Source organism: Nomascus leucogenys, chromosome 13 (genome assembly GCF_006542625.1).
Source record: "Nomascus leucogenys isolate Asia chromosome 13, Asia_NLE_v1, whole genome shotgun sequence".
NCBI classification, from domain to species: domain Eukaryota; kingdom Metazoa; phylum Chordata; class Mammalia; order Primates; family Hylobatidae; genus Nomascus; species Nomascus leucogenys.
Window position 1 is genome coordinate 38,001,203 of NC_044393.1, and position 72,089 is coordinate 38,073,291.

A 72,089-nucleotide genomic window follows, 5' to 3' on the forward strand; every position below is an offset into this window, starting at 1 on the left:
TTTAAAGCCTTCTATGGCAAAAATGAGTGGTGGACCATTTTAGTAAATAAATGACAGATTTTGAAAAATATCAGTAATGCAGATGGCAGAGTTAATAGCTTTAATATTAAAAGAGATTATATAGATTCACAAGGGAAAGACTAATTACCCAACAGAAAAAAATATGGGCAAGATTTGAAGAGATGATTCACAGAAGAGCAAATTCAAATGGTCAATCTACATGTGACAAACTCACCAGCAGCAGAGAAATGCAAATTGAAGTAACAATGAATATTATGTTATACCCATAAGACTTGCAAAAAAAGAGAAAAAAGGATATCACTTGCAGGGATGGGAGGGCAGAAGGCAGTTTCGCTTCTTGCTATGGAAAATGTGAATTATAAATAGCAATCTGGCAACATCTATTATAAATTCATTGAACCATGCATGTAAAAATTGTGCACTTTACTGTTTGTAAATTATATCTGAATAAAAAGTAAACAAAAATTAAAAAAATAACATCTACCCTTGCCCCAGTAGTACCCTCTTGGAAATCTATCCCAGGAACTAAAACCACTATCAATGCATAAAGACATCGATACAGAGATACTTATTACAACATTGTTTATTGTGCTGAAAGAAATAGAGAATAAAGAATGCCCATAAATGGAGGCATGCTTGAATATGGTATAACCACATCATGGGATATTATGCAGCCATTAAAAATATGTCAGTTACACAGATGACTTGGAGGCATTTTCCCAAGTATTGTTGAGTAAGAAAAGCTAGCTGTAGAAAAGCATGAATAACGTGGTTCCATTTTTATAACGTAATTGCTAAGGAATGCTGTACATATGTATATGTGTCTGTTTATATATGCACATGTATATGTTATTGAATTTCTTTTCCTACACTCATTAACAGTTGAGAGGATTATCAAGTTCAACCTCCCAGAGAGAGTAAAGATTTATCCAGACATGCTTCCATTTCCCGTACTATGCATATATATATACCAACTGCATTTGGGGACCTCGAGAAGTAGCCCCACTGGCCCATCAGTATACTCTCTAGGCTTGCAGGATTCACGAGTTAAGGAAACATCTTTGGCAGCACACTTTTGGTTAACACCACCCACTTCCTTGTGGATTAACTATGACAGTTTCAGTGACATAATATCACCCACAAACAGAGGACTCTGAAATGGAATCATGTTGCTAAATTGTCTACCCACCACTCTCTCCTCCTGGTAACTGTTTTCACTGTTTCTTTATGTAGCCACCTCCTTTCTCAACCTCACTTAAAATGTATTGAGTTTCTATTTAAAGTTGTTTTCAAATGTTTTGAATGTTCTGGGGAAATAATATAATAAGTACATGCAACGTCTGTTGAGTCTGGCACATGGTAAGTGTTATACACATTAGGCTCTGATAGGCAGTTGGAGGAGGGGCACACAGGGGAGAGGAAGAAGCGGAAAGAGGCCAAAAGGTGGAACCACCTGTTGTGGAAGGAGGAGATGCTCCCTATCCCTTTCCCACAGTACTCTCAGGCTGACAGTGCTCTTCCTTACATTTTATTCTTATGGGGAGGCCTGGGAACAGAGGCCAACTTTCTCTTCCCCTTAGGGAGAACACACTTAATATCAGGAAAATAAAAAGATTATTTACATTAAAAATAATTTAAAATTATTATAAAATTAATTACAATACCACTACACACCTATAAGAGTGGCCAAAATCCAGAACTCCGACAACATCAAATGGGGGCAACATTGTGGAGCAACAGGAACTGTCATTCATTGCTGGTGGGAATGCAAAATGGTACAGCCACTTTGGATGACAGTTCAGCAGCTTATTGCAAAATGAAACTACTCTTACCATAGGATCCAGCAATCGCGCTCCTTGTTATCTACCTAAAGGAAGTAAAAAATTATGTCCACAGTTAATTATGCCTGTGGATGTTTATAGCAGCTTGATTCATAATTTCCAAAACTTGGAAGCAAACTTCAGTATGTAAACGGATAAATAAACTAGACAATTAAATATTATTCATTGCTTAAAAAAAAAAGAGGAGCTATAAAGCAATGAAAAGACATGGAGGAAACTTAAATACATATCATTAGAAGCCAATTTGAAACGGCTGATTCCAATTATATGACATTCTGGAAAGGGATCACAGGGTAGATTCATGTTTAATTTTAGCAGAGTTTGCCAGTCTTCCAAAGATGTTGTACCACTTTATGCTTTCATGTATGAGAATTCTGGTTGCTCTCCAGCCTCACCAATACTTGATCTCATCAGTCTTTAATTTTAGCCGTTCTGGAGGGTGTGTAGATGTATCTCAATTTAGTTTTAATTTGCTGTCCCCTGATAAGTAGTGATGCTGAGCACCTTGGGAAGCATCCTAATATAGAATGTCTTTGAATGACCAGACATCTACATTTTCTTGTCTCCTTTTTTGTCCAGATGATTCATTTTAGAATATCTCTTTGAGCTAGCCTCCAGAATTGTACTACCTACAATTCAGAATTAAGGAAGACCTGTAAGATAAGCTGGCACTCCTGATATCTTCCACCTCCCACTGGTCCCCAACTTTAGGGATGTGAGTGATGAATTAAAATGAGCAAGGAATCATTAGGAGGAAAGTTGAGAATTTATAGAACAAAGACTTAGAAACTTGGAGAGCTCGAATAATACATCCATGGATAGAGGCTTGGACATAGGAAGGATCCTGAGAGCTAGCTGTGAGATCCAGTAATGTACTCATCGTTTTTTTTTTTTTACGTACAGCACTTAGACCATTTTCAAAAGACTCTTCCCCATAAGATTTGCCATCAAACTAATTAGCTTAATTAGTGTTTCTAAAGGAATGGGGAAGAGGCCAAGATAGTAAAACCAACAAATCCTTTACTTTAGTAAATCTCATACTGTAATGTGCACAGGAATCACCTGGGGATCTCGTTAAACTGAAGATCCTGATTCTGCAGTCTGAGGGGAGAATCTGCATCGCTAACAAGCTCCCAGGTGATGCTGATGTTGCCGGTCTGCAGAATACACTTTGAGTAGCAGGAGTCTAAAATCATTTATATGTGGCATTTAAAATGTTTTTCTTAAGGAAGGGATGACTAGGGAACTTCTCAGATCCAAACATTTTTATTTGCTTACAATTCTTTTTTTTTGTTACATTTGGCTAATAATGCCCTCATAGCTCTGATTATATTTAATCATGGTTAGTTGTTGTTTTAGTTTGTGTTGCTGTAAAGGAATACCTGAGGCTGGGTAAGTTATGCAAAGAAAGTCTTATTTGGCTCACGATTCTGCTGGCTGGAAGTTTGGGCATCTGATGAAAGCCTAGGCTGCTTCCCCTCATGGTGGAAGGTGAAGGGGAGCTGGGCATATGCAGAGATCACATGGTGAGAGAGGAAGCAAGAGAGAGTAGGGGAGATACCAGGCTCTTTTTAACAACAAGCCCTTTCAGGAACTCATAGAAGGAGAACTCACCCACCCTTGCCCCCAGGGAAGGCATTAATCTATTCACGAGGAATCTGCCCTCCTGACCCAAACATCTCACATTAGGTCTCACCTTCAACATTGAGGATCAAATTTCAACATGAGGTCTGGGGGGGGACAAATATTCAAACTACATCAAGTTGTTAAATGTCAGCTTACCCATCACGCTGAATTCATTGTTTATAGGTACTGTGTCTCATTAAATTTTGTACCCCTAGCACTTCATTCTTGGTAGGGATTTAACAAGACGTTTGGGTTAATATGGGGCCAATTAAATACATTGTGGTTGACCTATACAACAGAATATTATGTAGCATTAAATTAAAAAGGCAGATCTATACGCATTGCTGCTGGAGGAGGTTCAACTTGCCCAGCCTGGGGATAACATGGAAGTTAGCAAGAACTTCCTGGAAGTCAATTCTTAAGGATGGGTAGCCAGGGAAATAAGAGGGAATTTCTGGGAAGTCATGGAGGAGAAAGTGTATATCATCAGCTTTGTGGTGAAGATTGTTCACCCGTGCATGGGAGACAGCAGGAGAATACTTTCATGGAGAAATAAAGCAATGGGCACAAGACCCCAGATCACCGCAGGGCAGGGTAGAGAGACTGAGATGTGGCTGGAGTCACATGGAGTCCCCAGAGGGACGCTGTCTGTGTCCTGCAGCCTCTCATGCTTCCCATACTGCAGTGCACTCCACTGTCCCCTGACTACTGCCCTCTCGTTTCACCCCTCTGTAGGCTGTGAGGCCCACAGTTTCCATCTGGCATTGAAAAATACCCTGTGTTGGGGGTGAAAATTACCACTTCTTCATCTTTAATTCTCTTATTTGTGTTTGTAATGGGCATTATATTTCAAGGCCACAGAACTCGGGAGTTGCAAAATGGAAGTTTCCTTTGTTTTCTAAAAGAATTTAATCATCTTGAACCTCTGTAGCAGACATCGTTGATGGCCCACAATGTTTCCTCAGCATTCATCATTCCAGTACTTGCTAACCCTGTGGCTTCTTACTGTACCTCCTTGCCTGAGGGCTTTCTCTGGCTACTCCTGATGGGTGGGGTGGGCTGGAAGGACCAGAGAGTTAACCAGGAAGCAGACTTAGCTAATGATTGGCCCAGCTTCTTCATTCCTATTGATGGTGGGTGAGAATTCCAAGGGATGCTCTGTGCAGTCTCCCAGAGGTCTCACAGATTATGTCCCAGGTGCCCACAGCAGTATCTGCCCAGCCTTTATGGGCTGACTTTATGCCTCACTTCCCTACTCCCTTGCTAGTATTTTCTGAGACTACTTTCCAAATAAGCCACTTGCACTCAAATTTTTGCCTCACAGTCTGCTTCTGGGGTAACCCAAACCAAGACAGCCCCCCTTTCTACCAGAATACCTAATGCTTAATTCAGTCACTTCAGGCAAATGTAGCTATTTGCAGATTTTTTAGTCATTTCACATGTAAACTCAGTCAGCTAGGATTTTCCTCCCTGCCATTGTTCTGTATAACTAGAATTCTGGTGGCCAAAAGAGGACAAGGGTTGTTGTGTTCACATGTAGGATGTAGACGGATTTTTGCTTATTTTCCAATTTTCAGTGTGGCACCTTGATTGTGCCCAGTGCCTCCACTTTGTTTCCTCTGGGGAAAGTCCTCCTATCTTTGGATGGTACCGAGGAGGAGAATCTGGGTGTCTATTTGCTTTGTAACCAGACTCTCAACCTCATTCTCTTTTCAGCATCACCTTCCGTTATGATGCCAATGCCTGAAACTTTCAGGGGTTCTGCTGAGCAAAGGGGTTTGCTTCTTGAATTTCCTCACTACTAGCCTTGAATTCCACTTTCTCAAGTCTACTAATTCAGCTATCCCTCTTGCTACTGCTACCCAGCTTCCAAAACATGGTGGCTGGTGCTGCCTCTCTCGCTACCTTTATTTTTGTGGTTATGCCTTTTAAAAAGTTTTGGCCAGGTGTGATGACTCATGCCTGTCATCCCAGCACTTTGAGAGGATGAGGCAGGTGGATCACTTGAGGCCAGGAGTTCAAGACCAGCCTGGCCAACATGATGAAACCCTGTCTCTACCAAAAAATACAAAAATTAGCCAGGTATAGTGGCACATACCTATAGTCCCAGCTACTCGGGAGGCTGAGGCATGAGAATCCCTTGAACCAGGGAGGTGGAGGTTGCAGTGAGCCAAGAACACACCACTGCACTCCAGCCTGGGTGACAGAGCGAGACTCTGTCTCAAAAAAAAAAAAAAAAGAAAGAAAGAAAGAAAGAAAAAAATGTGTTGTTGTAGTTTGGGAAGGGTTAGGTAATAATTTGTGTGTTCAGTCCATTATTTTAAGTTGAACTGACTTCCTTTTACCAAATAGTTTTAAAACTGTCCAATCTGGAAGTTGGCAATGCTCACAGAGTGGATCCCCATCTCACAGAACGCTGATTGTCAGTTCTGGTCAGGCCTTCAGAATCCCCTGTGAACTTATTGAAACACAAAGACAGTTGGGCCTCATTCCCAGACGTTCTGATTTCAAGCCTGGAGCAGGACCTGGGAATCTGTGTTTTAATATGCTCTACAAATGATGCTTGCAGGTTATTGCAGTAGAGAAACTCCCTGTAGAACTCCATAACAGATGATCAACTGGACCTTAGATCTTCATTGGCAGGTTGTGCAAATAATTAGATGATTCTGAACATTAGGAAGTGATTCAATATATGTAACTCAAATCTGTATTCAGGGAACCTCTGTCTTTGTCCCGACTTTTACACCTTAAGACTATGCCCCACATGCATGATTACTATTTGTGTGATTGAGGGCAGCTACTATTTCCATTTCTCCCTTTGGGCTCTTCTTTTCTTTGGTGGATTCTTCTACTGCTTGTTCGTAGAGCATGTTTTTCAGACCCTTCACCATCCTGGGTAGCTATTTCTGGCAATTAACTTCGGTTTATAAACATCCTGTGTGAAAATGTGGTGTCGCAAATGGAACCAAATATTCTTAGTGTCTGAATTTCAGAGTACAGGGTAGTTGTTATGTCTCTAGAGTCAGATTTTGCATACATGAATGTGGTCACTGATTACACTGTTTTTTGGTTTGTTTTTAAAGCCCGTTGTTACTGATGGTTCAGTTTATTGTTGGAACCAGATCCTTTCCCCCAGTGAGATCTTCCAGATCTTTTAAGTTAGGTCTCCAACTGCTGCACTCAATAATGAACTTTCTAACAATGTGTCGAATGAATTACTAGATGAATAAATGAATGAATGAACCTTAACAGGAAGCTGAAGTGGCTTTTCTTGATCTCATAGGATTCTGGTGAAGTCCTAAAGGTGAGGATGGTAGGTGAAAGTTACCCTCACTTTCCAAAGAGAGGTACTAGAATGGACAAGGCAAGATGTGGTTACCTCATTCCAAAGAGAGGTGCCAGACACCCCTATGCCAGACTTAATGGAAAATAATAGAAAAGTTTCAACGGCCATCAACCCCTTCTCCTACCTCCAGTCTTCATGAGAAGACTACTGTAAATATTTGAAATAATTATTAGAGAGGCATGGGGAAAGGAAAACTCAGCCCAGTGGGGGATGCTGTGATGTCTCCTCTCTTTTCTCCATGTTTCTTTCCATGCTGTCCCCGCATATTTCTTATTTCCTGGCTTGTGGCCTGCTGAGATGCAGAATCCTGGGGTCCCATCTTGGTGTAGCCACAGGGAAGACGAAGGTGAGAGATCTTGGGAGAGGCTGGACCTGAGGCATTCATGTGAAACAAGGTCTGTGACCCACATTTTACCAGCCGTGCTGAAAGAAGGTTAGTTGGCACTTCCTGGAATGGCAGGGTAAGGAGGTGAAGACTTCCTGCATTTGGTGTGGCTGGGATGAGTGAGTGGATACCATAGGTGATCACCAGGTTTAAGCGGTCTCGATGGGAGCTTGCCCAAGAGGTGAGGCGACTCCAGCAGGAAGAAGGCTTGGGATGGACTGTTGTGCCAAGAATTGGAAAGAAGGAAGCAGCTGAGGTTATGCAGGAAGTACATTGCCCACAGCAGAGAACTGCACAGTATGGAGGCTTGTGTGGAGACACTTCCAAAGGCCCCACCAATGCACCCCACCAGGAGACAGGCTGAAAACCTGCCATACACTGAAGGCCACTCCAGCCAAGGGCAAACCACAACCATAGTATTAACCTAGTATAACTATTTTCTCTAATCCCTGTTTCTCCTGCTTTGTCCCAGAGGAGGGAAGAAGTAAAGGAAGAGCAGAAGAACAACTCACAGTCCTTCCTCATTGCAAAGCCATGAGCCATAGATTAGGCATGAACTAGAAGGAGAATTGATGTTTCAGATTGCATATGAGACGGTAGTTTTGATTTGAACTTGACGGAACCTGCTTTTCAGTAGCTAAGAAATGAATCAATGTCAGAATGAGACTGTTCTATTTTTTTTTTTTTTGAGACAGTGTCTTACTCTTTTTCCCAGACTGGAGTGCAGTGGGGTGATTACAGCCTTGAATTCCGGGGCTCAAGTGATCTTCCCACCTCAGCCTCCCGAGTAGCTAGGACTACAGGTGTGCACCACCATGCCCGACTAATTTTTAAATTTTTAGTAGAGACAGGGTCTCACTGTGTTGCCCAGGCTGGTCTTGAAATCCTGGCCTCAAACGATTCTCTTGCTTCAGCCTCTCAAAGTGCTGGGATTACAGGTGTGAGCCCTGACACCCAGCCAGAATGAGACTATTCTTATTGAAAGTGATCAATCTGTCTCAGATGTTTTCTAAGCATCGAAACAATTTTGAAGAAAGGGTTGGAGGAACAAATGCAGCTGTTTGGATGAATAGATGCAGCTGTTTCCTTTGGACCTCTGCAAGCTCAGCTGAGCCTGTGGGCAATTTAATATTGAATGAATGAATGACTGGTGATAATGGATTCTTATCATTGTGTACTTCAAATCCCAGAGAGCTGCTAGTTTCTTGGACTTCTGAGGTCCTTGTGGTCAAATCAGCCATTCATTCCTTCATTTATTAATCCAATTTTAAATTGGGCTAGGTCCTTGGGGTCCTAAATGAGTGAACCAGGCCCTTGACAACCAGGAGCTTGCCTGGCTCTTGGAGGAGGAGAGGATTCTACTGAGCTCTGAGGGATGGTTCAGGCCTGGGCTGGGAGAGAAGAGGAGATGTCCATTCAGGATGGAAGTGCTGTCTCTTGGAGGTTGGGCATCCTGACATCCTGCTTTGACCCTGGCTTGCTCATTCATTTATTCATTCATTCATTCATCTAAAAAATAAGTATTGAGCACCTACCTACTTTCAGGGTAATCTGCTTGGCATCTTTCTTAGAGTGGCATTCCCAATGGGCAGATTGTCCAGCATGGCAAGTCTGTTTCTCACTTTCTTAGAAATTCATATGGCAAAGAAGTGGTGTGGGTTAGAAGTTTTGGAATTTCTATTTTCAAACTATTTATGTCTCCGACTTCCCCAGTTGCTCCCTAGTGCTCTGTTGACTTCAGACTGAACTGGAAATCAGGAGAGGGTTCAAGCGATTCTCCTGCCTCAGCCTCCTGAGTAGCTGGGACTACAGGCACATGCCACCATACCTGGCTAATTTTTTGTATTTTTTGGTAGAGATGGGGTTTCACTGTGCTAGCCAGAATGGTCTCGATTTCCTGACCTCGTGTTCCACCCGCCTCGGCCTCCCAGAGTGCTGGGATTACAGGTGTGAGCCACTGCGCCCGGCCATTTTAACTTGTAAGTCTGGCAGCCCTACTGCCAGGGAAAGCCTCTCTCTGGCCTGAGAAAGGCTGTGAGTTTAATCTCTTGGGTTTTTAGGAGGCCTCTTCCCCTACCCCTACAAATCTTCCAACCATGGCAGTCAGGGCCTGGCTAGAACCTGCTGTTGACTCTCCTCACCTTGCCCTTGTAGGGTGCAGAGAACGTGGACTGCTCCATGTGAACTGAAGATCAGGAGATCTGAATTCCAGATCATAGTCTGCCAGCAAGGTCACAGAACACGTTGCTGGCAGACTCTGGGCCTGATTTTCCTATTTAGAGACAGTTGAGGATTCTATGGACTGTTCAAATATCATACATGGATTTAGCTTTGGAGGGCAATCGGGACAGGAACATTTGTCCATGTGTCCTCTGTGTACCCACCCAGTGTACTCTCTCTCTCTTTCTGTGTGTGTGTGTGTGTGTGTGTGTGTATGTGTGCTTGTGCATGCTAGGGGATGGAAGAGAGATGCCAAACTGCCTGAGATGATGCAAGAAATGGCCTGTTAAGAGCCACCTGCCATGCTTTTTTGATTTTGTACAACTCCTGTACTGACCGTGGCAGTTGGTGGGGGAGAGTAGTTGGGAGTTGCCGCATTTTTATCTCAGTTCAACTTCCCCAGAATGACTCCCCACAACCTTTCTCACTCCCAGGAGAAAACGCAGGTTCTTTCTTCTGTCCCTGGAATAAAGCAGGCTGGTAGAAAGGAACAAAGACACAATGGCAGGTTGTTGAGCTGAGCTTGAAAGGGCTCAGCGGCAGGGGGGCCTGGCTTCGGCTCCAGGTGCCTGGGCCCAGGTCATCCCATCTGGGAAGCTGCTCCTGGCTATTCATTTGTTAAGTATCATTCTGAAACACAAGGCAAGGAGGAGAGGCAGAGCTACAGAGAATCTGAGGAGAAGCCCGAAAAATAATTGCAACAAGGGAAGAGAGAAGTATATCCTGTCAAATGCTGCTTTGGTACCTAACTCTGAGATCACAGACATTTGGCAGGACAGAGAAGACACTAACTGAAAAGGGTTGGGTAAAACTCACATAAGGGCTGGCAAAGAAACCAGCACGTTGTCAGAACTGCCTAGAAAGACAGAACACCACTTTGGGAGGCCAAGGTGGGTGGATCACCTGAAGTTGGGAGTTCGAGACCAGCCTGACCAACAGGGAGAAACCCTGTCTCTACTAAAAATACAAAATTAGCCAGGTGTGGTGGCGCATACCTGTAATCCCAGCTACTCAGGAGACTGAGGCAGGAGAATCACTTGAACCCGGGAGGCAGAGGTTGCGGTGAGCCAAGATCGCACCATTGCACTCCAGCCTGGGCGACAAGAGTGAAACTCCATCTCAAAAAAAAAAAAAAAAAAAAAAAAAAGAAAGAAAGAACACCAGGAGAGATCAGCCATCTGTTGCCCTGATGCAGAACAATGTTGGCTCTTGGTTTTAAGAGAGAAGTTGGTATGTGTTGCTGTGACAGTCTGTTTGCACTGCTATAACAAAATACCACGGACTGGGTAATTTATAAACAATAGAAACATGTTTCTCATAACTCTGTAGGCTGGAAGTCCAAGATTAAGGTGACAGTGGGTCCAAGTGTCTGGTGAAGGGCTGGTCTCTGATTCTAAGACGACACCTTGAACATTGCATCCCCCTACATGGTGGAAGAGCAGAAGAAAACAAACCCATTCCTTCAAGCTCTTTTATAAGGGTTCGAATCCCATCCATGAAGGATCTTCCTGCCTGGCTTAATCACCTCCTAGAGGGCCCAACTCTTAATACTATCATTGGCAATTAAGTTTCAACCTGTGAACTTGGGGAAACAAGTGCAGACCACAGCAGTGGTGGACAAGGCCCTGGGCAAGGCCCAGGGATGCTGTTGTGCCACTCAGCTCCCCTGAGATTCCTTTTACCATCCCTCTGGGGGTATCCTCTGCTTCATGTACTTTGTTGCTAACATTGGCACCTGTGCCTTTTGGAAGATTGTCTTGGCCAGTGGAGCCACCTTGCCTAACAGTGAGCCAGAGGAGCCTTGGAGTTTCATGCCCTCCCCGGAGCCTTCTCCCTTCCTAGCCCAAGACTGGTGTGGGCGTGCAGAAGCTCAGCACCCAAGGTGAGACAGAGTCCGAGGTATTATATATGTTCCACAGCTCACCATGGGATTAGGCTGAGGCTGGGGCTCCACCCGAAATACACCCCATCCTTGACTTCTTCCCCTTCTGTATCCTGCTTTCCCCACTTTCTTACTGATTTCTCCTTAATTAATTAGTTATCTAATTATTTCTCAATTGACCACTTACACCTGAATCCCTGTCTTAGGATCAGATTCTGATGTGATTATGATAGTGGGGAAACCCCAGGAAGGCATTTCAGTTAACACCTCAGGTTCTCAGGAAGGAGAACAGCTTCAGCCGGTCATGCCCCAGAGCAGAACTGTCGTTTAGAAAAGACTGCAGATCTCTGGTGGAGGAGGAGGGGTGAATGTTAGGAGTAGGGGCTCCTAGAGGTCAGCATCATCATCTCAAATGTCTGTGTCTTCACTTGGCAATCTTTGAAGAAATTTACATGGGAGACCCTTGATTTACTCCACAAGAGCATGTGTTTAGACTCAGGCAGATCTGAGTTCATGTCTCACTTTTAAAAGATTGTATTTATTTAATGTGTACAACATGATGTTTTGATATAAATATACATAGTGAAAAGATGACTACAGTTAAGCAAATTAACAGATACTTCTTTTCACATGGCTACTTTTTCTTTTTGTGTGGTAAGAGCATCTGAAATCTACTCTCAGCAAATTTCCAGTATACAACACAACATTATTAACAGCAGTCACCTTGCTGTAGTTAGTGCTCTAGGCTTTTTCATCCTATATAATGGCAACTTTGTACCCTTTGACCTGCATCACCCATTTCTTCCCTCTCCCCACCCCAGGTGGTCTCTACTCCATGCTCTACTTCTATGTATTCACATGTCCCACTTCTGACCCTTACTGGCGGTATGACCTAAGGCAAGTTACTCAACCTCTCTGAGCCTTAGTTTCCTCATCTGTAAAATGGGACTAATAGTGGTTCACAGCTCAGACGTCAGTTGAGAGGGTTACATGTGCCCGCTGTGGTAAACATGTTGGTTCTGTTTCCTGAGTCTCAGTGTTAACATAAAATAGAGGCCCAGGATGTCTTTTATCAGGAAGTCTTTCCAAAGTGGGACATGCCAACTGGTAAGTGATGCAGCTGGCCCATGATTTTTGCAAGAGTTGCTATGGCAACATATTTTTAAGTCACAAAATTGGCAAAGAACGTGAAATTGGGAGTATGTGACAACAAGAAGTGATGGGTTGACATAAATAGACCTACAAAAGAGAAGTAGTAGCAGTAATTAAGAATATGAGAAGCAGGTACAGAAACACATATCAAGGGTGGGATAGTTGTATGTGACCAAGTGGGGGTCAGAAACCTGTCCCTGGTCTGGACAGAAGGAGAGGTGCGAGTTTGGAATAAGCATTTTTACACAGTCTCTCAGGGTTGCCTGAACCATTCTGCTTCTTGTTGGGTACCCCCTGGAATGAGAGAACAGACTGTCTCCCAAGTGATTCACTTCACTCTCCCAAGAGATTGGACAGGGGTCTTGTCTTGGGCTTCTTATTCCTGTGGTCCTCCTCCCTTTTGCTGTGTCCCACCTGCCTGTGTCTCCACTGGTAGCTTCCTGGGGGAGACATGCCTTCTCTATTCTCTTTCCATAAGTTCCCAGTAACTCCGGGTATCAGAGAAGTGCCAGGAATCCCTCCTCTCCACTTTCCCCTCCGAGGAATGGGAGGATATCAGAGTCACAGTCTCACTTGCAGCTGAGTGGTTGGAATAGAAATTTAGCAATTTGCCTCATCAGAGTCATGGTGCCAAGTGGACACCTTGTGAAGTACTTAAGAGAAGCTTCTCTGTCAGGAGGACAGGAGAGCCGGAGTCTGGGCTCAATAGGGCAAAAGCTATTATGATTGTAGGAGAAATGAAGGGCCTGCCATGAGAGGGGTCGGCTGCTTGTTCTGTTTCCACCCACCCCCACGGATGCATCCCCAGACCTTCTCTGCACCCCAGAGGTTGACCCTGTGAATGGCACTTTTGAGGCTCCCTTGACAACTAGATTCTGCTTGGGTTTGAACAACAGGAGGTACCTGAGACTGAAGGGCAGATGGAAGGAGAGGTTTACCCTCCACACCTGCTTTGACAGTGGTGCAATACCCCCAGGAGCAGTCCCTTAACCTGGCTTCAGCTCTCATTGGGCTCCTGTGATGCCATTTCCTTCCTTTGCCCCCCAGTCCTAAAGGCAGTAATGCTGTAGTCTGTTGCTTGTCTCTGGGATCCAATTACCCTTGTTGGTCCTGTTAGCCTCACCCATACTGCTGAAAATAGCACTGTTATTAAAGGCTTCTCATTTGAACTAGCTGAGTTGAATTTGTTTCCTTCTAAGATCCTGATGGGCACATGAAGAAAGAGTAAAGGTGCCAAGCATCTCAATTTGGGTGGCACTGGCTTTCTGAGATAGTGGGGATGCAGGTTGGATGGGGGAAGAAGAAGTGAACTGGGGAGCTACAGGGGCAAGGCCCAGGGATCAAGCCCAAAAGTAGAGTTGGGTCACGTGAGTCTAAACTACAGGTCATTGTTGCTGGTCTATGCTGGTGCTGAAACCTAGAGACTGCCCTCTGATGAGACAGGAGGCAGGAGTCTCTGAGCAATGGAGATGCTCACATTGCGGGCACAGTTGGATCTTCATTCTGGGGAATTCTTCTGCATCCATTAGGACTCAGTCCCAATGGGATGGGGAGCCCAGAGCTGAGCATGGGCTATAACCAGCCAATGGGCTCAGAGCCATGAGAGAAACTGGAGTAGGTAACATCAAGGCATGAGGTTCAGGGTTACTCTCATGGTCTTGGGGACTGAGTAGGGAAGAGACCAGGGCCAGGTAGGAATGGACACAAATGAGCTGATGACAGCTGTGTGGGGACAGAATCTGAGCCCGTGAATGATGCAGCTTTGGGCCACTCTTTGGTGTTGGCAGGAGAAGGAAGGGATTATTACTGTGATAAAGATGGATGAGGAAGTCTTCATGAAAGCAGTGTCTTTGGCACAGGAAGGGCAATTGCAGAATATGTTTAAGAAGTGAGGTGCTGGTGTGTTATGTACAGTGGAGGGATTCTGTTGGTAGTACTCAGTATTTGACTGGGCTTAGGAAGAGTTCCTCATAGGCTAGCCTCCCAGCCTCCTGGCCTCCTGACGGAGAAGTTTCTCTTAAGTCCTTCTTGAGGTGTCCACCTGGCAGTAGCCAGGCCATCATGGCACCCAGCTCCTCTTCTGCTCCCTTCACTGCTGGTGACCCAGGCGTGCCTGGACACAGTCCTACCCCTGACCCCTGGACATTGCTGCTTCTCTCCAGGCATCAGTATGGGGCTGAAGGGGGTTAGGCCACAGTTCCTTTTCTATCCTGTCTCATGTCCCTTTCAATATCTCCACCATAGAATGTGCTGGGTAGGTAGGAAGATGCAAATGTTTTGAAAAAAAAAAAAAAAAAAAAAAAAAAGCCAAGTGTGTAAAAATCTCACTTTATTTCTCTACAGCTGAGATTAAATTAGCTCTTAAGCCTTGATTTCCACATTGTGGAGAAAATTTGATTTTGCCAATTCTCATATATATGTGCATCTGCATCTAGGGCTTTATATTCCATTTCATTGGCCTGTCTGTCTATCCTTCCCCGAATGGCTCACTCTGTTAATTACCATAGCTTTATAATAAGTATTGTTCCCTGGTAGAATAAGTCTCTCCAGAAATTTGCCTTGGCTTGAATTTTGGGGTAGAATTGTCAAGTTCCCTATTAATTTTTGTTTCTTGATCTTGTGGCCAACTATCCTGCTGTACTCTCTTATTAGCTCTATTTCTTTTCACTAGATTATTTTGGATTTTCTGTGTAGACAGTCATATTTTCTGCAAATAATGACAATGGATTTTTCTTTCCTAATCTTTCATAATATTTTTTTCTTTTTCTTATTATGCCAACTTTTAGTACAGGATGAATGGAAGGGATGGGAGCAGATGTTTGTATCTGGTTCTTGTCTTTAAGGGAGCACCAACTTCTTTGTAATTCTCATTATAGGACTCTCAACTCACTTTTTGAGAAACTCCACTGCCTATCCCAGCAATTTGCCTCTCCCAGGATTCATTCTTCCCCCACTAGCCATACTTTCCCTCCTGCTGAGCTCTGTCTATGAGAATGTCCTGGCGCTCCAGAGGGGAGTGGGAGGTGATATTCTAGGACCCACAGGGTAGCCCAGGATGAGCATTTCCCTTCCAGATCTTCTCCGCATTTGCATATTTTGCAGGCGAGCTTCTTCATCCTTCACATTTTCCAGTAAGTGGCTGTTGAATCAAGTGGAAAGGCAAGTGAGTGTTGCTCTCTCTCTGCTCCACCCTCTTTTCCTCTTTATCTCCCTCTCTATCTCCCTCTCTCCTCTTTCCTTCTCACTCCAAGGACAAATGGTAATTGTCAGACAGTAGAAACCCATAAGGAGGAAGAATCACATTTTTCTTCATGTCCCATAATTGTCAAGACAACAGCTCCTCAATGGAGTTAAACTTCACATTTTTATGTGGAAGATCACTGGCTCCTTCCTTTTCTCTCAACCTTCCCCTTCCCCTTGTATACCTGGGTCCACTAGGAGTAGGAAGTAGCACTATCTTTTAGTAACTGTCCCATCAGCTCTGCTAAGATTGACATTGAAAAGCTTTGCAATTGCCACATAAAGGCTCAATTAAAGTCTTGGCCAAGGGCTACCCTCTTTTGCAATCTAGGAGGGGGAGAGTGTGTGGTTTTCCTCTTCCTGTTCCATAGCAATATGACAGAACAAATGAGCTGAAGCTTTCAAGTTCAGTGATTTTTTTTTTTAATGAAGGAAAAAAAAATGGGGGCTGCTCTTCTAGACATGTGTCACACGAAAGTGTGGGATGTGGTTTGGTTAAATGTATGTATTTCCATTGCAGTGCTTCTTTTCCAAGGAGTTTCAATTTGCATCATAATGGCAGACTTGGGTAGGAGGGAGGGGTGGCAGGGATGTCTTGCAAAGTGGCCATTTGGCCTTTTCAAATCTTGGACCATATGGTTTTATTCGACTAACACATTGTCATCAGGTTATCTAAAGTTAAGATGAAGGAAAGAATCTTAAGAGCTGTGAGACAAAAGCACCAGTAACCTATAAGTGAAAATCTATCAGATTAACAGCAGATTTCTCAGCAGAAACCCTACAAGATAGAAGGGATTAGGGCCCTGTCTTCAACTTCCTCAAACAAAACAATTATCAGCCAAGAATTCTGCACCCGGCAAAACTAAGCATCGTATATGAAGGAAAGATACAGTCTTTTCCAGACTAACAAATACTGAGAGAATTTGCCACTACCAAGCCACCACTAGAAGAACTGCTAAAAGGACCTCTAAATTTTGAAACAAATTCTGGAAACACATCAAAACAGAACCTCTTTAAAGCATAAATCTCACAGGACCTATAAAACAAAAATACAATTTAAAAAGCAAAAACAAAAAACCAAGGTACACAGGCAACAAGCAGTATGATGATTGGAATAGTACCTCACATCTCTACACTAACATGGAATGTAAATGGTCTAAATGCTCCACTTAAAATATACAGAACTTCAGAATAGATAAGAATTCACCAACCATCTGCTACCTTCAGGAGACTCACCTAACACAAAAGGACTCACATAAATTTAAAGTAAAGGGATGGAAAAAGGCATTTCATGCAAACGGACACCAAAAGCAAGCAGGGGTAGCTATTCTTGTATCAGACAAAACAAACTTTAAAGCAACAGCAGTTAAAAAAGACAAAAAGGGACATTATATAATGGTTAAAGGCCTTGTCCAGCAGGAAAATATCACAATCCTAAATGTATATGCACCTAAAACTGGAGCTCCCAAAATTATAAAACAATTACTAATAGACCTAAGAAATGAGATAGACAGCAACATAATAATAGTGAGAGACTTCAATACTCCACTGACAATGCTAGACAGATCATCAAGACAGAAAGTCAACAAATAAAAAATGGATTTAAACTATACCTTGGAACAAATGGATTTAACAGATACATACGGAACATTCATTCCATCCAACAACCCCAGAATACACATTATATTCAACAGTGCATGGAATTTTCTCCAAGATGGACCATATGATAGGTCACAAAACGAGCCTCAATAAATTTAAGAAAATTGAAATTATATCAAGTACTCTCTTAGACCACAGTGGAATAAAAACTGAAAATCAACTCCAAAAGGAACCTTCAAAACCATGCAAATATATGGAAATTAAATAATCTGCTCCTGAGTGATCACTGGGTCAAAAACAAAATCAAGATGGAAATTAAAAAATTCTTCAGACTGAATGACGATAGTGACACAACCTATCAAAACCCCAGGGATATAGCAAAGGTGGTGCTAAGAGGAAAGTTCATAGCCCTAAAATGTCTACATCAAAGACTGACAGCACAAACCGACATTCTAAGGTTACACCTCAGGGAACTAGAGAAACAAGAACAAACCAGACCCAAACCCAGCAGAAGAAAGGAAATAACCAGCATTAAAGAACTAAATGAAATTGAAACAAACAAACAAAAAAATACAAAAGATAAATGAAACAAAAAGGCTGGTTCTTTGAAAAGATACATAAAATTGATAGACCATTAGCAAAATTAACCAAGAAAAGAAGAGAGAAAATCCAAATAACCTCACTAAGAAATGAAACAGGAGATATTACAACTGACACCACTGAAATACAAAAGATCATTCAAGGCTACTATGAACACCTTTGTACACATAAACTAGAAAACCTAGAAAAGATGTTGGGAGGCCGAGGCGGGCGGATCAAGAGATCAGCAGATTGAGACCATACTGGCTAACATGGTGAAACCCCGTCTCTACTAAAAATACAAATAATTAGCCAGGTATGGTGGCAGGCGCATGTAGTCACAGCTACTCAGGAGGCTGAGGCAGGAGAATGGCATGAACCCAGGAGGTGGAGCTTGCAGTGAGTGGAGCTTGTGCCACTGCACTCCAGCCTGGGTGACAGAGCGAGACTCTGTCAAAAAAAAAAAAAAAAGAAAAAAAAAAAAGAAAACCTAGAAAAGATGGATAAATTCCTGGAAAATACAACCCTCCTAGCTTAAATCAGGAAGAGTTAGATACCCTGAACAGGCCAATAACAAGCAGCAAGATTGAAATGGTAATTAAAACATTACCAACAAAAAAAGTCCAGGACCAGATGGATTCACAGCAGAATTCTACCAGACATTCAAAGAAGAATTGATATCAATCCTATTGACACTATTCCACAAGAGAGAGAAAGAAGGAACCCTCCCTAATTCATTCTATGAAGCCAGCATCACCCTAATACAAAAACCAGAAAAGAACATAACCAAAAAAGAAAATTACAGATTGATGTAACTAATGAACATGGATGCTAAAATCCTTAACAAAATACTAGTTAACTGAATCCAACAACATATCAAAAAGTTAATCCACAATGACCAAGTGGGTTTTATACCAGGAATGCAGGGATAGTTTAACATATGCAAGTCAATAGATGTGATACACCACATAAATAGAATTAAAAACAAAAATCTCATGATCATCTCAATAGATGCAGACAAAGCATTCAACAAAATCCAGCATCCCTTTATGATTAGAACTCTCAGCAAAATTGGCATACAAGGGACACATCTCAATGTAATAAAAGCCATCTATGACAAACCCACAGCCAACATAATACTAATGGGGGAAAAGTTGAAAGCATTCTCTTTGAGAATGGGAACAAGACAAGGATGCCCACTCTCGCTACTCCTCTTCAACATAGTACTGGAAGTCCTAGCCAGAGCAATCAGACAAGAGAAAGAAATAAAGGGCATCCAAATTGGTAAAGAGGAAGTCAAACTGTCATTTTCTGCTGACAACATGATCATTTACCTCGAAAACCCTAAAAGCTCCTCCAGAAATCTCCTAGACCTGATAAAAGAATTCAGCAAAGTTTCCAGATACAAGATTAATGTACACAAATCAGTAGCTCTTCTATACACCAACAGCGACCAAGCAGATAATCAAATCAAGAACTCGTTCCTTTTACAATAGCTGCAAAAAAATGGAAATACTTAGGAATATACTTAATCAAGGAGGTGAAAGACCTCTACAAGGGAAACTACAAAGCACTGCTGAAAGAAATCACAGACAACACAAACAAATGGAAACACATCCCAGGCTCATGGATGGGTAGAATCAATATTGTGAAAATGACCATGCTGCCAAAAGCAATCTATAAATTCAACACAATCCCCAACAAATTACCACCATCATTCTTCATAGAATTAGAAAAACAATTCTAAAATTCATATGGAGCCAAAAAATAGCCCACATAGCCAAAGCAAGACTAAGCAAAAAGAACGAATTTGGAGGCATCACACTACCTGATTTCAAACTATATTGTAAGGCCATAGTCACCAAAATAGCATGGTACTGGTATAAAAATAGACACATAGACCAATGAAACAGAATAGAGAACCCAGAAATAAACCCAAATATGTACAGCCAACTGATCTTCAACAAAGCAAACAAAAACATAAAGTAGGGGAAAGGACACCCTTTTCAACAAATGGTGTTGGGATAATTGGCAAGCCACATGTAGGAGAATGAAACTGGATTCTTATCTCTCACCTTATACAAAAATCAACTCAAGATGGATTAAGGACTTAAACCTAAGACCTGAAACTGTAAAAATTCTAGAAGATAACATTGGAAAAACCCTTCTAAACTAAAGAGCTTTTGCACAGCAAAAGGAACAGTCAGCAGAGTAAACAGACAACCCACAGAGTGGGATAAAATCTTCACAATCTATACATCTGACAAAGGACTAATATCCAGAATCTACAATGAACTCAAACAAATAAGCAAGAAAAAACCAATCCCATCAAAAAGTGGACTAAGGACGTGAATAGACAGTTCTCAAAAGAAGATATACAAATGGCCAACAAACATATGAAAAAATGCTCAACATCACTAATTATCAGGGAAATGCAAATCAAAACCACAATTCTATACCACCTTACTCCTGCAAGAATGGCCATAATAACAAAATCAAAAAATAGTAGATGTTGGCATGAATGCAGTGATCAGGAAACACTTCTACACTGCTGGTGGGAATGTAAACTAGTACAGCCACTATGGAAAACAGTGTGGAGATTCCTTAAAGAGCTAAAAGTAGAACTACCATTTGATCCAGGAACCTCACTATTGGATATCTACCCAGAGGATGTTTATAGCAGCACAATTCACAATTGCGAACATATGGAACCAACCCAAATGCCCATCAATCAGCAAGTAGATAAAGAAACTGTGGTATATACATATGTATGTGTGATTATATACATATATACATACCACATATATATATGGTGGAATACCACTCAGCCATAAAAAGGGATGAATTAATGGCATTCGCAGTGACCTGGATGAGATTGGAGACTATTATTCTAATTGAAGTCTAAGTGAAGTAACTCTGGCATGGAAAACCAACTAAACGTTGTATGTTCTCACTGACATGTGGGAGCTAAGCTATGAAAATGCAAAGGCATAAGAATGATACAATGGACTTTGGGGACTTGGGGGGGAAAGGTGGAAGTGGGCGAGGGATTAAAAGACTACAAATAGGGTGTAGTGTATACTGCTCAGGTGATGGGTGCACCAAAATCTCACAAATCACCACTAAAGAACTTACTTATGTAACCAAACACCACTTGTACCCCAATAACCTATGGAACAAAATTAAGTTCAAGGTTAAAAAAAGTTATTGGTAAAATAAAAATATAAATATCTCAAAAATAAAATAAAATCAAGGTGTCCGCAGGGCTGAATTCTTTCTGGAGATTACCTTGATTTTCAGCTTTTAGAAGTTGTGTGCATTCCCTGGCTTGTGGCTCTTTCAAAGCATAACATTCCAACTTCAGCTTTTGCCATCACATTTTTTTTTTTTTTTTTTTTTTTTTTTGAGACGGAGTCTCGCTCTGTCGCCCAGGCTGGAGTACAGTGGCGCAATCTCGGCTCACTGCAAGCTCCACCTCCCGGGTTCACGCCATTCTCCTGCCTCAGCCTCTCTGAGTAGCTGGGACTACAGGTGCCCACCACCACGCCCAGCTAATGTTTGTTTTGTATTTTTAGTAGAGACAGGGTTTCACCATGGTCTTGATCTCCTGACCTCGTGATCCGCCCGTCTCGGCCTCCCAAAGTGCTGGGATTACAAGCGTGAGCCACCGCGCCCAGCCTTGCCATCACATTTCCATCATATCTCATCACATTTTAAACATTTCTATTTATTTATTTATTTAGTTTAAAAATAGAGATGAGGTCTCACTATGTTGAGCAGGCTGGCCTCAAACTCCCAGCCTCAAGTAATTCTCCCACTTTGGCCTCCCAAAGGGTTGGGATTACAGGTGTGGGCCACTGCACCCAGCCTGTCACTGCATCTCTCTCTCTCTCTTTTAATAACTTTATTATTCTTGCCTTCCTCTTATTAGGACCCTTGTGAGTACAATGGGTGCACCCAGATAATGCAGAATTATCTCCTCATCTTCAGATGCTTACCTTAATCACACATGTAAAGTCCCTTTTGCCATAGGTCACATATTGACAGGTTCCGGGGATTAGGATGTGGACATATTTGTGGAGCATGTCACTACTTAGCCTTCACACTGGGATATAGAAGCCTCACTCAGTTAGAGCCACTTCACTAGAATTGTGTACCTGATATTAAGAGAGGTTCTTAGCTAAACCCTGCTTGGAGCAAAGGAGTCAGGCTCAGGTAGGGTAATCTGTGAACCAGAAACATAAGCATGATATGTGTTTATGGTGCTATAATAAGAATAACCTTGGAGCTGCAACTGGGACTGCCTCTTTATTAAATGCTCAGAGACCTGGAAAGCAGTGGTATAACCATGAACAAAAATGCTGTTGTGAATATGTGCCATCTAAACACTTAGCTGGGCTCACGCCTATAATCCCAGCACTTTGGGAGGCTGAGGTGAGAGGGTTGCTTGGAGCTAGGAGTTCGAGACCAGCCTGGGCAACATAGTGAAGCCCCATCTCCACCAAAAATACAAAAATGGGCTGGGCATGGGCCTGTGGTCCCAGCTACTTGGGAGGCCGAGGTGGGAGGATCATTTGAGCTCGGAAGATTGAGGCTGCAGTGAGCCGTGATTGTGCCATCTGACTTCAGCCTGGGTGTCAGAGGAAGACCCCATCTCAAAAAAAAAAAAAAGGTTAAACTCTTAGAAATGGAGAATAGAATGATGGTTACTAGCAGCTAGGTGGTGCTGGTAGTGGGAAGAGAAAGGTGGTGGTTGGGGAGATGATGGTCAAAGTGCACAAAATTTCAATTAGACAGGCAGAGTAAGTTCGAGAGATCTATGGTACAACATGATGTCTAGAGCTGATAACAATTTACTGTATTTTTGGAAATTGCTAAGGGTAGATTTTGTGTGTTCTCACCACAAAAAATGATAAGCATGTGATGGGATTCATATGTTCATTGGCTTGATTTGGCCATTCCACAGTACATACATAGTTCAAAACATCGTGCCATACACCATAAATATATGCAATTTTTATTTGCCAATTAAAAAATAAATAAATTAATTCTTAAAGATGCTGTTGTAAAGACAATGTGACTGTGGATGGCGATGCCTTACAGGGTCAACACCGACTTCCCAACCTGCTTCTTTCCCTTGACATTTGCACAACTCTCTGCAGATGGTGGAGTTGATCCTCACCATCAGGAAGGATAGTAATGAAAGGAAGGAGGAAGACTAATTCCCAGAGTTCAACTACAGTTCCCTCTTCATAACACAAAGACCATTTGCTGAAATAAAATCAAACTGCAGGACCTCAGCTTATCATTTGGGGGAGTTTGCCAGACCATGCTTGAAGCCTCCTGTGAACTTTCCTGCTAGCTGATGTAGCGCCAACAGCTCAAATGATGAGGAAATCATCGAAGTGTTTGCTGTAGACTCGTGTCCCCTTTGGAGGCCCAGACCTTTGATAAGCTTCCCTTCTTTACATTTAGTCAAGTAATGGATAAAATCTTAAGATCAACACAGTTTCTTCAATCGATATTCTTACAACCAGCTGTAATCTACCTAATCAAAATATGACCTGGTCTGTATGTTTCTATCTTCCCACGGGGCTTTTTTTTTCCCCCACACCAAAACAGTACTTTATTTTGCAAATTTTGACCCATTATTACTCCCATGTTATGTTTTTTTTCAGCTGTCAAGTGTACAAGGTGAAGAGAAATTTCAGTTAGACAGGGGCTGCACCTGGAAAATAAATTTCTTAAACTCCATAAATACATTTCAAAACTGCTGGCTCCCAAAAGTCCATCTATGAACTCTAGGGCTGCCAGTATCATGTGCAGCACATTAAAGCTACACTATCCAAATAGCTTACTAATTCTGCATAAATCAGGTCAAGCAATGTGTCAACCTGTAACAGACTGTGCACTTTAACTGAACATGGCAAAATATTCACTCTTTCGAAATTTACATCATCATTTGATGTCAAACAGTGAAGCAAATCCCAACAGTATATACAAAAAGCAGCTTTGCGTTTACAAAAGATTGTTACCTGTACTGATTAATCCAGGCAGCTAACTCGTTAGTTTATGCAACTTTATTGAAGAAAAATAAATCAATTACTAGCAGAGTTATTAGTTGATCACTCATCTATTGACAACTTGCATCATTTATTCAGTGCTATATTAAACAGTGTATTGGAAGATAGATTAACTAATAGCTCCAAGCCTCCTAACAATTTAAATGAAAATTACAAAATGTTTGAGACCCTATTTTGGAATACAAAGGGTGTTTGACTTCCAATTTCCATTCTCTGTAGAACAAGAACAGGTCATTCCTTTATTGACATGCATAAAATACATCACATTTTCTGTTCTGCTGATGCTATAAATTCAATACCAATTCTCCAGCCACATTAGTTATGAGCATAAAGTATATCATGTAACCTCAAATCTCTAACAGTGGAAGGCTTAAACAAGAATGGATGCTGCTAGAATAATGCTGTATCCTTTGATGTGACAACTAAGCATCCATCCTCCTCCCCCTCAGATGATTTCTTCAGCATGTTAGAGCAATGAGGACATTGTTAGAGTGAAGACATTGGCCACATAATACACATGCTCCATTTTTTTTTAAATTCTGAGTCTTGGGCAACTGTTCTCTTATAACTACTTTACAGTTTCTAAAAGCAGTTATTGTCCAAAGCTGGGAGAACTTAAGTCTTCTCAGATGAGCATGTGAATGAATGGAGGGAGGTAAACAAAAAATAAAATTAAAAAACATGAGGTCTGATAGGGGAGCAGCCGGATAAGACAATCAAAAAAGGAACAGTAATTTAAAGTTTATTCCAGCTATAATGCAGGTTATTCTGACTTTAAGGTAGCATCACATGGCATACTTCTGAGTACATTCCCAAGATATTCTGTTGTACTTATCTCTGTCTGTTTTATAGGTCCGTGCAATCTCTGGCACTAGGGGGTCATCTGGGTTTGGATCACATAGCAGTGAACAAATGGATAAAAGAACTTTAGAAATTGTTAAAGCAGGTGACCACTGTGATCTTAGAATATCGAGACAAATGCTGCCATTACTGTTAATATTTGGATGATAAATTCTTGTTGTAAATGCAACCTTAGGTGGTTTGAAGGGGTAGTCTGTAGGAAAATGAATTGTCAAAAAGAATACACAGCCTTGATATAGGCTGTCATTAGATCCCATAATTGTGGCTTGCCAATGAAACATATCATCCCCAACTGGACCTGCAGAACATTGTGCTGGAGGGTCACGGGCCAAATCACTAAGTTCCTTATTAATCCGTTTCAGCGCCATAGTGTGTGCTTGTCGTCTGGCTCCTCACTCTCTCAGCGTATGCTCAGAGGTCCGGTCAAAACTCTTGATTATCCCGGCGGCAAGGCAGGATTTTCTCGTCTCACACCAGCTCTGCCCATGGGGCTCTCTTGAGGGAAGATATCAAAAGTTTAACAGAACTCTAGAAAAGATAGAGCCTTGACATTCATGAAAGACTCATCCTGGAACTTAGAATTCCCTTGGAAACCCCTAGTTATATAAACCACCACCATGGCACACAATTTCTTCCAGAAGATGTATTTTTTTCCTCTATAGGCTGGAGCATGAATGTATGAATCACTTCTTATTTATGTTAAATTACATTCTTATAATTTATAAATTATATTATATTAAATTCACTCATGCCATGTACTGGAACAAGAGATTCTTTATATTCTTTAAAGTTATCCAAACTTTAGATGGGCTAAAATCTATCATTTTCTTGGAGAGTTCTTAACTCTTCACCTAATAACATCTTCATTTCTTTCTTTACTTTCAAAACCAGCACCAGCTTCCTTTCCCAGAAAACCATTGGCTTTCTTTTAGGGGCATATTCCCCCCACTAAGGAATATAGCTTTTTATTATTTCATGAGAGCATGAAATACAGTATTGAGTAAATACAATATTGAGTAAAAGAACAAGAAAGCCTCATTGAAATGGGGCTGCTTTGTGGTTGGGTAGGCTTAGCTGCTGGGGTGCAAGATGGAAACTTACACTTCCCAAAATAATGAATGACCACATCATGGATCTTTGAGATTGCTCACAAAGTCACAAATAGCAAAAATGCCAATATAAAGGGCTACCATATGTTATATCAATTACATGTCTCTGTACTGTCCTCAGTGAAGACATACCAACTTCTTTTTGTTTCAAGCACCATTCTAGAAGGACTGAATCTAGAAGGACTGAATTCCCATGTGACAATTCCAGTTTATATCATATATCTCCAGAGTGACAGCTTTTCTTCCTCTTTTCTCCCTAATCCAGTCCCCAGTCTCCGGCTGCCTCTCATAATAATTATGTGTAATGTTGGCTGACGCTATACTTGGATGTACAGGGAAACTGTAGCTTCTTGATTTTTCTACCATTGATTGAATCTTCAGGAGCCCCCATCTTATGGGAGGTGGGGAAGCTATTCATCATATACAGTCTTTTTGAATGTACATAGACTCCCTTCAGTTGAAATCACTCATTTCTGGACATGTGAAATCTTTTGGGTTTCAGTCCCTGCCCTTGCTACTTTCTAACATGGTTGAGCTTCCAGGGACCTCATGTTGGAGGAAGGGAGGAGGAAGATCAGAATCATATACTGTTCCAGAATTCTGGATCCTTGCTGGCTCTGCTGCAAGATGGATTGCTGAGAAATAATGTGCCCCATCTTGTCTTTTGGAGTCTGTGGTCCTGGCCACTTGTCCTTGATAGCAAAGGCACCACACATAATGATCACTTTGACCTGACTCTGGGCCTCTGCCCATCTGCCGCCCCTAAGTAGGGCATACAGGAATTTATGGATCCCTGCACCTCACCATTTGCTGTGGCATATTAGGGCATTGGTCAGACTCCTCCATCTCCCTGCCTCCTCCCATGGCTGCATCACCATTTCTCTAGAACACCTGCAGGGCTCCTCTTAGAGGTCTGGGGCCTTCCCCAGTGAGCCCAGGGAAGCATCCCATTGCTGCCTTCCTGCCCCATGATCTCAGGCTTCTCTACACTTAGATGTTTCTATAGCTTCCCCACCTCCACCATCTAGATTTAGCTCCTGAAGGAGAAAGCAAGGACAAATGCATTCAGCCTTCAAGTATTTTCTGTTTCTTTCTTTTCCACCATCCACTGAGGCTAGAAGGGATGGGCTCTGTTTTCTTCTTGCTCTATGGAAAGGACTTCCTCTACATCATAGCCTCCTTTGGAGGGCCATTAAGCTTCCTGGTTCAGTGTTACTGGTGGAAGAGCAACTTCTCTTACATGATGGAAGAAACCCTGTGATTTGAGTTGACCAGGTATGATAGGAAGTCCAAGATGACTAGGGACTTGAGACCATAGGAGATAAAAATACCCTGGTTTGATAATCCCAAAACATATCCACTACATGTGACACAATGTTCTGAATTCATCTAGGAGAAATTCTGTTCCTAGAAGTAATCATTTTGAAAATAACAAAATAACTATTACAAATAACAAAAATAACTATTATCTGCTTATGATATGCTAGGCATTTTCTAAGATAATTTAATCCACATGCAATCCTATGATGTCAGTGCTATTACAATTCCCATTTTACACATGAGGAACTAAGGTCTGGATAGGAGGTAAAGAATCTGTTCAAGTTCACATGGTTAAATAAAGAATTATTATTTGACCACAATTCTGGCTGGCTGGGACCCCAGGCCCTTCCATCCTGCCTGCCCCCACCCCCAGCCTCTTTCTTCATTCAGCTCATCAGCTGCCCAGTCTGCTCTCCCCTAAACACTCTGCATCTGATGTGCCTGTCGAACCAAGCTACGTGCTGTTCCACTTACAGTCCATCTAATTTTCCCTCCTCTAGGTCTTTGTTGCTTCTGCTTCCTTTTCCCGGGATACCCTCCTCTCACCATTACCCATGGCCCCAAACCTTCTCTGATCCCCACAGCCAGAAGGTATTTGTGTCTAAATTCACTCTATCTTTGCAGTGTCTCTCCAGTGTGTCAACTTTCACGTGGAATTAGTCACACATTATCTTGGGAATCACCTTGAGATTCAGGCTTGCATCTCCGTCCTCTTTGTTTCTCCACAGCATCTGGGGCAGAAGCTGCATGAGTGAGTAGAAGACCCTTTTCTCTGCACACTGGGCCATCCCTGCAGCAGAGTTTAGTAAAGGCTTATGTTAGGACCTTGCCTAGCAGCTGGATCCAGAGCTGGGAACCCAAGGTTGGCATGAAGCGAGACTCTGGAGACTAATTCTTTCATCTCAGTCTGTGATTCGCATGTGGAAATTCAGTCTAAGAAGTCACCAAAGGGATACAAGGACCTTGAGTCTGCATGACTTTCTGTTCTAAGGGCATCTCTGGGTTTCCTCCCTGCTTCTTGGAGGAAAAGCCTTCTGCCTATTTCCCTATTTAGCGATAACTTTTTCTAAGTTCCAGTAAAACAACCCCCGCTCCTCAATTTGTTTTATCTGAAGAAAGTGCTAAACCCATTATTGGAAAATGAAAAAAATTGTCTTGTTTTATGAGCTCGTTGAACATCTGTATAGTAGTACATGGTTCAAGATTTCAAGATTGTTTATTTCTTTCTTTTTAGATACAGGGTCTCACTCTGTTGTTCAGGCTGGAATGCAGTGGTGTGATTATAGCTCACTACAGGCTCGAACTCCTGGGCAAGCAATCCTCTCACCTCAGCCTTTTGAGTAGTTAGAGCTAGAGGTATGTGTTACTACACCTGGTGAATTTTTTCATTTTTTTATTTGTAGAGATCAGGTCTAGGTCTTGCTATGTTGCCACGGTTCCTGGCCTCAAGCAATTCTCCTGCCTCAGCCTCCCAAAGTGCTGGGATTATAGGTGTGAGCCACCATGCCCCACCTCAAGATTTATTATTGTTATTGATGTTGCATTTGAAGCTATTGGCATGACCCATAGCCTAATGATAAAGGGACTCAACAGTAAGACATTGAAGGCAGATGGATCTAGAGAGCCTCTGAGGCAGTCATTTGTAGGAGCAGGGTAGGGATCTTTGCCAATTAATGTGGTCATATTCCTGCCATTGGAGGAGTCAGATTAAACTGTGCTTGAAGGAAATAAAAACATTTACTATGGGAATCCAGGCTGCCTTGCTAATGAATTGCTCTATGTAGTAGCGAGGTTTCTCCCAGCCGAGGGCTGAAAGTGAAGACCTTGCTTAGCAAAAGATATGTCAATTAAATAATTGTGTTCCTCACGTAGTGGTTCCACCACTGGACACTCAGGGTTTCTGTATCCATGTCCTTCTAGGGTACAGCTATCCAAACTTCTGCCAGGGAAGAAACAGATAAAAGTTGTGTTTGTGCTGCTATTTAGTGGGGCATGAGGCTGGGTGTGGTGGCTCATGCCTATAATCCCAGCAATTTGGGAGGCCAAGGCAGGTGGATCACTTGAGGTCAGGAGTTTGAGACTAGCTTTGCCAATACGGTGAAATCCCACCTCTACTAAAAATACAAAAATTAGCTAGGCATGGTGGTGCATGCCTGTAATCCCAGCTACTAGGGAGGCTGAGGCAGGAGAATCGCTTGAACCCAGGAGGCTGAGGTTGCAGTGAGTCAAGATCATGCCACTGCACTCCAGCCCGGCTGACAGAGCGAGATTTCATCTCGAAAAAAAAAAAAAAAAGGGCACCAAACATCTACTATGTACCCACAAAAATTAAAATTATAAAAAGAGGACATCAGCAATCCCAGGAGGTGATGTGTCCCTGGTTGGTGCACCTCAGGAGATGCTGCATTTGCCTCACATCACCATGTGAGATAAAGTAGCAAATGTAAGAAGCCACATGTGCTCATTTCTGCTTGCCAGCAAAATTTCACAAAGCCTCTTGCCTGAGTCACTATATTTCTTACAAGATGAATGACCCTTTTTCTGCACATAAGATAACATCTGACAGGGTTAATGATTATGCTTCTGTAACTATAACCAGATGTGTTCTTGCACCCAAGCTTTGATGTGATTGTACATGTGCTAAATCTTCATCACCTGCATATAAACTGTGAACTAAAACACAGCTTTGGAGGTGTCTGACAGAACCTCTCTGAAAGACTCCCTCTCGGGCTATAGTCCTCAGTAAGACTTCCGAATAAAACCAACTTGCACTCTTTAAAAGTTTGATGTTTATTTCTTTAGAAGGCATTTGGCTGCTAGGAGGCACAAAGCACAACCACAGCTGAGTCAGCCAGCAGTGGCTTGGGTGAAGACTGCACATTGTGTTGTGGGTGGCCCTGTACTTGCCTTGTCTTTGAGTGCGAGCAAACCCCCTCCCCTCCACCTGCTTTTCCTGGGGCCGGGTTACCTCTCAGCACAACCTGCTTTCCCATTTGGCTCCTGAATCACTTGCAAATAGCTCCATGTGCATTCAAATCTAATGTGTTAAGAGCCCCTCCGCGCCCATTTATCTCATTAGGAAAAAAGAAAGGCAGGAGCACTGGGTGATTCTGGGGTGATTCTCTCTGGTTTCCCTGGAATCCTGGTGTCTCAATTATGATCCCTTGGATTGGATGTGCTCTTGGCCTGCCAGAGGGAGTAACAGTGTCTTCTCTGCAGTTTAAGATTCTGCCGGAAGGCCAGAAACCAGCTGAGGGTCCATTCCTTAGGAGTCAGGAGTGCAGTCCCTGAGTGCAGTTCGCTGCATCAGAGTGAAAATCTTGGGGCAGTATCTTGGCTCCAGCAAGCATTAGCTCTACCCTTAAGCAAGGCATTTCCTCTTGAAACTCAGATCTCCTCACCTAAGAAAGGAGTGAGTTGAATTATATGCCCTCATAAGGCCTTTCCTGGTCTGCGATGTGTGTGTGTGTGTGTGCGTGTGTGTGTGTGTGTGTGTGTGTGTGTCTGCGCGCACGCGCGCATCCATCCTCTTGAGCCAAAGGAGAGGTAGCTGTTAAGTTGGAAGGATATGTTTCAAAGCCATCATTTTTCCTGTAGAAATAGAACTCACTTTAAGTTTTCTAATTACCTCCTACATGTCACATTCTTTCTCCCTCTTTAAGTCTGGATTGCTTCTCATGACTGAGGGCCTGAAGCCATCTTTTGATTTCTTCAATTTGTAAAGCAACTTATTTTAAATGTTGAATGCTGATAGAAAAGCCTTTAATAGCTTCATTACAGAGCCATCTTTTTTCTTATTCTGGCTGAGGAAATGGATCTGTTTTGCTAAATGAGATTAATTTTTCAATATATATAATAATAGGCATAAGTGTGTACATCTTAGCATATTAAAAGTGTCTTAAGCTTACCATTAATTAGTCTTGAGAAGAAAAGACTAAATACAAGTGTAATTAATTTATTACCAGTTGGAGGGATGAATAGTCACCGAGCAAACAGCAGCTTTCATCGGAACAAACAAGACTGTTTTAGAATGAAGGCATCACATCAGTCCAGGACCACGGTTCTTTGCTTATTTGCACGCATGAATACACTCCGGGGCCATTAGCTTGAAGGATGTAACCGAGAGGAGGCCGATTGATGCTATGAGCTACCACTGTTCTAAAAATGCCTTCAATAAGTTCCTTCTCTGTTTCAAGGTTGGATTGTTTAGGTAGTTATTACTTCACTCATATCTAATACACTAACATGCTTAAAAGATCAGCAGAGAAAGCACTTGAAACCTGTGACTAAATTCCATATGTTAATTATTTAATTGGATAACAACATTACACTTTAATCACTGGAAAATCACAAATACACACTGATATTTACAAAAGTTTTTTCAGTTAAATTTCAATGAAAGGAAGTTGGTATATTCTAGGACAAAAAGGAAAAGGGTGACGAATCCTGCTGACAGACTCAGCTGGTGCACGGTCCATTCCTAAAGAATCTCCTGATTTGGCTAAGAGCCAGGATAGAATAATAAATAAAAATACAATTATTATATTTATAGAAATGTACATAACCTAAAATTGTTACTTGCTTGGCTTTGAAATGCATTGTATAATTTTATAATTTTGTAATTACACAATGCATTTCAAAGCCAAGCAAGTAAGAATTTTTGTAAATCAGAATTAACAGTTTTGCTTAGGCTAATATTATAGTGTGTTTGCATTTTCTTTTCTTTTCCTTTTGAGATGGAATCTTGCTCTATCACCCAGGCTGGAGTGCAGCGGTGCGATCTCAATTCACTGCAACCTCTGCCTCTGGGGTTCAAGCAATTCTCATGCCTCAGCCTCCTGAGGAGCTGGGACTACAGGCATGTGCCAACACGCCAGCTAATTTCTGTATTTTTGTAGAGATGGGGTTTCGCCATGTTGGCCAGGCTGGTCTTGAACTCCTGACCTCAGGTGATCTGCCCATCTTGGCTTCCCAAAGTGCTGGGATTACAGATGTGAGCCACCGTGCCGGCCTGCGTTTTCTGAGAGTACAATGATTGGGCTGAAGGTGAGTCTGCTGGGTGGTGATAGAAAGAAATGTTGGTTGAAACTTCAGTCAGAGAAACAAATCAACAAATAATAAAAACAATCAAACAAGCAAACAATTAATTCCTTGTCTATAAAAAATTAGGAATTGGTCAAATATGGATGGGTCAGTCCCAAACCACGTACCATTTGTATAGCTACCGCTTCCAAATGAATCAAGAAGAAATGAAGACGTGTACCTACAGTCACCACAAATGTATAATAATACAAACAGATTCAGAAGTGATATTTATGCAGCGCTAGGGTGCTATTTTGCAACATGCAGGGAAGACTGTCAACACTTCTAAGACCACGGGGATGCTGAGAGTCTTGGGGTCACTGAGAATCTGAGGTTAAATTTCCCAGATTATAACCAAGAACAGGGATCCCTTTGTGGCTCACTGTAGACAAGGTACACTGTGAAGTCTTCAGGAGCCTTTTGTCCAAAGAACAGGGATGAAAAAGTGTGCATATTTCTCTAATAAATCACAGTGGATGGGGTTTCCAAATAAACTCCCTCCAAATAAACGGTTCAATATCACTTCTCCATTCTTATCGTGTGCACAGTTGAAAAGCACATTCACAAACCATGGCCTCAGTGGGCTCTCCCAACAGTCTTGCAAGGTAGGAAAAGCAGATATTTTCATCATCGCCATTTCATTAAAGCAAAACTGAGACACAGAGAGAAAACATCATGAGTTTAGGACTTGAGTCTTAGAGTTAGGACCTGAACCCAGGTCTTTGGATTTTAAGTAGAGTTCCTTTTGTAAAAGAGGGAGTGTTCTAGAAAGTGGTCCAGTCCTTAGCAAAATGCCCACAGAGATTATGTTCATTGCCAGTGGCAACCTCCACTTTTTTCTCTGTCGTCTTTCCCCCTGACCCCAGAGCCACTGAAATCCTTTGCACTGAGGAGGCAAAAATTGACACCTCAGCATTACCCATCTCCACCCAAATAAAATGATAAGCTTTCAAGCATCAGTGGGAACGTGATTTTTAGGTTCTTTCCTTTGAAATTACACCATTTTGGATAACCATATAAGGCTGGGCTGACTATAAGAATTTTTTTTTCTTGAAGCCAAAATCCTAGAGAATGCCCTGGGAGGCAGTAGGAGGTGGGTGGGAAAGTTCAGTGTGATAGCTTTAACACACCTCCCATGATGCTGTAAACCCCGCACTGACAAACTTATCGTTACAGTTCCATTGTGTCTAAGAGTCTTCTTCTATAGCCGTTTGTTGTTGTTGTTTTGTTTTGTTGTTTGTTTTTTTCCTGAGACAGAGTCTCGCTCTGTCACTCAGGCTGGAGTGCAGTGGAGCAATCTTAGCTCACTGCAACCTCCGACTCCCAGGTTCAAGCTATTCTCCTGCCTCAGCCTCCTGAGTAACTGGGATTACAGGTGCCTGCCACTACGCCTAGTTAATTTTGTATTTTTAGTAGAGACAGGGTTTCACCATGTTGGCCAGCCTGGGTTGAACTCCCGACCTCAAGTGATCCACGTGCCTCAGCCTCCCAAAGTGCTGGGATTACAGGCATGAGCCATCATGCCTGGCCTATAGCCTTTTGATATTCCTGCACTGATAAGATACAGAATTAGGGAAGATGGAGGGTGAACTATCTATATATCTGGAGATAGCTTGGGGACTCCAATAGCTTCTGCCACTTGTTATGTTTTTTATATGTTTTTGGTTGTAATCAAATCAAATGTTTTTGATTATAGTAGGTGATGAGTAAATGTCAGCTCCTGCTGTCCCTGTCTAATCTCATTGGTGTGGTTTACACACAGTACGTGTTCAGTCCATGTCAGTTGTTGCTCCTTGTGTCTAATCTCCTTGTCGGGATTGTGGAAACAGTAGGTCTCGAGCAGATATCAGTAAATGTTAGCTGATTTGGTTCATGTCTAGTCTCATTGTATGTTACGACTTTGCAGCATTTGGCTTCTTGAGGGCACAGGGGAGGCATGAACACAGATGTCATTTCCCATGCAGCCTATGAACTTGGTTGATGGTGGGTGATGCTCTGAGTACTGGACTGGGGTTTTCAATTGTGTGACACCAGTGGATCACTTCAGCCTGATACAGTCCACCTCTTCTGTGGCAGGCACCCCGTTGGTTCTGAGGTCAAGGTCGGCACTGGACTTGCTCCCCCGCTGGGAGGGACGCCAGTGCAGCAGCATCATCTTCTTGAAGTACTTCATGGTGTTGTTCTTGACCGTCACGAAGCACACGGTGTTGATCATGCTGTTGCTCATGGCGATGCACTCGACCACGTAGAAGGCAGTGAGGTAGTGCTTTTCCTTCACGAACACGGTGGGGAAGAAGTCACGAACAATGGTGAAACCGTAGAAGGGTGCCCAGCACAGCACATAGGCCGTGAGGATGCACATGAGCACCAGGACTGTCTTCCTGCGGCAGCGCAGCCGCTTGCGAATCTGCTCCGTCTGGAACCCAGGGACTGCCTTGAACCAGAGCTCCCGGGAGATCCTGGCATAGCACAGGGTCATGGTGACCACGGGGCCCACGAACTCGACACCAAAGATGAAGAGGAAGTAGGACTTGTAGTAGAGCTGCTGATCCACTGGCCAGATCTGGCCACAGAAGATCTTCTCCTGGTTCTTGACAATAAAGAGGACGGTTTCTGTTGCAAAGTAGGCCGATGGGATGGCAATGAGAATGGACACCATCCAGACCAAGGCGATCAGGAAGGAGGCCGTTTGATAATTCATCCGTGGTTTCAAGGGGTGAACGATGGCGAGATATCTGGTGGGGGAGGGAAGCCAACAGTAGTAATGACGAATACTTGGAAATGTTAGTTTGTAACTAACCCCAAACATACACTAAAGCAGACATAGTGGCACAGTGAATCCTCAAGTACTTGTTATCCAGCTTTAACAAGCTTCATCTTATTTTAGCAACATCATTTGGCATAGTGAAGTGTTTTAGTGAAAACAGCACAGGCTTTGGGTCAAACAGGCTGAATAAATCCTGGGTTTTCCCCGGATTGGCTTTGGGGTCTGGGATGAATTATTCAATCTCCCTGAGATTTATTTCCTCAAATGCAACCTGGAATAAGATGATACTTACTTTGCAGGGCTACTGTGAACACTAAATATGGCAATTTTTGTAAAATGCTTTGTGTGTAGTAGGTGCTCAATAAATACTTGTGGCCTGTTATTATTCTTAAGCATCCTATTATACCACCTTGGGTTTCCATCTTGTCATTCTGCCCAAGAACATACAATACTCTCAAAGCTCTTCATTCCAAATAGCTCATGGTTTAGGTGAAGGAAGGTCTTGTGGCCCCCAGAAAGAGGTGGGAGCCTTTCTCAGGGCAGTTGGCAAGAACTTGCTTCCCCTCCCATGAGCTGTCATCCTGCATTTCAGAGGCAGGAGAGTCAAGGTGGGCTTGTGGTGAAATCTAAGGACTCTAATGAAAAGTAAATGCCTTGCCCAAGCTCACATCATGCAGGGACCAGAATCCAGGCTTTTGATACAAAGCTTATGCTCCCACCTCCCTGGGCCATCTTGTGCTCAAATGAGAAGGTGTGTGAAGTCACCTTGACACCATAAGTCTTTACCCTTGCCCTTTCCAATGAGCCACACTGTCTTGGAAAGAGACTGGAGCGCTTTGTGGGAAATAAGCTCATTTGTGCGGATTGAATACTTTCTTTCCAGAGAGACCTAATGACACCTATTTAGACACCTGGCGCCCTGGCATCATTTCTATGCATCTTATGGTTGGGGTAGGGGGTAGGGGAGGAATGCTTTGGGATAAGGTAGATGAAGATAAGAGGCATGAAGGACAGGGAGGAAACAAATCAACCCTGGAAATGAACATGTACTTCATACCTGGAGCATGAGTCAGGTGAGAACAAGCGCAGGATGCCGCCTGCTGGGAACAGGCCCCCCAAAACCTGGCCATAAACTGGCGTCAGGGTAACAATGGGACAAGTGTGGGCTCTGGTTCATTCCACCTTGGAACTTTTTCACACTGATGATGAGGAGGAAGGAGAGTATAACGAAGTAACAGAAGAGGTTACAGAGCAGGTTTATTTGCCAGCTAAAGCTAAAGCAGCAAAGGAGGGAGAGGTTCATCCCTACTCTTCTGCACCCCCTCCATATTATTTTGAAGAAAAAGACCCTCCAGATCTTTCTTTTCCAGAAGACACTGGGCAAAAAGTAGTTGCCCCAGTGACTGTTCAAACAGCACCTCGAGCGACTGCTCTTAGTTCTATTCAGGCAGGAATTCAGCAACCTAGATGAGAGGGTGATTTAGAGGCTTGGCAGTTCCCTGTTAGAATACACCCCCCAGACCAACAGGGAAATATTACAGCTACATTTGAGCCTTTTCCTTTTAAATTACTCAAATAATTTAAACAAGCTATAAATCAGTATGGACCAGGTTCTCCTTTTGTATTGGGACTGTTAAAGAATGTTGCTGTTTCCAGTCGGATGATTCCTACTGACTGAGACGCTCTTACTTGAGCTGGTCTAACTCCTGCTCAGTTCTTACAATTTAAAACTTGGTAGGCAGATGAAGCTTCCATTCAGGCTGCTTGCAACTCCCAGGCCCAACCTCAAATTAATATAACTGCAGACCAACTTTTGGGGGTTGGCAGCTGGGCTGGTTTAGATGCACAAGTGGTCATGCAGGATGATGCCATAGAACAGCTTAGAGGAGTGTGCATTAGAGCTTGGGAAAAAATCACTTCAAGTGGAGAACAATACCCTTCCTTTAGTGCTATGAAACAGGGACCAAAAGAACCATACGTGGATTTTATAGCTCGGTTACAGGAGTCTCTTAAAAAGGTGATTGCAGATTCGGCTGTTCAGGATAAAGTGTTGCAGTTATTAGCTTTCAACAATGCTAATCCCGATTGCCAGGATGCTCTGAGACCTATCAGAGGCAAAGCACATTTAGTTGATTATATCAAGGCCTGTGATGGTATTGGAGGTAATCTGGATAAGGCTACTCTGCTAGTACAGGCAATGGCAGGACTGAGAGTGGATAAAGGAAATACTCCATTTCCTGGAGTTTGTTTTAACTGTGGGAAGCATGGTCATACTAAAGAAGAATGTAGAAAAAATCAGATCAGCGAGTCAGGCCACCAGATAGGGGAAAAAAGAAAACTGCTGAGCCTGAAATATGTCCAAAATGTAAAAAAGGAAAACATTGGGCTAATCAATGTCACTCTAAGTTTGATAAAGATGGGAACCCGATTTCTGAAAATACCATGAGGGGGCCCGCCCCGGGCCCCATTCTAAACTGGGGCATTTCCAGCTCAGGCCACTCCCTGACCCCTGTACAATGTCTGTCCCCTGACACAGCTGGTAGTGCTGCAGTAGATTTATGCTGCACAAAAGCTGTGAGTCTTCTGCCTGGGGAACCCCTGCAAAAGGTCCCAACAGGAGTCTGTGGACCCTTGCCAGTGGGGATGATCGGATCACTTCTAGGCAGGTCTAGCTTAAATTTAAAAGGGGTACAAATACATACAGAAGTTGTTGATTCAGATTACAATGGGGAAATTCAAATTGTTATATCTACTTCTGTTCCCTGGGAAGCAGAGCCAGGAGAGCGTCTGGCACAGCTCCTGATTGTGCCATTTGTGGGAATGGGGAAAAGTGAAATTAAATGAACAGGAGGATTTGGAAGCACAAATAAACAAGGCAAAGCAGCTTATTGGGTAAATCAAATTACTGATAAATGTCCTACCTGTGAAATAATTATTCAGGAAAAAAATTTTTTAAAGGTTTGGTAGATACAGGAGCGGATATTTCAATCAGTTCTCTACAGCACTGGCTGTCTGTGTGGCCAATTCAACCCACTCAATTTAACATAGTTGGACTTGGTAAAGCCCCTGAAGTATATCAAAGTAGTTATATTTTGCATTGTGAAGGGCCCGATGGACAACCTGGGACTATTCAACCAATTATAACTTCTGTACCTATAAATTTATGGGGGAGAGATTTATTACAACAATGGGGAGCACAAGTTCTAATTCCAGAACAATTATGTAGCCCTCAGAATCAACATATGATGCATGAAATGGGGTATGTCCCTGGTATGGGACTAGGGAAAAATTTGCAATATTTGAAAGAACTGCTTCAAGTGGAAAGACAAAGTTCCCGCCAAAGATTAGGATATCATTTTTGATGGCAGCCATTGTTAAGCCTCCAGAACCTATACCTTTGAAATGGTTAACAGATAAGCCAATTTGAATAGAACAGTGGCCACTAAGAGAAACTGGAGGCTTTAGAGAAATTAGTTACTGAACAATTGGAAAATGAGCACATAGCTCCAACATTTTCCCCTTGGAATTCTCCAGTTTTTGTAATTAAGAAAAAATCAGGTAAATGGAGAATGTTAACTGATTTAAGAGCCATCAATTCAGTTATACAACCTATGGTAGCATTACAGCCAGGATTGCCTTCTCCTGCTATAATCTCCAAAAATTGGCCTTTGATAGTCACAGATTTAAAAGACTGTTTCTTTACTATTCCTTTAGCTGAGCAAGACTGTGAACGGTTTGCATTTACGATTCCTGCAGTAAACAACCTGCAGCCTTCTAAGTATTTTCATTGTTTTACAGATGGGTTTAATAATGGTAAACCTTCTTATTCTGGCTCAAAAAGTAAAGTTTTCCAGACACCCTATAATTCAGCTCAAAAAGCGGAGCTTGTAGCTGTAATTGAGATATTGACTGCTTTTGATATGCCTATTAATGTGATTTCTGATTCTTCATACATGGTTCATTCTACACAGTTAATTAAAAATGCTCAGTTACTTTCATACAGATAAACAACTGATGACAAAAACAAAAAAGGGGGAGAAATAGGGATTACAGGACAGCCCATACACAACTGAATCTAGCATTATTAACTTTAAATTTTTTGAGCCTGCCCAAAGGCCAGATGTTATCAGCAGCTGAACAGCATCTACAGAAACCAGCTGCAAAGACAGAAGCAGAACAACTGATTTGGTGGAGAGATCCAATAACAAAAAGTTGGGAAATAGGTAATAAAAAAATAACAACTTGGGGTAGAGGTTATGCTTGTGTTTCTCCAGGCCAAAATCAACAGCCGATTTGGATACCATCAAGACACCTGAAACCTTATCATGAGCCAGATGCCGAGGAAGAGATTCCAGGAGGATCCCGAGGACCTCCCAGTTGCAGCCATGTTGAGACTGATGCTGAGGAGGACCCCAACTGTCACAAGCAACACTCGTCGAACACAGCCACCCACTTGGGGACAGATCAAGAAGCTGTCGCAGATGGTGGAAGAAAACCTTAGGAAAGTGGGACAACCAGTCACAATGAGTAATTTAATGGTAGCTATGATAGTGGTGATCAACATTGCCATTGAGTATTCCTTCAACAAGGGCTGACACAGGGAACAATTATACTTATTGGGCATATTTATCAATCTTAGCTGGCAATAATGCTTGGATATAATCACTCTATGATGCAGTTACACATGCTTTCTGATCTCAGTATTTACCATAATAAATCTGCTCCTATAATTGAGGCATACCGCCTTCAAAAACCTATTTGTAAACAAAATAGAACCTGGCCAGAAATAATGAACATACTTGTTTAGGAAGATTGCATTGCAGAATAGGTAGACGTGCTGCACAATGATTCCTATGGAATCATTATTGATTGGTCCCCTAAGGGGATGTCTAGCTTAAACTGCACCTCTCAGTCTGCATGGCATGGTCACACTATGTTCAGCTGGTCTGAACAAAACAGTCAGATGGTAGAAATGGCAAGAAGGATGGCAAGAGTTCCTATTATCTGGAACCGTGGTGGTATAGTGACACCTCAACCTCAAATGATATGGCCTGCTATAGAAGCTAAACATAAAGATTTGTGGAAACTATTAATAGCTCTTAATAAGATCAAAATTTGGGAAAGAATAAAAGAGCATCTAGAAAGACACTCTACAAACTTGTCTTTGGATATTGCAAAATTAAAGAACAAATATTTAAAGCATCCCAGGCACACCTGACCTTAATGCCAAGAACTGGAGTGCTTAAAGGAGCTGCAGACAGATTAGCAGCTAGTAACCCATTAAAATGGATAAAAACACTTGGAAGCTCTGTGATTTCAATGATGATTGTGCTTTTAATCTGTGTTGTTTGTCTTTGTATAGTCTGCAGATGTGGATCCTGACTCCTGCGAGAAGTAGCTCACCGTGACAAAGCTGCCTTTGCTTTTATCGATTTGCAAATCAAAGAAGGGGGACATATTGAGAACAGGCCCCTCAAAACCTGGCCATAAACTGGCCCCCAAACTGGCTATAAACAAAATCTCTGCAGCACCGTGACGTGCTCATGATGGCCATGACGCCCACGCTGGAAGGTTGTGGGTTTACCAGAATGAGGGTAAGGAACACCTGGCCTGCCCAGGGCAGAAAACCACTTAAAGGCGTTCTTAAACCATAAACAATAGCATGAGTGATCTGTGCCTTAAGGACGTGCTTCTGCTGCAGATAACTAGCCCAACACATCCCTTTATTTGGCCCATCCCTTCATTTCCCATAAGGGATACTTTAAATCTAATATCTATAGAAACAATGCTAATGACTGGCTTGCTGTTAATAAATACATGGGTGAATCTCTGTTCGGGGCTGTCAGCTCTGAAGGCTGTAAGACCCCTGATTTCCCACTTCACGCCTCTATATTTCTCTGTGTGTGTCTTTAATTCCTCTAGTGCTGCTGGGGTAGGGTCTCCCCGACTGAGCTGGTCTCAGCAGCCACCTGTAGAAAATTCTATCCCACTTACCTTTCCTTTGTGACCAGACCCTTTAGTCACGCTTTCCAAGTCTCTGACTGGACTAAAAAGGCCTTCTATCATGTTATTTCTCCCTGTCCCTGCCAATATTTCTGCCACAAAGTTGTTTTATCTTCTCTTGCCTGCCCCCTGCCTGCTAGTGGCTCTGATCCATTGAATTGCATTAGAGGAGATACCAAAGCAGTATGGCTCTCCCCAGCTTTTGACTTTCTGAAGATCTAGGATGAAGCTGGATCCTACCCCAACCACTGGCTGCACCCTAGCTAGGTGTATTAATATGCACAGTGGTTGCTGGGGTTCTTCAGCCATGCATGTGATCTGGCCTTGCCAATTTAACCTGCATGACCTGCTTGCGTGGTACAAGGCTCACGGGGCTGGAGAGTGGAACAAATGGGCAGGCCCATTCTTGATAGGGGCAGGGACATCTCACAATCACTGACTCTCCATGATGACTGAGTGAATTAGTCTCCTATTGCTGCTTGTAACAAATTACCACAAACGTAGTGGCTTGAAACAACCCAAATGTTATGGTTTTGGAGGTCAGAAGTTTGACATGGTTTTCACTGTGCTAAAATCAAGATGTTGGCAAGGCAGCATTTCTTTCTGGAGGTTCTGATGGGGAGAATCTATTTTTGTTGCCTTTTCTAGGGATGCCAGCATTCCAGGGCTGATGACTTCTTTCCTTTTCAAAGCCAGCAAGGGTCAATCAAGTTTCTTGCATTGTATCACTGACACAAACTCTTCGGCCTCCCTCTTCCACAGTTAAAGATCTTTGTGATTTCATTGGGTCCACCCAGGTAATCCAGCATAATTTCTATATTTTAAGATCAGCTGATTAGCAACCTTAATTCCATCTGCTACCTTAGTTCCCCTTTGGCATGTAATATAACGTGTTTATAGATCCTGGGGATTAGGATGTGGTTATCCTTGGGTGAGGGACATTATTCTGCCTCCCATACTGAGTCCAAAGGCCTTAGATAATGCAGAACAAATTCACAACTTTATAGCTCTCTCTCAATCTGGCTTCATCCTAAAAAGTATTTCAACAACCCATGCCAAAGGGAATTTCCACATTTCTCCTTATTCTGTTGTCAATTCCTAAATTCTCATTCTTTTTCCTCCAATAACATCTTCCTCACTGTATGATGTTCCAAAATTCAGAGTTGTCATCAAATAAATCAGAAAGCAATAACACTGGCCTAGGAGTTATTCAGAAGACCTGGATTCCAGCTGTGTACCTGGACTCAAACTGTGCACTTCGATAAATCACTTTTGGTTGGGGGACTTAGTTTCTTCATCTGTGAAGTGGGGATAATCACTGACAACCTCTAAGGCTTTTTGTCATGCTCTGAGAAGGTAAACATACATGAGGGATGTTGAAAGCTATTGCACATTGTTTAAGCTAATCATTTCCTATGACTCATTCATTTGCAAGAGGGACACCTGCAAGGTCTTTGTTTTCATCTGTCTGCTTGGATGTGTTTCTTGAAGCCAATCCTTTCCTTCTAGGGTCTCTATGACTTGAAATAGCACCTCTTCTGGGCTTCTCTCTGGATGGACCTGGCTGTGGCACATGGAAACAGCATTGGGTGGCCCTTCTGATATTTCTTTGTAGTAGGAGAGGGAGGCCTGTGCTTCTCCCACCCTATGTGTGTTAGAGTACACAGGCCTATCTAATTCTGGGATTGACTTCTCCAAAATCAGCATCATCAGGGCAAAGGTGAGACTTTGACCATCCATCTTTCTTAGCATTTTGCTTTATTTTTTTTAATTAGTTTAGAACCTGATTGGAGAAGAGGATCCTTACTGTTTCTCCCTATCCTACCACCTGCCACCTGTACAGCATTTCCAGAGCAGCCCTCATCAATGACTTATGGGGAGCTGGTGTATAAATACCCCAGCTCCCTCCTACCTCCCACCTCTGGAAGAACTCTCTGTAGAGCTGTGATCTATGCTGGCTCTACGAGTCCCTCAGCAGGAATATGCTCTAGTTGCCCACAGTGAAAGCTTGCTTAATTACTTCTTGGGTGTTACCTGCACATAAATCTTTGTCTCAGAGTCTGATATGGGAGTAACCCAAGCTAAGACACAGATATAAGTCCCTGTGCTAGGCACTGTGGAGAAAGATAGAAAACATAGTTATTGTGCTTAAAACACGTTGTCTTCTGGAAAATACTATCAGTATCTCCATACATAGCATAAATTTAGAAAGACAGCAAATTAAAGATTGATATCAGATTACAAGGGCCCTGGAATGCTAGGCTTAGGATTTGACATGTATTCTGTAAGCACTTGAATTTCTAGATATTTTGTAAGCAATGAAATGTTTCAGGAAGATCCATCAATGATGATATTCCTATGCTTAATATGGATGAGTATGGATTTCAGGGGACAGTCAGGAGCCCCTGGGGAGTGAAAAGACAGGTTAGAAGAGCATTATAATGGCCCAGCTATGACTTGCTAAGAGATAAAGCTGGAAGGAGAGCTGCCATGACTTGGTGTCTTGCTGAACACATGGGGTGGGGTGAGTGGAGGTAGGATAGGGAGAAAGGGTAAGGATGATGGTAACTTTTCCCTGCTTGGACAGCTGAGAGAATGATGGAACTGCTGATGGAGCTGGGAAGCTGGTTGGGGCAGAGTTGGTTTGGGGTGGAAAAGGACCCACTCTGTTGTCTGTGGTGTTGTAACAAGGCGATTGCTTCCCAAGAAACTCCAATGCTACAAAAAATGAAACCAAACCAAACCAGCATTATAAAGACAAAGGTTTCAGTGGGACAAGGGGAATGGGAACAGTACTTACTTTCTGTGATGGTTAATATTGATTGTCAACTTGATTGGACTGAAGGATATAAAGTATTGATCCTGGGTGTGTCTGCGAGGGCATTGCCAAAGAAGATTAACATTTGAGTCAGTGGGCTGGGAAAGGCAGACCTACCCTTAATCTGGGTGGGCATAATCTAATCAGCTGCCAGCTTGGCTAGAATATAAACAGGCAGAAAAATGTGAAAAGAGAGACTGACCTAGCCTCCCAGCCTACATCTTTCTCCCATGCTGGATGCTTCCTGCCCTCAAACATTGGACTTCAAGTTCTTCAGTTTTGGAACTCGGACTGGCTCTCCTTGCTTCTCAGCCTGCATATGGCCTATTGTGGGATCTTGTGATCATGTGAGTTAATACTTACTAAACTTCCTTATATATATATATATATATTCCATTAGTTCTGTCCCTCTAGAGAACCCTGACTAATACACTCTCACCTTAGTGAGCATCAGAATCACTCAAGGAATTAGATAAAAATGCAGATTCCTGGGACCTTGCCCAAGGGATTCCCATTTAAGAGGGTGGGGTGGAGCCCAGGAATCTGACCTTGCATCTTTTGAGATAGAGTTTCGCTCTTGTTACCCAGGCTGCAGTGCAATGGCGCAGTCTTGGCTCACGGCAACCTCCACCTCCCAGGTTCAAGCGATTCTCCTGCCTCAGCCTCCCAAGTAGCTGGGATTCCAGGCACCTGCCACCACACCCAGCTAATTTTTGTATTTTTAGTAGAGAAGGGGTTTCACCATGCTGGCCAGGCTGGTCTCAAATCCCTGACCTCAGGTGATCTGCCTGCCTCAGCCTCCCAAAGTGCTGGGATTACAGATGTGAGCCACCACGCCCAGGCTGACTTTGTGTCTTTCTATCAAATGATACTTTGCACCATTTTCTCTGGAGAATTTTGTGCAGTTGGTTGATAGGTACACATTTCATAAGGGATGGTTTCAGGGCTGGAGAGCCTGAGTCGTAGTAAAATCGTTTTTCCTGCAGGAATTATGTTATACAAAGGAAGGAGGATGCTTCCTACACCCATCTGTGTATTTTATTACCAAAATGAAAAATATTAAACTGGTTGAATAAAGAGAACAAATCTAAGCAGCACTGAGAAGAGGGGAAAAATTTAAGAGTTGAAAAGATGAAAGGAAAAAAGATGACTAAGCAGATCATCCTAATGAGCGCAGCTTATGATGGTGGACAGCAACCAAGAGAAGGTGACCACTGCCCCCTCGAACAGAGCCAGTGATGGCCTGATGCTGGCCTGCAACTGTTCACATAAACAAAATGTGTGTAAGGTTGTCATAAACTGCTATTACACATTTTACTTTATAATTTTAAAATAGAGCAAGGGCTGGTGACGAGGAATAAGTTCTAGTGTTCTACAGCTCTACAGGGTGAATACAATTAACACAATTTATTATATAATTTCCAAGTAGCCAGAAGAGTGGATTTTAAATGTTTCCAACACAAAGAAATGATAAACATTTGAGGTGATGGATATGCTAATTACCTTGGTTGATCATTACACATTGTATACATATATGCATAGAAATATCACTCTGTATGCCATAAGTATTTACAATTATTATGTGTCAATTAAAAATAATAAAAGCAAAAAATAAAATAATAAATACATAAAGGAAAGGAAAAAATAAAATAGAGCAAGGACTTCTGGAATATCTCATGCAAATGTATGCAAATGAGCACACCAACGTATGCAGAAAAGCAAAAGCAAGCGTGTCCTTTCCTCTTTTGCACAAACCCTGTTATCTTATTTTAAAATTAGCTCTACAACAAAGTCTATCAGAAACGACAGCACATACGGTATGATTTCTTTTTTATGACGTTAAAGAACAGGTGAAACTGAACTGTAATGATAGAAATCAGATTGGTGGTTGCCTGGTGGGGGAGGATTGACTGGTGAGGAGCACAGAAGGTTCTCTAGGTGATGGACATGTTTCACATCTCCACCTGGAGGGTGGCTACAGGAAAAGCCTGGTATGTGTTTTCCTGACTGGAAGCTGCCCTAGTTAACTCTCATGTGGCTTCTAGGTAGTAGTTGCCTGCCCTTTCTGCTTTCCCTTTGTGTTGGTGCCACACACTGTCATGTGGCATGCCTGTATCTGAAGCATATGTGGCATCTGGGGGCATGGCCCAGAGATGGGCCACTCAGCAGCCCCAGTCTTGCTCACATCTGGGGGAACAGAACACAACTGGAGAAACAAGATCTCCTCTTGCCCTCCAAAGATTGGTGAGCATTCCTATCTGGAGCAATGCCAGCCTGTCAGAGCCTAAATGAGGAAAGAGACAGCCTGGCCCAGCCCCACCACTCACCCCGCCCACCATCCTCACCTGTCAATGGCGATGGCCAGCAAGGCATTGGTGGAGACGTAGAGGGAGACGGTGCGCAGGTAGTTGACGGAGGCACAGAGCACGTGGCCATGCTCCCAGGAGAGCTGCCGTACCACGTAGTAGTCCATCTCGAAGGGGCAGCAGATGATGGCCACCAGGAAGTCGGAGACGGCCAGGTTGGCAATGAGCAGATTGGTGAGGTTGCGCAACTTCTTATAGCGGGTGAGGGCAGCGATAAAGACAAAGTTACCGATGCCGCAGACCAGCATGATGCCTGCCAGTGCAATGCCAATGACGATCTTGGCTGCGAAGAAGGTCCGGGTCTTGGTCATGTCCTCATCCTCATCCATAGGGAGGTCATAATCACCATAACTGAAGTTAAAGGAGAGGGAGGAGGCATGGTCTTGGGGTGGATTAAAGTTGGGTGTGAAACTGGTGTTTCCATTCTGGGCTGCCATGGTGATGTCTGAAAGAAAAGTGGTGTGAGGGAGGCGCGAGGGGTGAGGGTCCAGACCTTCTGCTCTTTCAGGGTCAGTGAACCTAGCACCCTGCCCACATCCTTGGGGAGAGTTGACTCGCCGTCCTGGATCCTGGAAGGAGGCACAACCAGTGGGCAACATGCAGGAGAACATCTGCTCACATTCCCTGAGTTCCCCAAGTATAGGCCAACCAGACCCACTGCCTAACCAGAGGGAACTACCCAGGATGCGGGGAGAGGAGACCTGAGATCTGTAAGTTGAGAAACCCTCCATGGCTGCCCAGCTGTGGGGAAGGATGGCATAGGATGGATTGGACTCTCCAAAACTCTCAAGAAGAATGTGCATCTTTGCCCTTTGCCCAGGGGCCAGGGCCTCTTTGTCTGCCCAGTCACATCCTCCAGCCCCCAACACATCAGCTCCCACAGGGGCTTCTGAAAGGTTTCCAAGCCTGCTCCCAGGAGCTGGCCAGGCTCCTACAGCTGTCACAACTTTGTAGCACCTGTTGGCCAGGGACAATGAAACAGGAGGGCCAGGATGCTGCGGGGTCTTCTCTCCAAAGCAGGACACTACTCCCTCTGTACTGACCAAGCCATAGACTTGGAAATCACCAAGTTCATTTTCACATGGACAGACTGAGTCACCCTGGGCCAGTGATTTATGCTCTCTGAGTCCTAATCTTCCTGTAAACCGAATTCCTGCTGCCCAGTCCAGTGCCTGGTGCATAGCGGGGGCTGGACAGACATCTGTTGAGTGCATGACCAGGACGCTGTAGGTGGAGGAGGCGGTGGTGGGGTGGGGGAGGGGAATTCCCCTGCTGCTCCCCTGTTCTTTGGGAACCTGCTCGAGAAAGAAATCCTCTGCCGCCCTTCCCACCCTACTCCAACTTTGGATCTGCTCTCTGACCTCCTTCACTTGGCCCTAGTTCTCCACCCAGCGTCAACCCTGCCTGAAAGGTACCATGTCCTGTCACCAAGGTCTCAAAATAGGGAATATAGTCTCTGAAGCCCTGAGCCCGCAGGAGATAGGGCACCCCAGGGTACAAGACTTCACCGAGGGGCTGGAAAAAGAGCCCAGACCCCAACACCTATAGAAAGGGGCCCTGGCTGTCCAGCTGTGAGTGGCCTTCCCCTTGCCTCTCAGCACACCTGGAAACGACTCCACATGTGGGCGCCGCGGGATGCTGGGTAGCAAGGAGATGACCCAGCTGAACAATGCATTTGGTCCACTCCTGCGAGGGGAGGAGAACGCCGAGGGACAGGAACTGCGCGCCAGCCAAAGACACCCTAAACTGGGGTGCGCCCGCCAGCTGCTTTCCCAAGGTGAAAACCTCCAAGAGGCGAGATGCCAATCCCAGTGGCGTCCACACCGGGAGGTGTCTTCTCTCCAGGTCGCCCCTCCGTCTCATGCGACACCCCGATCCCCGCAGCCTCTGCTCAGCCTGGGACCAAGAATCGGGAGTCCTACCCCTCCTCGGCTTTCCAGCCCCCTAACCCAAGACGAGAGGGGGCGCGCCCGGGCTGGGACAGGTCCCAGCCGCATTTTCGTAGATTGCACTCCCCGCCCGGGAGAAACCCATTCCAGCAGCCCCCTTCCCGCCCCATCAACGCGGCCGCGCGGTCGGCGTCTAGAGGCGACATCCTGGCAAGGACAGGAATCAAGTCAGAAATTCAGGCTCGAGAAGCAAAGGCTGCGGGGCCTCCTGGCTGGAAGAAAACGGCGGGTGGGTGGAGGATGCGGTGCGCGGGAATTTCCCCACGGACGCTTGCTGTTTTCTGCTCACCTTTCAGGAAGGTGGCCCTCTACCTGCACCCTCCCCTGCAAATTGGAGCTCGCCCGCGAGCTCAGCTACCCGCTGGCTCCCTCCGCCCGCGCCAGCACCCGCACACCACAGGCTCCGCTTACCGTCCCCTACCCGGTCCTAGAGGGCCCAGAGGGGATCTTCTGAAACCAACTCGCCTGCTTCGAGCCAGCCCCGACGCATATCTCGAGAGTGGCGGGAGGCAAAGCAGCCAGAATGCCCGAGAAAAAAGTGGGCGTCAGAGGTCCTTGTCCTAGCGACTCCTCCACCGCACCGACTGAGTCCCGGGACTGCAGGGATCTAAGCCCTTACCTGCCTCGGCGCCTCCTTTCTGTGCGCTCTGCGGCTCCGGAAGCCGGACCGAGGGTCACAGGGTGGCTGGGCGCGGGCGGGCCGCTCGGTTTTCGCCTACAGGACCCGGACTTGCACTTGCAGAGCCGCTGCGTGGGGGATGTCCCTCTTTTTTCCTCGCCCTGGCGGGCTCCTCCGGCGTGTCGCGGTCTCTGGGTTCCAGCTGGAGTTGGCGCTCCGCCCCCACAGCTCTTCCCGGCGTCTCAGACCTGTGCGCCCCGCCCCGCGCTGGACTCCGCCCCGGGGTCCCCGCCTGCCTCCAGGCCGAGGGTGGGTGCCCAGCTACCGCACCCCACCGCGTGCTCTCGGGCTGGTGCGTCCAGGGCGCGGGCACCGTAGCTCCGGCCGCGCTGACGCGAGTCCCCAGGCAGCGGGGGCAGCCTCTCGCACGGATTTCAGCGCATTCGCATCCCGTCTGAATCGGACCACACAGTAGCCGGGTTTCGACCCTGCGCTTGGGAACAGTGAGCACCGCCCTCTGCCGCCAGCCGTGGCACCGCACCCATGTCGCGCGCAGGAGGGGAGAGTCCTGTCTTCCGGAGGTGCCCAGTGCCAGCGTCCGCGCCCACTAGAAGGTGACCCTTTCAAGGAAAGCCCGGCTCCGACGAGTGCGGTGTGGGCCTTTGGGGATGGCAGTGAAGGAGGAGGCCCCCAGTAGGAAGCTGGGGATGGGGGCAGTTTGCCCTGCTCAAAGCCCCTGAAGTCCTCACCCAAACTTTGCGATGACCACCACTATCAGATTCCATGACCGTATAAAGACAATCCCAGGAGTGCCTCAGCCCATCTGTCCGGAGAGTCCGGAGCCCTTCACTTTGCTTCTGACAGGTTCGAACTCCTCCCACGACCTCCCTGGTTAAACACAGGAACTGCCCATTCAAATGACTGGTGCCCAGGAAGCTCTGGGCGTACAGGATTGAACCTGTGGCAGGACCCTGAAGGTCTAAAAAGGTGTTCCCCCTCGTTAAACCTCAGTCAGCGGATTATTGGCAGGTGGGAACATGGACTCCACTTTGTCAGAGCTTCCCATTGTTTTCAAGAGAATCTGGAATTTGAGAACTTTAAAAATACTCTTTGGGTTTGTTAAAGCAAAAATCTTGTTTTGGCCAAAGAGGACCTGTCTCAGACTGAACACAGTCCACAGGGCTGCCAATTAAAAACTTTTGGGTAAATGAACTTCAAACTCCTTCAGGTTGTGACATTCTGTGATTCTGCCTTTCCCACCTTAAGTGGAACTGACCCCACTCTCCCCACCTCTTAGCATCTCTCCCACATGATCAAAGGCAAGAGAGCCAGCTGTTTGCTTTTCTCCTGGGGAGGGGCTGCGATTGGGCAGGTGTTCTACATGCTCAGGGCAACCTCCAGATACGGAGGCAAAAGACGCTGTGTTGCTTGAGCGGGGGAGATGATGGGGTGGCCAGTTGTATGCCCTGGACACGTTCTTTGGGATAATGCATACTTACCAACTTCAGCTAGAGGCTTCTTCGCTCATGGACCATGTCTGCCCTACTCAATGGGGGCAAACAGACCCCTGGGACCATCTGCCCGCGGGTGCTTTCATGGAATCCTCTGAGATGAGTTAAGGCATGGTTGCTTCCACACAGATTTGGCAACCCACAGATGTCGTTGTAGTAACTCCAAGTCCTGACCACCCTCAGCAGAGTAGGAGCTTTTTCTGGGGATGGACATGTGGTCCCCAGGGAGACAGTGGGTGCTTAGAAAACAGTGCAACAGAGTGCCATGGGGAGTTGTCTTAGTTTGGGTTTCCCCCAGTGAGACTCCCAGACAAAGACCTGAGTGCAGGTAGTTTATTGGGAGCGGATCCTGGGAAGCACACACAGCTGGAGAGGAACTGAGGCAGGGAAGGGAGAAGGGCCCATACACGATGTGCTAACAAGCAGGGTGCCACTGTGGCTCACTCCAGTTGACCTGCAGACTGTGTAGAACATGCCTCATGGTTGTTTACCACAGCACAGGGAGGCTGGACATTCAGCCATCGATTCCTACCTCCCACTGATGGACAGATTCCCTGAGGGCCAGAATTTCCCTCACTTTTGAGTTGTGTGCCGGTGTGGTGCAGAAAGCCCAAGGCTGAAAAGAAGAGAGCTTCAGGCCTTGGGTGGGAGGTGTCATGGTGCCTGGAACTGCATCTGCAGGTGAGCAGAGGAGATTCTGGGCAGGTCGTCACTCTCACATCTGCTACAGGAGGGCAGCAGAGGGACATTCCCTTTAATGAGGCGGGCAGGAGCCATACTTCCGCTGGAGTTCATAGGCTGAACTGGGTGTGAACCCAGAGAAACTGGGTGGGCTGAGTGGGATTTTGAGAGGGGCTGGAGACTTTGCATTATGTACTCGGAGGCAACTTACATCCCCACGTGAGCTCACAAAGCTGGCAAGAACTGGGGAAATGGAGATGACTTAGGTGAAAATTATTAACGGATTTCCCCTTCTAGTCAAAGAGATTTCTCTAATTGCAAGCCCAAAGTCTCTTCTCCTTGTCTCTGAAAGGATCTTCTCTCTGAAGTCTTTGTGGGTGAGAGAGGCTTAGCTGAACTACATGATAAAGTGCTGAGGGGGGGGAAGAGGCAAAGGGGAGGAAAGAAAATCCATGCAGGCTGGAGTCGCTGCAGAGCCTCAGGGGAGGCGCTATCTACAAACAACTGGATGTGAGGAAAGTGGATGAGGTAAGGATATTTTGATACAGGGCCAGAAGATTATATGTTTGAGTCCACTCAAGAGACACAAATAATAAAAATTTAACAGGTATAATATTTCGACAACATTAAATCTGAATGTTTTTTATTATTCCCCCCACGAATCCCATTCCATGGCAGCCACTCCGCTAGTATAAATCCAGGAAATTGGAGTGGGTTAACACCGTCTCAGAATAACATCTCTCAAAGATACTCCCTAAAAGCGAGGGTTGAATTGTTGGGTCAGCCTGAGATTGCCAGATGGAACCACATTTAGGATCCCCTCTCCCACTGCACTACTCAGAATATGTGTCAGTGTGTGTATAAAGGGGACAGAGAACTCAGGGTTTGTCAGGTAAATTTGATTTTCAGATGATTTCTTTTAAATTATTTTTATTATTTATTTATTTACTTATTTATTTTTTAGAGACAGGGTCTCAATCTGTCACCCAAGCCGGAGTGCAACAGAATAATCATAGCTCACTGCAGCCTCAAACTCTCAGGCTCAAGCGATCCTCCCACTTCAGGCTCCTGAGTAGCTGAGACTACAGTCTCGAGTCACTGCACTTGACCCCAATTTTATTTTTATTTTTATTTTTACTTTTTTGGGACAGGGCCTCTCTCTGTCACCTAGGCTGGAGTGCGCTAGTGTGATTATGGCTCACTGCAGCCTGGACTTTCCAGACTCAAGCAGTCTTTCAGCTTTGGCTTCCCTAATAGTTGGAAATACAGGTGCCCACCATCACGCCCAGCTATGTTTTTTTAATTTTTAGAAACAAAACAAAACAAAAACAAAAACAAGAAATGAAGTCTTGCCATGTTGCCCAGGCTGGTCTTGAGTTCCTGGGCTCAAGCGATCTTCCTGCCTCGGCCTCCCAAAATGCTGAGATTACAGGCATGAATCACAGCACCTGGCCCCTAAATTACTTTTGACATTTGAATTATGTTTCTTGAAAGTGACTCCTTTTTAAGACAAAGCCACATGGGTCTTCAGGTTTATAAAGGTTTTATATGTAAACTTTTTTAATTGTAAAGAAATGAATACAGATTCTCTGGAGCTTGATTTGCCAATACATATTAAAAAGCCTTGAGGCTGGGCAGAGTGGCTCATGCTTGCAATTCCAGCATTTTAGGAGGCCAAGGTGGAAGGATGGTTTGGGGCCAGGAGTTTGAGACCAGCCTGGGCAACATAGTGAGACCCCGTTTCCACAAAAAATTTTTTTTTAATTAGCTGGGCATTGTGGTAAATGCCTGTGGCCTCCACTACTTGGGAGGCTGAGGTGGAATCACTTGAGCCCAGAAGTTTGAGGCTGCAATGAGCTATGATTGTGTCACTGCACTCCAGCCTGGGCAACAGAGTAAGATCCTGTCTCAAAAAAAAAAAGTCTTAAAAATGTACCTCCCTTAATCTTTAATCCAGAAATTCTATTTTTCTGACTTTATTCTATGGAGATAACGAATGAAGCAGGTAAAGATTTCTCTACAAGGATATTGATAGTAGTATTGTTTAGGATAGCAAGAAATTGAAAACAACACTATTCTCAAGAAAATGACCTCAAGTGATTTTTGTGCATTTCTGTGTGTCTCTCCAGGAGTAATTAATCAGCAAATCAAGAATGTGCCCTTGTTATTGACTGCAGATATATTGTTAGGTAAACTTTTTAACTTTGAAAGTAAATGTAATTAAACTCTATGAATCCTAGGTGGAAAAGGCAAAGCTTAATTAATGGTTCAAGGTCCATCGACCCTGGCACTACATTTCCTTCCATCCAGCTGGTTTTCATGGGGGTTCTGCAAAGTGACTCTGTAGGATACACCTGCTGACTCACCTGGCCCAGGTATTTTTCCCTCTTTGGCTTCCGTCTGCCTCTAGGGGAGGAAGGTGACAGTCAAGACTGAGACAAGATATCAGGGTTAGTGCCCGCCAGCCATGCTCCCTGTCTATGGAGAAAGACCCAAGAAAAAGGTAAGCTTACATGAAAGCTAGAGAGCTTTTGGTCAGAAATTTGTAATTGCTGTTAAAACTGTTTCAAGAAGTTTTCTGAGCCCTCAGAGAGAGGTGGTGGTAGGAGGAAGATGGGATGAGAGAGCAAAGTTCTTGCAAGAAGCAGCTTCTCGATGCACTCAAAACTGGATTCTGTGATGGCGAGTTTAGTTAATGAAATCCCTTCGTGGAAATGACCTTGTTCACTGGCAGGGCAGATGAAGGACAGGACGGTGCTTTAACTAATAAGAAGGACTGAGGCTTCCACGTTCAGATCCATGTTTGGTAGATTATAGAAAGGGTTTACTTTGTTTGTTTGTTTGTTTGTTTGAGATGGAGTCTCGCTCTGTCACCCAGGCTGGAGTGCAGTGGTGTGATCTCGGCTCACTGCAAGCTCCACCTCCAGGTTCACCCCATTTTCTTGCCTCAGCCTCCCGAGTAGCTCAGACTATACAGGTGCCCGCCACCACGCCCGGCTAATTTTTTGTATTTTTAGTAGAGACAGGGTTTCACCGTGTTAGCCAGGATGGTCTCGATCTCCTGACCTTGTGATTCGCCTGCCTCAGCCTCCCAAAGTGTTGGGATTACAGGCGTGAGCCACTGCGCCTGGCCAGAAAGGGTTTAGTTTTATAAGGAGGCACTTGGGTATCAATTTATGCTAAGCCTCATCTTCTCTGGCTTGTCCTCTTCCAGCTGAAGACCCTCTATCCAGGTGTTCATATGCTGTCTTGCCTTGAGCTCAGGAAAGGATGAAAACCCCCTCCTTCACCTGAGGTCAGGGGCAGAGGGATTTGGGAGCACTCAGGTGGAAAAAATTCACATAGTTTAGACATTTGGAAAGTAAAGAGTCAAATTCTTTGCCCGCTTTCCACAATGCACCCTGAGAGGTGACCCAGTTACCTGGACTTTACTACATAAGTTCCAACGCAAACAAAACGGGCTTCGGGTATGCTTGGGCTCATTATGGGAGGAGTCAGGAGAGAGAGAAGGCCCTTTTCACTATGAGCAACATAGAGCTCTGAGTTAATTAACTTGAATATTTTGAAAAACGTGACTTTGGCTTGTGCCCTGAGGTGTCTTGGGTTGGATTCCCCTAAAAGCAGATCTTGAGTCAAAGATTTGAGTCATGATGTTTATTGTTGTGGGGCAGTTAGTGGGGTTAGGGTTTACATCCTGAGTCTACAGTCATGGGTTGGGGCAATTCACCCCACTCACGATGGGTGGGTGCTGCAAAGTGACCTGCAAAGGGCACAGATGTGGGGAGAGATGAAGAATGGGGCCAATAATGCAATACCCCCACTTAGCTCCCGCATCTTGGATCCCAGAGCTGCCTGCCTTGCTCCTTCAGCATTGCTCTGATTCTGTGAGCCACCTTATGGCTTCAATAATTTCTCTTTTTAACTTCATTTTCTCAGAGCTGAATTCTGTTGCTTACTATCAAGGAATCCCAACAGATCCAGATTCAGACAGGTTAAGTTTTAAATGTCACACAGCTGGTGGGTGGCAGAGTTGGGATTCAAACCAGACTCCAAAATCTAGGCTTCTTCTACTGCACTAACTTGAATGAAATCTTCCTGCCTCAGGAGGAGTGTGGTATTGAAGCAAGAACTGGAAAAAAATGGGAGAGGAATGAATAAGCTTCCCAAGACCCACACTTGCCCCTGGGGCCAAGGGCATTGCGGCCCAGATGGCCTGGTATTGACAGACTGTAATGGCGGCTCTCAAACTGGTGTGTGTTTTGAGACCTTTTTCAAAATACACATGCCTTGGCCCCATGCCGGGAGATTCTTATTCCACTCATCAATAACACTTTCTTGGCTTCTTTGAGTATTCATTCTTTACCAAGTTTCCTACCAAAAAAAAAAGGAAAACTAAAAACACTCTGATGGAAATCATTGACTAGAAGAAATGGACCTTAATGAATCCTGCCTAGAAACAGCAGAACATCTTCTCAACAGAGGGGCATTTTGTTTTCTCTCTTGTAATATTGTGTATCAGCCAAGATTGTGTGACTGCTTTTCTTTCATTTTAAAAGTAAAACATTCGGTTTTGGGGCTTTTCTCCTACATTTAATTCAGTTTGTACATTTTTTGAAGCTCTACTAGTTGAAAACATCACTAAACACACACACACGAGTTGGGAAGAGAAAGTTAAAAGCAGTGACAAGTTCATCATGCTGTTTTTGAGTACCAGCTCTGTGTAACACACATGGCTTGCAGGGCTTTGAAAAGTGAAGGCTGAGGTGTAGCTGATCTGGGGCAAGGATGCGGAGATGAGAGATGCCAGGTTATCCAAAGGCATAGCTTGTTCGGGGAACTGGGAGTAGATTTTGAGAAACTACATGCCCAATAAATGGCCTGAATCACACACATGCAAGTCTTTTAAAACAGAAGGTATCTAGCATTTAAGTCCAGAAATGCTTTGGTAGGGATGAGAGCCAGGAGGTGCTGGGGTGGCTTGCAGCCTCAGGAGTTCACATTGTGCAGCTGGCGGCACATTTTTGGCCTTTGTATCATTTGAGTTTGAACTGGGAATAAAGCCTATAGCTCCAAAACCTTACTGTTCCCATCGCAGACATCCTCAGTGGAAGAGATAAAAGATATCCCTAGACGAAGGCATCCAGGGCCATGGGACATTGGTGCTGTGCTATCCTTTGAGGGAAATGGTAAATGAGAGTTGGGGAGAGGGTGTGTGAACCGGAATTGCACACCTGCTTCCAGCCACATCTTATGATACATGCACCCGCTTCACCACACAACACCATCCCTGACCCAAGGGGACCCTTTAGGAGGGAGGATGAGGATATAGTATGGGTGGGACCAGCAGGGGCCAGTGGGTTTCCGTACAGCAAAAGCAGGACTGGGGACAGAAGGAGTCCCCACCCAGGCAAACGTCTTTTTTAACTTTTAGGTTCAGGGGTACATGTGCAGGTTTGTTATATAGATAAACTGCATGTCATGGGGGTTTGGTGTAAAGATAATTTTGTAATATGCATAGTATCCGATAGGTGTTTTTTCTGAGCGTCTCCCTCCTCCCACGCTCTATCCTCAGGTAGGCCCCAGTATCTGTTGTTCCCCTCCTAGTATCCATGTGTTCTCATTGTTTAGCTCTCACTGATAAGTGACCACACATGGTACTTGGTTTTCTGTTCCTGTGTTAGTTTGCTTAGGATAGTGGCCTCCAGCTCTATCCATGTCCCTGCAAAGGGCATGATGTCATTCTTTTTTATGACTGCATAGTACCCCATGGTGTATATGTACCACATTTTCTTTATCCAGTCTGACATTAATGAGCATTTAGGTTGATTCCACAGACATACATTTTTATTTGCTGAGACCCAGCCTCGGAACGGAGAGACCCAGCTAGAGATGAGGGTGGAGTGAAAGAAGGACGGGAAAATGTAGATGAGAGATGGCTGAGGTGAAACATTATAAATAACCATGTTATAAAATCTCGAAAGGTAGGAAGTGAAGAAGTGAGCCCTTCACTGACATTGTCCACGTTGGATTGCCCCACAAGATTGCTCCTTCTTCTGGTTCTATTCCATGCCACCACCTCCTCAATGTTTGTTTGTGTTTTTGAGACAGAGTCTCGCTCTGTCGCCCAGGCTGGAGTGCAGTGGTGCAATCTCGGCGCAAGCTCCGTCTCCCGGGTTCACACCATTCTCCGGCCTCAGCCTCCCAAGTAGCTGGGACTACAGGCACCTGCCATCATGCCAGGCTAATTTTTTGTACATTTAGTAGAGACGGGGTTTCACCATGTTAGCCAGGATGGTCTTGATCTCCTGACCTTGTGATCCACCAGCCTCTGCCTCCCAAAGTGCTGGGATTACAGGCGTGAGCCACTGCACCTGGCCTGTTTGTTTGTTTTTGTTTTTGTTTTTGTTTTTTTTAAACAGCAAAAGCCCTCCCTGATATTCACTGTTTTCCCCATGGCATGTTCATTCCCACAGAATGCTCTTTGCATCATGACGTGCAAAGCTAGAGTTTAGACTGCAACTTCCTTGTTATTTAAGGCCAACTAACTCAATCTGAGTCTCTGGATATTGAATTTCAGAGAGTTCTGAAGGCAGCATCTCCCCATTTACTTCTGTGCACCTTCCCAGGCTAGTTAATATCACAACCTTTCTGAGGCCTGTCTGTTGGGTTCAAGTTTTACAGGCTGGGGGCTGACTTTTATTTTATGTCTTGAGGTAGTGATTGTTGCTATTTTTCTTAAAGCAGGCAGGAACAGCTCTTGAAAGGGACAGCTATTAATTCCATGTTTTCCTTTGCAGGCAGCACTTTAATACTCTAAGGGGGATAATTTGGCAATTGGATTGGTTTAGACAAAAGTCTGGCAACTCCCAGAACTAAATGATAGAGTCTGTCATCTGTGCCTGATGGTGGCTCAAATAGGCTACTGTAGTTATTATTTTTCCCCCTAAGCTCTTTTAGCCTCACCTTAAAAACTGTTATCCATGAAAATGGCACATCAAGGCAGGCAGGCTCTCCGAGAAGACAATTCTTGTAACAGAAAGGTGGTTAAAATCTAGATACTTAGACAAGTGAAAAATACCTTGGAATGAGAAACTGCAATGTGTTAGCAGTGATTGCTTCTAGGTGGTGGAATTATGGAGGAATTTTTAATGTTTCTATTTTTAAATTGATGCACAGAAGTCATGAATTACTTGTGTAACAAAGATTGCGTACATATAAAACAAAAACAAAAGTTATACAGATATCTGATACCTTGTAAACAACATATTTCATTTTGACACTTTCAATGCCTTTGAAAATTTAACTGGGGAATGATCAAACCCTAGGTAGTTTTGAACAAATATTTTCTACTAGCCAAACAACTGGTTAAGAGCCATCTTGTCAAATGGTTAACCAGTGTAAAGTCTCCTTGAAGAAACAGCTGAGTATACTGGTGAACCCTCCATAAGTCAGGGGGCCCCATCAGTGGGGTTATACTGACCAGGCACAGGATGCAGGCAGTCCATCTCAAAGATGCCTGGAAAGTAGCTTTTCACAAAGCCTCAAGGAAGCATCCTTCTTTGCAACCACCAGAAATGCACTTAAATCCAAGCTGGGGAGAGGAATCTGGGGTAGATAGCTGTGGTGTGTGTCACAGAACCCAAGTCAGGACTCTTCGGGACCCAGAATCACAGCTTAAGGGTCATCCTAGCTGCTTGTGTCTCCACTCTCTGGGGGCTCTGTCTGGTTCTCTACATCTTCATTTTGTGTCTGCTCTGTCCTTCTCTTTCCCTGCCCCAGACCCAATTTGGACAGGCTTCCTAGTTTTAAAGCCCAGGAATCTGACATGCCTAAGAGAGAGAATTTAAGTGACCCAGCTGGGTCAAGCATTTACCCAGGTAGCCAGTAGCCCACAGGGTGCATTTGTGTTACTTGAAAAGGGTACCCTTTCACCAGGCAGATGCAGCCCTGAGCCAGTGCTCACAACCTAGGCTTCTCTTGCACCTACCCACTCCTCTCCTTGTGCAGAGCACAACCCAGGCAACAGCCCATGACAACGCTTGTCCATTGTTGATCCAATTAATTGTGGCTAATTGGGGTAGAGGCTGGCAGATTCACATAGTGTCTTCTATGCAGGTGGGTGGGGAGGGCAGCACTTCTCTCATCCATTTCCGTGAACAGAAACAGCTCTAGAAATTTCCCCTCTACCCTTCTCAGGCAGAGCATGCTACTGTGGGGCTGGAGGTATTCTGTCCTGGCATATTCCATTAAGAAACTGCAAACCTTGTTTTTAAGTGTGGAGGATATGATTGAATAGAATCATAGATAAATGTGTTACTATGTATAGCTAAAGGAAAAAACAGAGCTCATATGGGCTCAATCTGTAGCATCAAATAAATGAGTGAAATCAAAGATAATTTTTTGGGACTTACCATTGAAAAACAAGTGGTTTATTATAGGAAAGAATAGATATTCCTCTTTGAGAAATTCTCATTTCAGAAACTTGAAACACCCAGGAAGGCACAGGGTCCTGTCTGCCAGGAGAGGGGCAGGGGTAGGTGGAGGCATGTCTAGATGGCTTCTCCAGCCCCCACTCCCTACCCTGAACGAGGATATCCAGCTCAGAGAAAGACTATTCCTCTTTGAACTCTGTTCGAAGCCCTTCCCTATAAAGTGGCACGTGGCTTTCTGAAATCTGTTTGTAATTTTCAGCCTTGTTCCCATATCAGACATAAAAACCCATCTGCATTTTTCCAGAAACCCGCTGGTGTCCTCTGCATCACCCAGGCCTCACTTCCCCCTCCTGTGCTTGATGAGACTCCAGGCTCTGTCAAGGGCCCCTGATTCTCTTTTCGTCTCTCCCTGCAAGAGCAGGCTTGCCTGATGGGTCATTGTTCACTTTAAAACTAGGAAGACTGGCCAAGCTGGGTGTGGGGCAGGGAAAGAGAAGGATGGAGCAGAAACGCAATGACCAGTGACTGGGCTTCTTTTCTTTGCTCTTCTGGTGACATGGAACTTCCATTGCCACTGACTGCCCTTCCCTCCTCTCCTCACCATTCCTTTAGACCCAATATTGCTGGGCACATATTTCAAAATGTCATCCTATTAGCCTTTGTGAAACGACAAGGCGTTTTCTCTTCTTATAGTTGGAGGTCAATATACTTATAATTGACCTTAGACTATTTTTTGAGATATTATGGATGTTCCTAGGTTTTCTGTTTCAGATTGTATTGTGTATTTACTGCTACAAAAATAACTAACTTGATTCAATTTAAGGCTCACCTCTGGGCTGGATAGGACACTCCTGGCAGGGAATATCTATAGTCATACTAGCAACTTGGGCGAAATTGGTTGAATCAATCTTGTTTGGAGCAAGAAGTCTGCAAAGTTTCCAAATTTCTTCTAACTTCCCACCCTAGTGTGTTATTTTCTTTCTCAGAGAATATCGGGCTATACGTCATGTCTTACACTGTAGGTGTGATGTGACTTAGGCATCTAACTATTCGATGGTGCCTTGGAAGGTTGTAAAAGTCTAGAGGGAAAAATAGTTTGGCCTATTTTAGAGATCTTTGGTTTTAAAAGCCGTGGAGGATTTGTAGGAGCCAGGTTGTAAAATGCAGACAAAATCTCTGAGCAACAAAAGACACTTATGGGAAAGTCACAATGTAGATGCAATGACTTTCGTACACACAGTTCAGGAGTTTTTTCGTTGAGACATAAAATTGTTGGGATGTAGAGTCCAAGGAACTCAGAATAGCAAGCCAAGAATAACCTTCACGAAGAGATTTAAAAATGCTTTTTGCTAGGCAGGAAGTGATAGAATAGAGAATCCTCAGACTGGAGAGAGTTATTGAGAAAATGGTTCGGTCATTTAATCTTCTAATTACACAGTTGGAAATCTTCTGGAGTGTTTTGGTAAGTGTCCAGAGTTTAGGAGGCACCCTGGAAGAGTAAAAACAATCTAATGAAGCATTATTGGACAATTGTGAAGTTTGGTCATCAGAGCACTCATTTTATATTACCCTCACTAGGACGTGAAATTGTTATGAGTAGAAACTGGAGATGAGTGAACATGTCTTCTTATGCTTCTCTATCCTTGTTTCTCTCAATTACTCAGGCTGCGAAAGGACTTACATCTTACACCTAAAAACACGCTTACAAACAGGCACACTTGGTGGCTCTGGTTCTCTGCCTTAGATGTACATTGCAGTCACCCAGGGAGCAGTGAAGGAAACACTGATACCTGGAGCGTAATCCCAGGGGTTCTGACTTAATTGGTCTGGAGTGTGGCCTGGATTTGGGGATTTTTAAAAGCTTCTCCAAATGATTCTAATATGCAGCAAAATCTGAGTTCTCCTATGTGAGATTTTCTTACAACTTTTTTCAACAGATGTGTTTGAGGTTGGCTTGATTGGCCTTCATTGAAACCTGGTGTTTCTTTTTTTCTTTTCTTGCTCTCTCAGGCTGGAGTGCAGTGATGTGATCTCAGCTCACTGCAACCTCCGTCTTCCGGGTTCAAGTGATTCTCGTGCCTCAGCCTCCTGAGTAGCTGGGATGACAGGTGTGTGCTACCATGCCTAGCTCATTTTTTGCATTTTTAGTGGTTGTGGGGTTTCACCATGTTGGCCAGGCTGGTCTGAACTCCTGACCTCAAGTGATCCACCCACCTCGGCCTCCCAAAGTGCTGGGATTACAGGCATGAGCCACTGCACCTGGCCGAAACCTGGTGTTTCTACTGAACAGTGTGTCTATGTTAACCCAACTAAAGAAGATTTAGAAGTTCCAATGTATCTTTCAGCTGCACATATGCTTCTTGTATGAAAATAAGTATGTATATAGAAATTCACAAGATGTTGATTTTAAGTTTGATATGTTAACTGAAAAATCACAAGGTGGTCTTAAATTTGGAGAGGAGACTTTGTTTCTTATAAAGGGTTACAGCCTGCAGGGTGGCCATTCTGACAGGCTGGGAAGCATAGCCTCCAGCAGAAAGCAAAAGCAGGCAATTCATGGGAGGGAAAGAAAGATGAGAAAGAAATTTATGATGAATGGGCTGGCCAAGTATACACATTCGACAGGTTATAGGAGGCACTATGGATATACATGAAGGGGGTCGTAACTCATGCATGATAAGCAAACATATGTGTTACATGCATCCCATGTTCACTTTGAGGTGGAGACTTAACATATAAGTGCATTATAATTAGGCACTATACATCAAAGGGTGAAACAGAGGCATGAAGGCACTCACGTGTGCAGCCTCTGTAAACTGGCCAGAACCAGTCCATGGTCAGTGGTCTCTTGCAGGGCGAGGTTACTGAAACCGGTCTCTTGTCTAATCAAAGCTGTAGTTATGGCTTGTGGAACAGGGGGTTAGTTAGTCAGTGTCTGGTGGTGGATGAGCTGCAAATTGTTTTAATATTGCTTATCTCAAGGCCAGTGATTGTTTAGCTGCTAGAGAAAAAGAAAAACCTCGTGTCAGTTAGAAATTGCTTATTCTTTAAGTGTAGGGAGAGGTGCATGACTTAACCTTTACCTGGCATGGCCTCAGGTCTTGTTTATAATTTGCCACAAAAAGTCCATTCTATCAGTTTCATGATACCTATTTGAATATTAATCCTGGTCAATTGTTTCTAAACCACAGAAGGGAGGGAATAGAATGAGGAGTGACTGACTTCCCATCCCATCACAGCTGGGAACTCAGGTTTTAAGGTTTCTTTGGGGTTCCCTTGGCCAAAAGGGGTCCATTTAGTTGGTTGGGGGGGCTTTAGATTTTATTTTTATTTCTTATTTCCCCCTTTTGGCTGAGATTTTTCAGAAGCAGATTGATTGCCAAACTTTTATTTTTGTTCTATATCATTGCCCGGATGGTGTGGCCACCTGCTCTGAGTCCATCCATTCTGTTGGTGGGACCCCTATGTTCAAAAGACTTACAGCCAAAGATGTACAGCCAACTCACATTCCAGGCCATATGGGAATGGAGGTGAGCAGGCACTTATTAAAATTTTTAAATTTTAAACCCTTAAATTTTCTAAGCAACATAAGAGCCAAAAACTAAAAGTCAAAAAAGCAAACTTATAAAATTAACTTATCTATAAGTTTTATGCATCAAGCCAGACTTGTAGCAGTTAGCTTTATAAAACAGAAGCATTTTGTTAAAACCATTTGAGCTAAGGAATTTAGAGATTTTTTGTTGTGCCGCAATGCCTTCTGTGATCTTTTTAGTAATTTGTTCTAAGTGACTGATAATTTTTTTTATCATATCTCTATTTGTATAAACCCCATAACCAGGAACACCTACACCAGTAGGCTTTGTCACCAGATATCTCAATGTCGTTTTGGTAACTCTTCTTTAAGTATATGGGAAGCAGGAAATTCTTTATGGTCAGGATGGATGGAAAGAGGCCACATAGTGGCCCAGGAGGCAAAGTCCTTCAATTTGTCAGCTATTTAGGCGTCTGTGTGCCTATTTTTGATTTGGAGGGTCTGAACTAATTTTACCCCTCCAAACTGGAGTCTCATGTGTCCATCTCTTTCATGATAGTCCCTGGGCCTAGAAGGAGGGTACTTGGTATTGTATAGCATTAATAGCAGTGTGTTGGCAATGGAAAACATACTGGGTCCAGTGTGATTGAGTAGTTTTCAAATTTTGGAGATAGGTAGAGAGAGAAAGGTAAACTTTGTTACTTTATCTACTTGCTGTAATCCAGTGGTCTCCCACCTTTTTGGTACCAGGGACTGGTTTCATGGAAGACAATTTTTCCATGGGCAGTGGGGTGGGGAGGATGGTTTGGGGATGAAACTGCTCCACCTCAGATCATCAGGCAGGCATTAGATCCTCATAAGGAGCATGCAGCCTAGATCCCTGGCATGCACAGTTCACAATAGGGTTGGTGCTCCTGTAAGAATCTAGGCTGGGCTGATCTGACAGGAAGCAAAGCTCAGGTGGTAATGCTCGCTCGCTGGCTGTGCAGCCTGGTTCATAACAGACCACAGACTGGTATCAGTTGGTGGCCCAAGGCTTGGGGATCCTTGCTGTTAGCTCTATTTAGCTCAAAAGAAAAAAGGTGTTTTTTTTTAAAAAAAAAATATTATTATTTTAGAGATGGGGTCTTGCTATGTTGCCCAGGCTAGTCTCGAACTCCTGGGCTCAGGTGATCATCCTGTCTTGGCCTCCCAGAGTACTGGGATTATAGGTGTTAGCCACTGCACCTGGCTAAAAAAGGTTTTCTTGACTCTGGAAAACAAAACATAAAGAATCAGCAACATTTCCAACAAAAAGTTGTAAGCTTTGTCTAGTTTTGACAGTGACAAGAAAAGGAAGCTCACAGCTAGCTAAGCGTTCGAATTATGTAATATCAAAACAGAACAAATTGTAATAATTTAGAAATAGGCAAAATTATTAAATAAGTTTTAATATCTTTGAATCCAGCCCTGGCCCCATGTCTCAAAACAGCAGTTCATTTTGATTGTTGCCTTCTTCCAAGTCTGAAGATGAGGTTTTGGTTCACTTGAGTTTGGTGTCAGATACCAGTATTAATATTCAACATGAGGTAAGAGTCAGTACTCTTTCAGATAAGATATGTGTACCCAGGAGTCAACTCCCTGTAACTTAGCAGCACTAGGATTAGTTAATACACCTGGTGAGGACCCTTTCGGTGGTACTGGAGGGAGTGCTTTAACTGATGTCTCTTACAGTATACGTAGTCATCGGGCTGGAGGTGGTGATACTGGAGTTCATGACCTGACTAGAAAGTGAAAAAAGGTTCTAAACGTTTTCAGCTCCCAGCAATAAGTGTAAGTTAGAGACTTAATTTAGGATTTAATTTTGAGGACATTTGTCAAAGATGTTAAAAGCCTCAAAACATTTCATCAAAACAGAATCACGGGTCATTGTAAAATAACAGTTATTCATTTAACCAAGAATGATAATCAAAAGACCTCAAAGACAATACAGAAAACTACATGGACGTAAACTTTAGCCTTTTTAAAGCTTAGTTTTCCTAAACAACAAAAAACCTGATAAAGACAACACAGGATTGGGCATGGTGGCTTATGCCTATAATCCCAACACTCTGGGATGCTGAGGCAGGAGGATCCCTTGAGCCCAGGAGTTCAAGGCTACAGTGAGCTGTAACTGTGCCACTGCATTCCAGCCTGGGTGATGGAGCATGACTCTGTCTTAAAAAACAGAAAGACTAAATAGGAACTTATCTTAATAAAATGTAAAATCTTTTGTCATTGCTGTATCTCGTGGCCAATCCACTCATCTGAACTTTCTGCTGATTGAATTGTGCTGAATGGAAAACACAAACTTTTTTGGTAATACCTTGAAATTCACTTTTAGAAGCCTTGATCAGTTCTAATTCCAAATCCATTTTCTTCTGCAAATTTCAAATCTTCAAGTATATTTATAAAGTTCTTCACTTTTCCCAGTCATTAATATATAAACAAGCAAACAAGTTCTAGAGTTATTGAATCCAAAAGAGCATGAATTGTATACAGTTGATAAAAAAACAGTGAGGAGAGTTTTGAAAGTGCCATTCATTCGCCAAAATGAACTATGTGTTAGTTTTTCTATGTTACATTTAGTGGTAAATATAAGAAGTCTAGATTCTTCAACAGTCAAATCCCTAATCAAGAATAGATTACCATTTAACATGTTAACTCTGGAGGAACCGCAATATCAGGAAGTGTCTTTGGTTCAGAAGGCCACTGAGCTTGTTGAATTCTTTTTAATTTTCTGATGAAGGGCATTTTTTTAAAAGGCTATGCGTGAAGGGGCAGAAGTCATACATGATTAAATAATTTGGCAGGGGAGGTTTCTTATATTTTTTGCCTGCATTTTCACTTCTATGATCAAGTTGGCACCCAAAATTAATTCCAAAAGTCCATCCCTTGTCAAGTTGGCACCCATATGTATCTTCTTAAACCATACTTAATTTCCAAATGAAAACAATAGTAGGGTAATAGTTTCATCTAAGATGGTGCAACTATCCCATGATGGTGATTTTGGGATTTTAGATGTTAAGGATTTTAGACTTTAGGGATTTAGATTTTAGGAACTTTGATATTGCAGCATCTTAACATTTGGGATTATGACATTTGAGATTGTGTTTTTGGGGATTATGATCCAAACACCACTGGCCATGTAGTCTTATCCTTGAGCAGGCTAGCCTGGGTTCACTCACGTGGTGGTCATAAGGTTTCAAGAGCAGCAAGAAGGCAGCCCCAATGTACGAGCACTTCTTAAGTCTCCACTTGCATCATTTGATATTGTCCCATCTGCCAAAGCAAGCCATATGGCCAAGTTCAGGGTCCATGTTAGAACGCACTGCCAAAGAACAAGGGGTACTGGGGGCCTAAACAAATTAGATTCATTATTGCAAACAGCCTACCAAGGGGGTCTGCCACCTTGATGCCACCAATTCTCCCAGCTTCTGCATTACCTTTTATTTTAATATGAGAATAGAATGGCTCAAGCCTTCATCTCATAAACTCTGGGTATCCCTTTATTCCCCTTCCTAGTAGCTCCAAAGGTCCATGGTGTGTGTGTGTGTGTGTGTGTGTGTGTGTGTGTGTATGTGTGTGTGGTGTGTAAAGGAGGTGACGCAGGATAAGGGGCACTTCTTTTTATTTTTATTATTTTTTTAAATTTTATTTTAAGTTCCAGATTCATGTGCAGGACATGCAGGTTTGTTACACAGGTAAACATGTGCCATGGTGATTTGCTGCACCTATCAACCCATCACCTAGCTATCAAGCCCCGCATGCATTAGCTATTTATCCTGATGTTCTCCCTCCCGCCACACCCCCCACAGGCCCCAGTGTGTGTTGTTCCCCTCCCTGTTTCCATGTGTTCTCATTGTTCAGCTCCCACTTATAAGTAAGAACATGTGGTGTTCGGTTTTCTGTTCCCACGTTAGTTTGCTGAGGATAGTGGTTTTCGGCTCCATCTATGTCCCTGCAAAGGACATGATCTCATTCCTTTTTATGGATGCATAGTATTCCATGGTGTATATGTACCACATTTTCTTTATCCAGTCTATAATTGGGCATTTGGGTTGATTCTATGTCTTTGCTATTGTAAATAGTGCTGCAATGAACATATGTGTGCATATATCTTTATTTATAATAGAATGATTTATATTCCTCTGGGTGTATAACCAGTAATGGGATTGCTGGGTCAAATGGTATTTCTGGTACTAGGTCTTTGAGGAATCACCATACTGTCTTCTACAATGGTTGAACTAATTTATATTCCCACCTACAGTGTAAAAGCATTCCTGTTTCTCCACAACCTCGCCAGCATCTGTTGTTTCTTGACTTTTTAATAATCACCATTCTGACTGGCATAAGATGATATCTCATTGTGGTTTTGATTTGCATTTCTCTAATGATCAGTGATGTTGAGCTTTTTTAAAAATGTTTGTTGGTTGCATGTATGTCTTCTTTTGAGAAGTGTCTGTTTATATCCTTTGCCTACTTTTTAATGGGGTTCTTTGCTTTTCTCTTGTAAGTTTTTTTAAGTTTCTTGTAGATTCTGGATATTAGACCTTTGTCAGGTGGATAGATTGCAAAGTTTCTCCTATTCTGTAGAATGTCTGTTTACTCGGATGATATTTTCTTTTGCTGGAACACTTATTTTTCTCCTCAATATTCTTGCATTAATTTTCTTCTTTCACAGAATTATCAATGAATCATGGGTTTCACTCCACTACCAGTAATTGCTCTTCTCCTTCCAGACTTCAGCCTTAAAGTATCAGCCCTCAGATTACTTGCTAATTATAAAGGAGGAAAGGTAGCTTTACATGGGTGTTATCTAGAGGGCATCAGTTTAGCTGAGGGATCAAACTTTGTATTCCCAACTGTGGAACATGGCATCATGTGGCCTCTGACGTAATGCACTGAGAAGGGTACAATTGCAGGTCCTGCCAAAAACACATACGCTGAATCTTGTCATGAGGAAAAAGCCACACAAATACAGTTGAGTACATTATGCAAAAACTGGTTTGGACCCTTCAAAATGCCCATATGATGAAAGACAAAAATTGATAGAGAACTATTCTATCAATGAAAATCAAATAAAATACATGAATGGATTCTGGATTTAAAAAGAAACTATAAGGATATTGTTGGGAATATCTGGGAAAATTTAAATATAAACCATATATTCAATATTGTTAAATTGATATTAATTTTCTAAGGTGTACTAACGATATTGTGGTGTGTAGGACAGTGCCATTTGAAGATACATACTTAAATATTTAAAAGTTAACTGTCATGATGTCTGCAATTTACATTCAATGAGTTTCAGCATGAAAAACAAGTCAATATGACAAAATGAAAATGATTGGTGAGTCTAGGTAAATGGTATATGGGTGTTCATTATACTATACTATTCTTTTAATTCTAATGGTTTAACATTCTAAGATAAAACACTGGGGAAAATATTTTGGATATTTGCACTAAGGCTTAAATGACAGACTTTCATTATTGATCAGGGTCTGAGTTTTCTGAGTTTGCCTTTAGGCAAAACAACAACAACAACAAACAAGAACAAGAGCAAACACCTCAGAGTTTTCCTCTGAGGAAGTGAAGAAGTATCACATGTCAGGATGTCTTTGTGCACAACTCTCCTAGGAGGCTGGAGAAAGGCCACCCCCAAAAGACTTGCTCCATCCCTCCCAGGGGCATCTTTCTGTTTAAAGTCAGGACTTCGCTGCCGTGTGCAGACCACCATGCCTGAGCTCATTTTGGGTTTTGAGTTTTACCTCAGAAGCTGTTCTGTGCTTCCTTCTATTGCCCTTTCTGGAAATGTCTTGGGGTCATGTTGCTTTGGTGCTTTGTGCCTTCCTTCATGAAACCACAGGGAACACAGGAACTGTCATTATCTCTCCTCAATCCCTCTGCTTCTCAAACCACTCATCCTAGAGTCAGTATCCAACAGGAAGTGAATACTGTTTGGTGAAACTCTGGCTGGCTCCACGGATCAACTCAAGTTCCACATATTATTTCATGAAGCGAAGGCATGCATTTCTTACAAAAATTATTCCAAAGCAAGATCTGAAATTTCCAATTAAAAAATTTCTGGAAGATGGCAGAATAGGAAGCACCAGAAATCTGTCTTCCTACCTAGGTAACAATTGCATTGGCAGAATCTATCTGGTATAACTATTTTGGAACTCTGGAGTCTACTGAAGGCTTTCCACTTCCAGGGGAAGGTTTTAGATGATAAATTGCAGTTAATTTTGGCCAATTTTAGCTCTTAGCACAGTAGATACCCATCATCCACCCCTGAACCCCATGGCAGGCAGTCGTGCATATGTTCCTGGAGCAGCTTGCATGCAGCCTTTGGAAGCTGGAGTGGATAAAAAGGACCTTGTTCTTTAAATGTTGGAGATCTGTGCTCTGATTGCTGATTGCTGCTTCCAATCACAGAGATGTAGACAAAGAGGTGGCAGCCATTATTGTTGCACCTTCTCCCATTGCTGCAAGCCCTGCCTTCTCTGGCTGAAGCAACTTCCTGAGGGTTTAAAGAGCCAGCATCCTTTATTTTTACCCGTTCATTTTTCTTGTTTTCCCCCTTTTGGGAACCAGACATTGAAGACTAGGACATTCAGAAGCAACTGCATATATGGGGGAATTAGAAAGTCACCACACAGGTTCAGGGAAAGGCATAGTCTCAGAGAAGATCTGAGAAGACTTTAAGTTTATACCTCAGGCTGATCTTTAACCCAGAGACAGCTACCACAGTGCAAATAAGAAACAGAAATAAAAAATAGAAATGCTAAGGAAAAGGGAGAATCTGATTTCCTGAATTACATTATTAGATTCAAATGTCCTGTTTTCAACAACAACAACAAGAAGAACAAATTACAAGGCATACAAATGAACAGGAAAGTAGGGTTCATTGAAAGATTAAAAATCAAACCAACAGGAGTTATCCCTGAAAAATACCTGATGGCAAAGTCTTTAAAACAGCTGTCTTAAAGATGCTCAAAAAACCGAAGAAAGACATGGATGAAGTCAAGAAACTGATGTATGAACCAAATGGAAACATCAGTAAAGAGAGAGAGAACCTAAAAAGAAACCAAGAAGAAATTCTGGCATTGAAAAGTACAATAACTGAAATTTAAAATTCACTAGAGCAATTCAAAAGCAGGTTTTAACAGGCAGAAGAAGGGATTAGTGAACTTGAAGATATGACAATAGAAATTATTGAGTATAAAAAACAGAAAAAGGATTAAAGAAAAGTGAACAGAGTCCAATGGGCCTGTGGGACATCATTAAGAGGACCAAATACATATTATGGGAATTCCGGAGGAGAACAGAGAGAGAAAGGGCAGATAGAACATTTGAAGAAATAATGGCTGAAAAATTCCCATGTTTGGTGAGAGACGTGAATATAAATATCCAAGAAGCTCAACAAACTCCAAGTAGATGAACTCAAAGAAACCTACACTGAGATACATTATAATCAAACTGTTGAAAGACAGAGACAAAGAGAGAATCTTGAAAACAGCAAGAGAGAAGCAATTCATCGCACAGAAGAGATTCTCAATAAGATTATTAACAGATTTCTTATCAGAAACTTTGGAGGCCAAAAGGCACTGGGCTTGTATATTCAAAATGCTTTTTTTTAAAAAACCCCTATAAACCAAGAATTCTGTAGCTGACAAAATTGACTTTCAATATTAATGGTAAGACATTGATAGAAAAAGTAAAGCTGAGGGAATTCATTACTACTAGATCTGCCCTACAGAAAATGTTAAAGGGAGTCCTACAAGATGAAACAAAGGGACACTAGACAGTAACTGAAAGCTCTATGAAGTAATAAAAATCTCAGTAAAGGTGAAAACATGAGTAATTATAAGAGCTAGTATTATTGTAACAACGGTGTATATAACTCCACTTTTTGTTTTGTTCTGCTTTTTGAGACAGGGTCTCACTCTGTCACTCAGCCTGGAGTGCAATGGTGTGATATCGGCTCACTGCAGCCTCAACCTCCTGAGCTCAAGCTATCCTCTTGCCTCAGCCCCCTGAGTAGCTGGGACTACAGACATGGCCCCCATGCCTGGCTAATTTTTGTATTTTTGTAGAGATGAGGTTTCACCATGTTGCCCAGACTGGTTTCCAACTTCTGTACTCAAGCAATCTGCCCATCTCAATCTCCCAAAGTACTGAGATTACAGTCATGACTTACCATGCCTAGCCATACTTTTTGTTTTTGACATGATTTAAGATACTAATACATTTAAAGTTATTGGTCTAAGAGCTAATATTGTAACTTTGGTTTGTAACTTCCCATTTTATCTTCTACATGATTTAAGACATCAACACTTTAAAAAAATCCTTAGTTTAAAAGTTAATATCATTGTAACTTTGGTGTGTAACTCCACATTTTGTTGTTTACATGATTTAAGAGACTAATGAATCAAAAACATTATCAGTTTATATTTTTGGACACATAATGAATAAAGATATTGTGATAACAACTGAAAAGGGTGAAGATGGAGCTGTTAAAGAAGCAGAGTTTTGTATGTTATTGAAGATAAATCAGTATAAATTCAAATTACAGTGTTATAACTTTAGGATGTTAAATGTTATCCCCACGGCAATATATCCTCAAAGAAAAGAGCTAAAGAATGTACACAAAAGGAAATGCAAAAAGAATTAAAATATTTTACTATTAAGAAATCAATGAAATGCAAATGAAGACAATAATGCATGAAACAAGGGCTAAAAAAGCTATAAGGCCTATAAAGAACAAATATTAAAATGATAGAAGTAAGTCCTTGTTTATCAGTAATTACTTTAAATGTAGATGGATTCAACTCTTCAAAACACAGAGATCAAAAACGTAGATTAAAAAATCTAACTATATGCTGCCTTCAAGAGACTCAAAGATTCAAATAGATTTAAAGTGAAAGAATGAAAAAGAATAGTCTATGTAAATAATAACTGAAAGAGAACAGTGGTGGCTGTAGTAATGTCAGACAAAATAAAATGTGTAAATCAAAAAAGCTTACAAGAGACAAAGAAGGACA

General features: G+C 43.2%; 2 protein-coding genes and 1 pseudogene across 4 annotated transcripts; 1 reads left to right on the plus strand and 2 right to left on the minus strand.

Moving 5' to 3' along the window:
- Positions 1-24,703: 24,703 nt before the first annotated feature.
- LOC100599320 lies at positions 24,704-25,313 on the minus strand (annotated as a pseudogene). The gene has a single exon (XR_001116743.2). The product of XR_001116743.2 is annotated as a ubiquitin-conjugating enzyme E2 D3 pseudogene (transcript).
- Positions 25,314-33,557: 8,244 nt separating this feature from the next.
- On the minus strand, positions 33,558-49,107 carry PROKR2 (prokineticin receptor 2). Of its 2 annotated transcripts, XM_003277998.2 has the most exons (3): positions 48,869-49,107; positions 46,280-46,745; positions 33,558-35,081 (listed from the first exon to the last, which is right to left on the minus strand). In XM_003277998.2, the coding sequence occupies exons 2-3, from the start codon at positions 46,735-46,737 to the stop codon at positions 34,385-34,387; spliced, it is 1,155 nt and encodes a 384-aa protein (XP_003278046.1). In that variant the 5' UTR covers positions 46,738-46,745; positions 48,869-49,107; the 3' UTR covers positions 33,558-34,384. The 2 variants fall into 2 exon arrangements, with proteins under 2 accessions (XP_003278046.1, XP_030681959.1); XM_030826099.1 differs by lacking the exon at positions 48,869-49,107 and having other exon boundaries at positions 34,321-35,081; positions 46,280-46,775.
- Positions 47,951-50,085, plus strand: LOC115837968. Its single transcript, XM_030826100.1, has one exon. It carries the CDS (start codon positions 48,100-48,102, stop codon positions 48,811-48,813), a length of 714 nt encoding a protein of 237 aa, XP_030681960.1. The 5' UTR covers positions 47,951-48,099; the 3' UTR covers positions 48,814-50,085.
- The last annotated feature ends 22,004 nt before the right edge of the window (positions 50,086-72,089 follow it).

Excerpts from the sequence above, each read along its gene's own strand:
- PROKR2 (XM_003277998.2), bottom strand. The coding sequence starts at position 46,737 with ATGGCAGCCCAGAATGGAAACACCAGTTTCACACCCAACTTTAATCCA. Across the intron at positions 35,082-46,279 it reads CTGGCCATCGCCATTGACAG|ATATCTCGCCATCGTTCACC; the intron begins GTGAGGATGGTG and ends CTCCCCCACCAG.
- LOC115837968 (XM_030826100.1), top strand. The coding sequence starts at position 48,100 with ATGCCAATCCCAGTGGCGTCCACACCGGGAGGTGTCTTCTCTCCAGGT.